Raw genomic sequence first — 70820 nt, forward strand, 5'->3', positions numbered from 1 at the left:
TCGCCTGGGTGTATAAATATAAAGCGATCGATCGCACGAGAATTGAACGAACGGGAGAACTCTTCCCAAAAAGAGAGGCGAGAACCGGAGAGACCCTGAGATCATCCTTCCCACTTGGAATGCCCCCACATGGAACGTGCATCTCACCTCTTAAGATGATCGTGCGATTCCGTTGGAGAACGGAGGCACGTGTTCGACCGTCGACATCGTATCTCCGATGAACCGGAAGCATCGTCCGGGGAAACGAGGTGCGGCCGACGCCGATGCCGAGAACGATGAAGCCATCGACGATCAGCAGCAGCAGCAGCAGCAATTCGTCGAGCGTCACCCGCGGTCTCTCCCTTGTTTTCCCGAGGATCCCCTGCGAGAATCTTACCGATTTCATCGGCCGCGATGTGCTTGTTGAACGATCGGCCGTGTATCTGTCGGATATCAAGAACATCACGTGCCTGGACCACGCGCCCAAGCTGACCAGGGAGATATATCTCAAAGTCATCGTGCTGGCAGTTATGTCGGTTCTAAGCCTCGTCGGCAACGTGGCGACGATATACTCGATCAGGAAGAATCGCCGGAGGCAACGTGGCTGCTCGGCGATTTACACCCTGATCCTCCATCTGTCAGTGGCCGATCTGCTGGTCACCGTCTTCTGCCTCGCCGGCGAGGCAATCTGGAGCTACTATGTCGAGTGGCTGTGGGGCAATGCCGCGTGCAAGATCTTCAAGTTCCTACAATTGTTCAGCCTGTACCTAAGTACCTTCGTACTCGTGCTGATCGGTGTCGATCGATTTGTCGCGGTGCGATATCCGATGAAGGGCCTCAATACGTCTCAGAACTGTACGCGATTCGTCCTTCTCAGTTGGCTACTGGCTCTCGTGCTCGCCACTCCGCAAGTAAGATAATTTTGCCTTACGTACTTCCAGCTATGAATCAATAGGGATATGTAAATATATCTATATAATTTTCTCGTTTAGGCATTTAGATATTTAATTTTACGAGTTGCATTCCTTGCATTTATACATCGTGAAAGCCTTTTAATGATTTATGATTTACTTTATACATATAAGCTATCACGTATTCAAAATTTATATACTTTTGGAAAGGTTACACTTACATTTTGATATCTTCATATTTTCTATTTCCATATTTTAATTTTTATTTTATTAAATACGTATCTGTATTCTTCAATTTTTTAAATAAAAATTTATCATTATAAAATGGCATACAAAACTCTGTCAGACGTTTTCCGAACAGAGATAATTACATGTAATATTATTGCAACAAGGTAGTTATATTAGATATTTTACATGGGTTCTAGTTGAGTACTTTTCAAAATCTATATAACATATATTTTATATCGTTCCAATGATCACTTTTTGCACAAATTCTTTATCGATTATCACAACAAAAACACATTCTAAAAATGTGGATATTGTATAATATCGAGAACCAGAATACACGTGGTTCAAATCTTTTGCTCTCCTGATTTATAAAATTATACTAATGTATGTATATTATGCATATGAAGCATACTTGATTATCTCAGATCCACGTGTAAAATAAAGAAACGATTTGTATTTAAAATTTACAATTACTTCGTACATTATTAATCTGGCATTACAAAACACGTTGTAAAAAGGCAATAATCAATCACTAAAATGTCATGCGTGTTAATTTTTTTGGTCAGCTTTTTACCTGGCTTATAACAGAAAATTATATCGCCGACTCGGACGAATGGTTCGCACTTGAATATTAAAGAACGGTTGTCATGTCGTCAAGAATCGATCGCTAGGAAAATGTGCATTGATAAATCAGTTTGACGCAGAAATGTACAGTTAAAGATACTATTTAGAAAATTCCATTAGGTGCCTACTATTTTATTCTATTTAACGCTACTTTAGATCGACAAAAGAGTTATTAAAGTTAAATGGCATTAGTGATGATTTAATGTAAATTATGATTGTAAAAATATTAAAGAATACAGAGAACCGGTTAAATACCAAAGATCACATAAATTTAACAACCAACAAACAAGTTTTTACTTGGAATTATGACTCAAAGAACAAAGGATTAAATATATATTCTTTACTTCACTTTTAGAAAGAAAAATTTGGAAAAAAGTTAATCTAACACGACGACATATTTTGAACAATCTTTGATAGTTCGTATAATTATAAGATACAAAAATCGCCTTCAAATAAAATGCAAATACGTAAAAATTTTTTAATATTTTTCAAGATGTCCAAGATAAATTTCAATTAGTCTGTCTCAATTAAAAGTAAGATCAACGTAATTTGATAAGTATATATATGATGTTTATCACAATATTTGTTATAATTGAAGGATATTTCTATAATAATGCATGGAAACTAGTTGAGAGAACACAACTCTCCTTATTTCCTATATTAATAATCAACTGCGATGTAATCGTATCAGCAAAAAAAAGGCCGTATCGGAATATGGCGGCTATACCTTTTTTATCGTTAATAATTGCAAAGTCACAAACGTCTATTAATATCACGCGATATTACGATTAATTATTATAATAGACGTAGCTTATTTTAATCAATAAGTGAGAGTCTTTGTGGGAAAATTTCTTAGTTGTAATTGCATTAAGAAGGCACAAACTGTACTATATGTAAAACGCTGCGTAAAGTATTTAAATTTCCATTGTAAGTTTCCCAACAAACGGAAATAGCAGGAAGATTTTTCAACGAGAGAAGTAACAAATCAGAAAATATTCTGATTTGTACCGAACTTTAAGGGAAGGGAGCGCAAAGGGCGCATTAATAAATAAGAGAACGATACAATTTATAACATACATCCCTTGTCACGTCGTGAAAAAATAGAGAATACAGTAAGCATTATGCGACACATATTCTGTTTCACGTCTTTTGCGTCATTAGTATGCAAAACACAGTCTTGTACTTCCCTCAAGGTATATATACATGGTGTTTCAGAATTAATATTTCGCGAAATATCACTCATTGCCGTAGGAAACTATTTCATATAAACGTATTTTGTGAACTTATTTCAATTTCATCTTTAATCAACACTTTGTAACTTTGCAACACGTGTTCGTGGAAACTTTTCAGCTTCCGCCACTCTTTCATATTGACCGTTCTTTCTAGAAGTTCTTGTTTATATAAGAAGAATGCGTTTTCTACTTAACGACCCCTGACAATTAAATGACGTAGCATTCGCGAAAATCCTTGATGATTTAATAGTGCATTTAAAATATACATTTATACTTCTTAATTTCTTTATTTTCAATGTAATAACTTCAGGACTAAACGTATCAAGTTAAGTAATTTTTTTTATACGTTAAAAGATTTTTAGTTTTATTTTTAATAAAAAATATTTTATATGGAGCAAAAATGTAGCGGTAAAAACTACAGATATAAAAAGCATGCATTTCTTGCTTAGTGATCAATTAAATGATACAGCGCCTGCAAATATCTCTGATAATTCACTATATACATTTTAATTACGATTTTCTTTGAACTTGTTTTTTATGCATTTTATGCAACTTTCATATCTACATAGATATATGAAATATAGCTAGAAAAAATGCACTTTCTGCTTAACAATCATGGGAATTAGATATTAGCAAGATTCTCTGATAATCTGTGTGTGTGTGTGTGTGTGTAAATTTTGAGATATTATCTTTTTTCAAATTCTTTGCTCTCATCTCTGCTTTAAAACAATAGCTTTTATATAAAACAAATTATATTACAAAATTGTTTTTGATATAAAAAAATGTTATTTCGTATAATATTTTGATATATATTTATGTAGTAGACGTAAAAATATACAGCAACATATAAAACACAGATAGTTACAGAAACAACATTCATCTACAAATCAAATTCTTTTTTCAATATATGTATGTATACGTATGTATGTATCCAAAACTGTTAGGACACATGGAAACACTTATAGAAAAGATTCAAATGGAAATAGAAATAAAATTTTCTTTCCAAAACAATTTGAGTTTTTAGAAAATTAAAATATCGTACTCATATTAGAAAATTTTGGGAATCCTAAAGGGACGGCATCACTGAAATATCTTCATTCGATTAACATGATAACGGTATGCTGCTATCCCATTGTTCGGAAGACACGTTTGAGTGATTGCTTCGATCGATACCACCAATCACGCTGGCTCCTGTTGTAATCTGGTCCGATCTAGTCGACTTGTCCGTCAATTTGTCGGTATCTAGAGTAGGTTCGAGCCTAGGCCTCGTCGTCCCGTCATGAACACGTCTACCGAAGTCTCCGCATCTGCATCTTTTCCCTGCTCCCCTCCCGCAGGACCTTGACCTGCATCTCCGTGATCTTCGTCGCGCGCTTTTCCTACTGCACCTGCAGGCGGCCCTTCGACTATGCCTAGCATCTCCGTTACGTCGTACCCTGCCGCCCCGCGATCGATGAACTTTTCGCTGACAGTACGAATCTAGCATGCCGATCTCCTGAACGGCCACCTCCTGCCGCGCGATCTCGTTGTCGGTCGGCAGACTGTAGTGATCATCGGTCTTCTTCAGAATGCCACAAGCAACTCCGCGCTTTAAAGCATTCTGTACCTGCGAAATCGGCAATGTGTATATAAATCTTTTTAACACTTTTTATTATTTTAGACAGTCAAGAGACAGTTATTTATTAAGAGACAGTCTCTTATATAAATAATTTTTACAAAACTATTTGCAGGAATTTTTTTATAAGTTAATGGAATTTAGATTCTTTAAGAAAAAACTTTAAAAAACTTGATATTTTGCTCGCTGTAAATGTCATCTTTTTTTATTCATCACGTGTTAAATAAAATTTTGATTACATATGAAAATTATGAAAACTGAATAAAACAGAGAAAAAGAAAAGAAAGAATGATAAACAGCGCTTGACAGATACATAATGTCTTTACTAAAAAACGGCAAGAACGATCCGTCTTCTTGCTCTATTGGTATATGGAATTAAAAATCGTAAATAATGTTAAATTATGTATAATTTAAATAACGACTTAGAACAAGTTCATGAACCGTAAGATAATAATGATGAGCGATTGCGGGAATGTCGCATAGCTAGGTCGCGATAAAGTACATAGTTGCGATCGGGTTTAAAAGGCGACAAACCGGGTTTAAAAAAGCACGCAATAAATTTTCTTTTTAATTAACTGACTAATAAATCACTATAGGATTAAATCATCGGCAAAATATGCTTTCGCCGGAAAATTTTCGGCGAATGCAATTTAAATTTCGTAGTTTCTAAACGACTGACGCAAAAATAGTGATTGCGACGAAAAAATTCCAAAAGTTAACTCGTCAATCGACGTCACAGTGAATAATGACACGCGGAGAAAAAACTTATTCATTTTAATATATACTACTAGAAAAAATTACGCGCTATATGTCGTTTGCGATGTCGTAATGCAAACCGCGCGGAATAGTTAAGAATTTTTTAACAAACACTTATTATAGATACGTGAGCGTCTTCCAGGATTTCGCTACTGACTCGCCTCGTGTCGTTTAATATTTAAGTTGTTGAACGAAACAATTATATATCATAAAGGAAAAATAATTATAAATACAAATAATTTATATATATATATAACTAATTAATTTTATATTTGTTATTAATTGTGAATTTAGTTTTGAAGACCATATCGTTTCATTCAACAATTACGTTGCGAGAACATGAAATAGTAGATATCGTTAATATAAACCTGACATCGTGCCACGGCAGCCGGGATTTTGTGAACAGATGAGATGTAGTGAAGAATTTCTCGTGATGTAGATCCTTTGAGCTCGCGAAGGTTTTTGATCGCAGAGATCATTAAACTGAGGATCTCCATACGCACCATGATGATCGCGATGAGACTACTGAATTAACAAAGTCAACAAAGTTTCTTGTACCTCATTAATTTAATGACCCATAGATAATTTGCAATCGATTTGCTCTACGTTCTGAGCTTTCGTAAAGGAAGCCGTATATCGAGAACTCAATAGAGTTTAGTTCAACGGAGTCATTGCACGTATGTCTCCAGCAAAGAAGATAAGAAAAACGAGATAGGCAGTAAAGATCAGTACGCGTATTTCACAAGTATTAGCATAAGTACCTGTAAAATAAGCAATGACACAGGTGCTGTATCAGACGCGAGGTAGACGTTAAGCTATATCTTCTGCTCTCCGAGGGGAAAACCGATTCTAGATAAGTCCAAGATTTAATGAGGTGTCAGGTGCATCGGCCGAACGGCGGATGCGTAAAGTCTTCGAGATCGATCCGTGCCTTCTCTCGTCGAGGTGCGTTAGAATCGGAGAGAACGTGAATCGCGAGCCATCGCACGGTCAAGGAACAATGCTGTCGTCGCGACGGAAAGAAGGAGATGCGGTGTCCGTGTGGCGGAGATTGATGACAAACGCGTATCTCTTGACAAGCCGAGAGACAAACGGCCACGTTTTAATTAATGCGCCTCTCCGGTTCTACGGGATTCTTTTTCACGTGAACGTTCACGGTAACCTTCGTTCCATCTCCCGCTACAGCGTCCCGGCCTTATCGAGGAAACACGGCGAATTTGGAAGTCAGCTGATCCGTCAAACGCGGTCGCCTCTTCGGGTCAAGAGGTTGGATCGATGAGCGTTTTTACAAATGAACGTCAAAAGTGATATTGGCTCTGTGTTCCGTTTACATATACCTTCCGTCAGCATATTATATACATTTTCCGATAACAATAAAATAATATTTGTTACGCAACTAAAAAGAATACCTATTTGTTGACATATGATGAACGTGCAGAGAGTGTTCTGCAAAGCTAATATATAAAGTATATATGTAAAGCTTTCAGCTAGGACATGGTCTGATTTAGAACAAATATTTAGATAAAACTATCAAATGAAATAAAAATATATAAATCAAACTATATAAACTATATAAATAATTACATATAAATATGTAATTATATTATATAAATATATAATTATACATATTTAATACAAGTATATGAATATTTTGAATAAGTTATTACAGTTAAAATCTCCTTAAATTTTGAGTTTAATCTGAAACTTATCTTAATAAAAATAATTAACTGCAGAAAACATGCGTGTTGCCAAGCAGTTCACATTTTTATTTTAATCTTCCATTAAGTTGAGATAAAAAATATATTAACACCTTATAAATATCTTTTTTGCAGGACATCTCTACTAGCTAATTTATTTACGTCTCATATTTACACGCAAATCTTTGAGCCTTTCGACTCTCCACAAATTCTGTATTCTCTTTCGAATCCGCGACATCTAATCAACATACTCCATCATTATTTTACCCATATGCTTCGCTAGTATTGATGTCAGCATATTTATATACCGATTTATTTTAATATTTTAACAGATCGCGATATTTCATGTTGCGCAAGGGCCATTCGTCGAGGAATTTACACAATGCGTGACACACGGTTTTTACACCGAGCCTTGGCAGGAACAGCTCTACGCAAGTTTCAGCCTATTCTTTATGTTCCTCCTGCCATTAGCAATTTTAATCACCACATACGTATCCACAGTGATTACTATCTCTCGTAAGTACTTTTCCGTTATACAAAATTGCACTTGCAACGAAACACGCGCAATTCGTCATTGTAACTTTTCAATAATCTTATACATATACTCGATATATACAATCTTTTATATTTTTAATTTTTTTTAATTTTTGTATATTCTTTCATGATAATAATAGTCAATAATTTATTTTAGTAACTAAATAGTTGATTGAAATATGAAACTTGAATTTTTTCCAGAATGTGTGTTTGTTACAAAATATGTATTTAATACTTTAAATTTTTGTCAGCATAAAATCTTACGAGTTTGTAAAAAATATCTCAATAGAAAAAAAATGTAAAAATGCCCAATTTCATTATAATTATTACAATAAACTAAATTAAATTTATCTGACTAAACTAAATCGTATATATATATATATATACATCTAACGAAATATATCTTGTTCTAGGAAGTCAGAGAAATTTCAAAATGGAACCAATGAAGACGTTCAGAAGTAGCGACTTAAATAGGAGAAGACTGATAAATCGAGCGAAAACGAAGTCACTGCGCATTAGCGTCGTCATCGTGGCGGCATTTCTAATTTGGTGGACGCCGTATCACACGATGATGATAATTCTTCTGTTCATCAATCCGGATGAACATGTTAGTGTATTAGTTGATCGGGACAACAGAGGGATTTGTATAGATTAGGCTACATTGAAAAGTCAACGTCTCATATGCTAACAAACGGAATGCTTTTCAGCTCAGCCAGGAGCTGCAGAGCGGAATATTTTTCTTCGGTATGAGCAACAGCCTGGTAAATCCCCTGATATATGGCGCGTTTCATCTTTGGCCGCAGAGACAACGGCAGGGCTCTTATCATAGGTGAATAGAATTTACGAGACCGTTCGATGTGCCGTATCACGCGAAATCCCTTTCCCGCCGTTTTGATCCGCATGTAACTTGCAGCACGCGAGTTACGTAACTACGAGACACGTACACGTTTCCACAGCGCGATGAGGTTTTTGTACGATTTAAACGCCGTATTCGCAATGAGCAAAATGTTCCGATCGAAGAAAATAAAATAAAATAAAAACGCGATGAGCTTGACATTTAATATTTAATTGGTTGCTAGTTATCAATATTTTCAAATTGCAGTTGCAGGTCTGACGCTTCGATGAATCAACGGAACAATTCGAGGAGACGCGAAACAAAAACACCGCTTCTCTCTTATCAGAACAGTAGCAGTAAAGTGATTACAGTCGCACAATAGCAAATAAAATAATTTTTTATTAAATTAGATTATATCTTACGTAAAAGAGACGAACATACGTTGTGTAACGATGAGAAATAATGGCGTAATATAAAAAAAACAGACAAAAAATAAAAAGATAAGAGAAAAAGCGTTACAGCTTCTTTATATCGTTCTTAGTTAAGGATTTTTACAAATGAAAATTATTCTTTTTATTTATTTAAAAAAGAGAAGATCTTAGTATCGAATAGGTATAAGTTTATAGCTATAAGTTTATAAAAATTTGAATTGTTCATTTTTTTAATTAAAAAAATATGTTCTTGTACGTATGTTTGTTCATTTATATCTAATTTAGGCGCAAGAATATAATTGCATTTGTAATATGTATACTTTAAAATAGAAATTTAGTAAATATGATTATTTAATTATAATATTAATATTATAAATAAAACTTTAATTTTAATTTTTCTGTGTAGTATAATTATTCTAATTTATTAATAAATGACTCTTAAAATATTGTAAGTCTATAGTGCGAAGTTATAGGAAAAAAGAGAACTGAATATTAAAATACATAACACATATATAATAATACTGTCTACAAAAAATCTTAAAGGAATTTTACAGAAACGCTAATAAAAAGAAAGAAATATATATATATATATATATATATATATATATATATATATACATACATATTTCAAAATAAATTATATGTGATATATTATTTTGACAAAATTAAACTTTTATTTTACCCAGACAATTTCGAGCAATGCAATATCTTTTTACTTATGAAACATCTCAAAATTTTATAATTATGTAATGCTATTTCTTACTTAATTATACTTTCGTCGATCTCTTGTCAATTTCTAAATTTTTGAAGTTTACAAAAAATCAGCAAGAAATTTCTTAATATTAATTAATTGGCGTCACCTCTCTTAAGTATTGGACTGTGAGTTCCCGAACATAACAATTTATCAATATTTGATAATTTAAACTTCTACAGTTGCAAAGCTTACGATCGGTACTGTCGTTGCTGTCGGCAATTATTGAATGCACCGACGAGATCATCAATCTGGACAAATTTTCATGACCATCAAAGGGCCAGAAGGATAATTGCAATTATCGGAGGTGTAATTGCAGAATGTTGATATTATCAACTATTGACATAAATTTACGATTATTAAATATTTAAATAATACATTATTAAAATTATGATTTTTTAATATATAATTAGTGCTTTATAAATAAATACGAATACTTATAATGCTATAATATCATATATATAATTGCTGCAAAATTACAATTTTTTTCTACTGTTACCATCTCTGTGGATAATCAAATACGGATGGTAAATATAAAAATGCAGTTTTAAATAAATTAATTGTAATAACTATTAGCAATTAGTTGTAAATATATATGTACATATCTAAGAAACATTGATCTAATAATAGAATCGGTCTTTAATAGTATCTAATTGTTGGTGGTTGTACCAATTTCAAAAATGAATATGTAATGACGCTATTATGTATGGCAGAATTTTGAATATTCTGACGATTCCACGTAAAAGGCCGGGATGCTCTCATTAGAGAGAAAAACCTGAGAGGCAAATTGATAAAATTCTATCTGAGACAGAATTTTATTCTCTGCAATGATAGAACATAAGATAGGACAAAAAATCTCTCTCTTTCTCTCTCTCTTTCTCTGTACCTTAATATCTTTATGCACATAATAATGAAATAAATCAATTAGTATTAAAAAAAAACATGTAACTGTAAAAGAGGATTAAATTTAAATAAATTTAATTGCAAGCGCGATATGCAATTTTATACATATATTAATAAATTTGTGATTCCACGCACATTTTTAAACGCCAGAACTTTTTAAATACATACTGATAAAGCTTAAAGTACGTCAGATAAAAGTCAGCTGATTGAAGTGATTATCATTATAGTATTATTCTTTTCTCGCACGTGTCGCTATTAGTTTTATTCATACACAATACACATGTCTTCATCAAAACGTTTAATGTTGTTAGTTGTTAGATCATATCAGAATACATCGTCGTGCATTACACAGACGCGCGCACGCACGTACACGCACACACATTTCGATCATTTTTTTTCTTTAATTTATTATAGACGCAATATGGGTTAAAACTTAAATACCATTTTAATTATACATGGCGTTATTTCTTGTAAAAAACTGAGTCGAAAAGTCCTATATCATTTTTTTTCTCTGATGCTTAATATAAAACGATCAGTATTGCAGTAATTACTGCTTCATAAAGGATTGTAGAGCAAAAAATGGTTCAGAACTTTTTGATTCAATTCTTTATAAAAATTTAAGTAGCGCTATTAGTGAGTGCTATGTAAAAACTTCTTTGTCTACAGTGCTTAATGAATGCTTAATGAAGCAATAATTATTGCAGCAGTTATCGCTTAATTATTTAACACTGTAGAAAAAAATGGTTCAGGACTTTTCGACTCAGTTTTTTACAAGGAATAACGCTATGTAATTAATAGATAGTATTTAAGTTACAGTCTGTATATAAGCTTTAAGAAAAAAATAATTTTTCAAAAATACAAATGCTTTAAAGTACAATCCGTAATGAAATTATGCGATTACGAAAGTAACAAAATTGTTCAAAAGCAGCATTCTTGCTAACTTTCATCATCAAGTGTTTAAGACATCTGAAAGTGATTACGTGCCTTTGCGAGCACGCGCTGTCAAATAAACGTCCTCGCAAGTGAAAATTATCTGTCCTCACAGATAATTTTCACTGCATAAGAATATGCAGTGTTTCAACATCGTGCAAAGCATTTCATCGTATACGCTCGTATCAATTGATGCCCACGCAGCAATGAGGTAAGACCGTTTATTACACGCACGAGATTATTGCATGACCATATTAATGATAGATCCGCAGAAAGACCCACGTTAAGTCTGTTGCAATTAACAAATAATCTACTATATGTGCTGTGCACATATTTCACTTAATCCTCAAACAGACATTTCTTATGCATTTTTTTCTTTTAAATGTTTTACGTTGCAGTACTATTGCTATGGAAAAAAAAAGCATATACATATTCCAATGCATTTCTTTCCGTTATTTATTCTCTTCACTTTTTCCTCAAATTTTCATAGTAAATATCTCGTGAAAATGATTTCTATCGTCGTTGGTATCATTCGATAATAATACGATTAAATGTACGTGCTGTAGGCGAATAAAAACGCATCAGATACGATTGCACGAATGTGTCTTTGACACGTACGATTGGATAAAGACATTATTATAAAGCGCGACAAGAGTCGTAGTTCGAATTTTATACAGGTTGAAACGGTCAATTGTAAATGAGGATGCATCTACATCGATCCGGAGCGTGTGAGATCGCGCTTATTCTGACGATATTGGCAGTTACATATGAGATCTCGTGGGCCAGTAAACAATGCAAGACCGTTGTAATGGACGTGCACGTGAAGAAGTGTAGACTCGGTGCTGAGAGAATCAAGAGAGGCCTGGAAAGATTAGATCTGCAGAAACATGATGAAAAGTATGAAACGAAGAGGCAGGAAGGACCGGGTAAGCGAATAAGATTTTAACATATACAGCTCAGCCTCTTGGCCATAAATATAAAGCACGAATTGGTGTAAATATTTTATATCTAACGAAAAGTAAAAAATTAAAAGCAGTTTTATTTAAAAAATAATATTTATTTTTATAATAATTTTAATATTTCGTTAATTCTCTTTTGCCGTTTCTAAGAAAATACAATAAATTTAGAATGTTTATATATACTTATGACAAAGGCTGTATCATTTATAAACTGCAAACTTTGTACGCTTTGTAGCGTAAAAAAAGTTGTTAATAAAGTATTACGTAGAAAGAGATATTTATTAAAACAAATACGATAGTAAGATGTTTCTCATTGCTCAGACTCTAGATTAGATGGATTTACAGCTATTTTGCGAGTGGATAGTAGAGCTGATTATTGAAATTATGTTATTATCAAGAATCCACAAATTACATCACTTAATAAAACACTGTTAAAGAGATTATAACGATGTCAAATGCAGCATGTCGCGACACTCCCGACCCGCGACCTTATAATGCTTCGTGACCTCGCGCGATAGAAATCTCGGAGACGCCGGCGTCTCAATCGTATCCCGGTGTTTGTTAGCGCCTGATATCCCGCTTTTCTCTTCAGACTATTCAAAGATGAAAGATTCGCACGGCGTTCCGCAAAAGAGGCAGCTGACACCCGCTCAAATCGGCGGTATCGCCATGCCGATTGTCACGCAAGCTATAGACGGCGCCGCCAAAGCCCGAGCGTACGCCACATCCGGGGCGGAATATCAAGACCCGAGCCCGAGCCTGACAGGACTTCCTTTCGGTTGGTGGCCAGGATATTATCTCAGGGCGCCTTATCCGTTCGACCAGGGTCTCGCATCCTTCCGCGCTTCGGTAAGCCAATCATCGCCTCTGGAATCCGTTCTGTCATTCGGTAAACGAAATCTAGTAGATCCATCGAGATCAATGTTGCAATTCATCAAGCCGCTGTACAGCTACGGACTAAAGCGCTTCACGTTCATGTGATTCACCCCCGCTGTAAATCCTTTTTGTTTGTACGTAAAAAAGAACTCTGTGATGTAACGAGGCGATAATAAACATCGATAGCACAATGAACAGCGTACAATGAAAATCTGTTCTAACGCGTCGTTCCGCGTGCTACCTGTGTGTGATTAACATGCGTGCGTATGCAATTTGCGACTGCGCTGTATGCAAATTCCTTCGACGACATAGCGTCTCGACTTCTTCTCGACTGACTCACAATAAAACAAGATAAACTAAATCAAAACACGCGCTCTAATCAGCTGAATAATTTTTAACAATATCGCGTAACGTAACTAACATAATGACACATTTTTATCCCTCGATTTATGTTGTACTTTTTATACTTGGAATTTTTTTATGAGGTAAATAATCTCCCCATTTTATGTAATTTCTCATTTCTTATTTCATAATTACTTTTTTTTCATTATTATTGTTTTTATGCAAATATAATGTGAAATAAATATATATTTTATAACATACACGCGCGGGCTTCCCTCTTACGTATTTTTTTTTGCACCGGCAAACTCCATTTACTCCATTATCAACCGTGTACAAAAAACCATATGGAATATGAAATGACGAATACTCCGCATTTTACAACCAGATTAATTAAATCAACGTTGATAAATCAACAAATAATCGGTATCGAGTACAGATTGGCTTTTTCGGCCTCATCATAATTGTTTCTATGTTAATTCAGTAATTACGAATATTTTTATAAGATTTTTATTGCCTTCTAGCTATTCTACATAGAATCGACTCAATCGTTGCAAAGTCAGATAGTTCATAGAATACACGCATGTACTGTATATTCGATGTAGAATTAGCCGAAAGATAAAAGGAGACTATATACACATTTATAATTAGTTAATTAACATAAAAACAATTATGATGAGGTCGAATATGATAAAAATATCAGACAGCATTCGGCATTGAACAGTCGCAGCAAATCGACGTCGATTCGATTTGTCATTTCTGGCTGGAGTAAATCGAGGAACCAGTGTACAGTTAATGCAGGAATACAGTTAGTAAACAATTAATTGACTCGAGAAAGAAAAACAACAGGTTTAATCAAATAATAGTAAGTCTGGATTTAAAAAGGCGGCAGGAAGAAATCAGACTAGCATAATGTTCGGCAGGCCTTTAACGACGATCTTGATCTCGATCTGAACGCCGAAGAACTGGACGAACTGTATCACGATATCTACGAAAGGCTACCGAGAGCTTCGAAAGACGAAGCTTGGAAGGTTTTCTTAGAAACGGCATCAAAGTGCTGCCAAAATGTCGACAAGTGTCTTAAGGAAACGATGCACGTGCCTTGCCTAGGAAGTCAGACGTCTTAACGTGTTGACTCATCACGATGCGGTCATCCGTAACTGGCGCCTTTCTTTTCAATGGCGCTCTCATAATTGCTGGTGACTGACGCAAATTTTTTTCTAACAAATGTAAAAAATAAATATCATTTAATACAAAATGTTGAATGACATAAGTAACTTAAAGATAACAATATAAAGTAAAAAAAATGCGCAATTCATCATGTTACTTTATACGTAGAGATATGATCTTATTTAATCATGTTACATAAAATTTTATTGTTATATCCTCGTGAAAATCCTACTGTGTGGCGTATACAATAAGAAACATTCACGCTGAGTACATAACATATTAAGGATTAAGATTTTTCCAAATATTAATCTCTTGAAAAAGTGAATGTAAAAATTATAAATATAATAAAAAATTTATTATCTTTTAAAACTTATTATATTACTTCTTAATCAATTTCTCGTTTTTTGTATCAAAGGTGCTTGATGAAATAAATGAAACAGTTGGTCAATGGTATAAATGTTTATTGATCGCTATTATTAATGCAGACGCATTACACAAGTGAAAATTTTGAATGAAAAACAAACGCTATTTAATATGTGAAAACGTCTGTCTACAACTACCTCTTGCGTATCTCTGTTCGAGAGCGTCCTTTATTAAAAACTACTATTCCGCATTTAAATCCCGCATTTCCGTTCATCGGCGGATTAGTAAAGTACGCGTTCGTCGATGTATTTCAAAGAGATAAACTCTTAAGGTAAATCTTAAATCTACAAAATTTTTTTTAATAACTAATGAGATCAAGTTGTTATAATAAAACTAGGATCACTGACAAAATCCGAGTCGGGTATGTTTCTCGAGTCTGAAAAAACGTTTATATCGAAATCACTTAAGTCTTTCATTCTTTTTCTTTTTTCTTTTTTTTTACGAGATCGCGCGACCCGATAGTTCGGATTGCATTCAAGTTCATCACAATTGCATGCCATCGAAATTCACTTCTACTTTAAGGAGTTGCTGGAGTCGTCTGTTGTACCGATAGAAATATCGATCTTGTCTCTTACTAACTATTTCGTATTAATAGCATAGAATAAAAATTCCTTTTCCACGATTACAAAACATGCTAATGTATCTGGCCCTGATGTATTTTGTATAAAGCAGGAAAAAATGAAGAAATTACAAATTTCCATTTTTACCTCAACATGGCAACTAATGCTGATGTCAATTTACGAAAACGTTTACTTCGTACTTTACTGGAAAAGTTATGCAAGTTATATGCTCAAAATAAAGACAGATGTACAATAAAGAAATGATATATGTAAATCGTTAGAGTTAAGTTTAGAGGTCTAAACAAAAATATTTTGTTATTTAACAAATTGAGCGTATATGTGAGATACTGATATGTGATAGTAAATATAAACACATCACTTCTATATCAATATCGCACGCATACATATGTACAAATCATTGCTAAAACAGCGACATTACGGAATTCGACCGTCGTGCCAGCATCCCCTTAATATAGTTGCTTGATACTGAAGGAAACAGCACCTGCTTCTGTCAATATCGCTGCCGAGCAATCGATGCTCCCCTCAATCGCGAATTTTTCCAGGTTTGATGGATGACAATGTTTCGCCACGTCGTCGCTACTTCGATATAAACTATTAACACTAATGCGCGTGATGAGGCTGAATTTTCTATAAATAACATCTTCTCCACGCAAATTGTTCCTGTTCTAATCGATTTATATATCCCCCTTTCTCTTTCCCCCTCGAATTCTCCGATTTCTTCTCTATCAGCGGTCGTTCTTTCACGCTCCATTCAAACTCCATCAATAACTTCAATGATGCGATCAATAGAAAGTGACGAGGATCGAATTCTTCGAACTCCGATTCTTCGTACGGTCGACAGTCGGTTGTACTGCTTTCAGTATCGCATCCTTGCATTAGGATATAGGGGGAAACGACGTGGGTTTGTCAGTCATCAATGATGTTATGAATTTGTTGTCTAGAGGCTTAAGGTTGCTGCGCGAAACCTGTAACGATAGACATGCGCTTACGTTACGATCGTACGATCTTCTTTAACGCGTTTGAAAGTAATCCCAAAATTATATTTTATAGAAACATACTTATACAAGGCATCTCATACATGCAATCGATGGCTGCAATTGAGGGCAAGTCCACCACAGTGACAAACAGCTGAATGTCATGCAAAATGATAATAAAAAAAAAGAAGCGAAAGGAAATATATACGCACGATAGCACCTATCTGCAATTATTTATAGATGCAAAGTATAAATTAGTTTTATGATTAAAATGTGTGCAATAAACAGTAGTAAAAGCAGCGCGCGTCGCTACAAACAAGGACACAATCATATCAAGCGTGTTTACAACTTGGAAGAGACTGCGTTTCAGATATATGCACAAATCTGAAATAACAGGAATTCGAAATAGATAAAGAAAATTCGATTTGAAGTGAAACTTTTTCCTTAAAATCTTTCCTGCATGCCGTCCTTCGATTTAAATTTAAGAAAATAAATAATAAAATATAAATCTTAAACAAAAGCATTCCAAAATATTTTAACTTGCAGCAAATTCAAGTTTGGCAAGCGTTAAATAATTATTACTCGAAAAATACCCATTGCGCGTTGCGGACGTTAAAAGCGTATTAGATTCTCAAGCAACAAACAAGGCATTAGGGTCGGACAATCAGATCGCGAAAGCGTTTGCAAACGGAAGCAAGTTTTAAATAAGCAAGTGTACTTGCTTGTTTACATAAATAACGGGCAAGCAATGACGACATGACATTTTCGTGAAAGCACCTTGCCAGCTCGGCGACACTTCAGACGCCGACGCCGGCATCTGCAGTGCCTGCCGCGGTGTCGCTTTTTCGCATCAGCCTTTCCCCTGCATTCACCATTAATATTGCGACCACTTTTCCCCCTGTGCCGTCCCCTTTTCAAATCATCGACCTTACGTTTTATCGCATCGCCGGCGTAGTCCGTCTCCGATTGCTGCTCCAGCGGATCTTTTGTCGTAGAATGAGGTAGAGTTTCTTTATTCGCTACGTATGACTCGTCTCTGAAAAAGATAAAGAGGAAACACATAAGTAAATAAATCGTGGGAAAGAAAAGTATGAGTGTGTATGTGTGTTATCTTAACGGAAATCCAATATTACATTAACTATTGAGCGATACGTTCAAATTTATCTCTCTGCAGTCTCCTGTTCAACTCGCAACTAGGATATATCGATTCCATTTCTTTTTAGACTCTCGCGAAATTATTACGATCGCAGATCGACGACCTTACAGCCGGGTTTACTGAACACGCCGAGGATTAGCAAGACACAAATATACATCTTGTCAACGTTAAAAATACGATAATGGACATCGTCGTCTGATACAGGAGGCAGAGGAACGCAAGTTTTCATATATAACAAAAAAATCTATAAACACTTGTGCAAACAGACTCGATTACGATTTTAGGTGAACAACAAAAAACAAGTCGCGCAACTCGATAAAAGATCCATGGAGCGACCGCGAAACAGCGAAGAGGGGGAGGGCGGAGGGAGAAGGAAAGAATGTTACGCACGATAGCGAATTGTCCTAGCACTTCGGACTAACCCTCCTGAGATCAGTTCGTACACAGCCATGAACTTTAGGTAGCAGAGATTATCACGGAGGCAATTGATAACGCGGCCTCGTGTCTCTCTCTGATTCCAGTTCACGTTTTCTCGAGAGTGCACATTGATCCCCCTCCCTTTAAAAACTCCTTGCAGATCATCTATTAATCAGCTGACAGCGCGATACAAATGATTCAGAGCATCAATATAAATAATTACATAATAAGCCATTGCAATGCGATACGATTGGCTATTTATGTACGCAATTGTATGTATTTATTCGTCTCGCGGTCAGAAATAAATCGGTTTATTAAAGAATATGTTATACAAGTGATATACATTTTGCAATCGCGGTACATGCACTCTCATAAATGTATCATTAAAGTCGTCTACACAAATCGACGCAAAGACATGTGTCTAATATAAATATATAAATGATCCGTAAAATCCTTAATGTACACTTGCTGCTTGGTATATAATAAAATATGTATTTTATCATTTGACATATTTACATTTTACTTTTACGTTCAGATTAGATCAATGTACAATGGCTTTAATGTGCCACCAGTGCGCACACAGTGCCTCTAATCGAAATCTTCGCTGTAAGATTCAATTACTGAGTAATGAAATCTTTAGTAGAACTTCTCAATGTCAACCGAGATATTTTTGTTTTTGTTTCCATTTGGGCGAAATGAGTCTGATTGTGTATGCCATGATTTTTCAAATATTTATACACGAGAGACAATGTCCATTGAGAATTTCAAATAATTTCTGTAATTTATTGGCGCATTTAAAAAATAAGATATTAAAATGAAAGTTATGAATGAAAATGCACACGATTTAAATTCTCACAGATTCTATTAATTATCTGATAAAATGTATAATTACAAAAATGAGAAAAGGAAGAAGATAAACGACGCAAAATATAAAAAATTAAATGATACATGCAAAATATACCAAATATACAAAATTATATAAACATAATGATTTTTAGTAACATGTACAAGAAAGAGGTAAAATTAGAGAGCTAAGGAAAAAGGGTTGAAGTACCGTTGCCTGTCCTCAAAAACATACAGGGGGAAAGAGAGAAAGAGAAAGAATGGGACGGGCGAAGAACAAGAACATAAAAGAACGCACTAACATCCACTCACATAACGTCGTCCCACGACGTCTCCTGCTGCTCCTTGGGTAGAGGCTTGCAGTATGCCTCAAGCTGCTCGATGGTGCACGCATGGTAGCAGCACTCCTCGACGAGTCCCGGGCCAGGCTCCCTCGGCTCATACTCCTCTGAGAACGGCTCGTTATAGCCGCGATCTTTGCACGTGGTGTACAGAGCGTCGGCCAATTTTTTCGAGCACAGTTTCTGCATCCGAATATGCGACTTCTTCAAGGTAGGTGCGGCATCGACAGCGTACAGGACACACAGGAAAACCAACGCGATCAGAAGCACCGCTTCATTTATCGCACGACCGCCACGTACCATTATCGTCTGGACGTAGAAAATTGTGGAAGAAGCGGCAGGCAATCTTCCTAGGGGAGTCTACCTCAAAGAGCGCACCTTAATGTCAACACCACATCCGCAATCGCATTCGTCGGATTGTCGTATATACTTATTTAATTGTTTCAATAAGTTTATATTATTCAGTTTTGCCGCGCCGACTCTACGATCGCACGAATGCAGAAACGAAGTCCTCTTCGGGTTTCGCGGTCCTTGCGGTCTCGAGACTTCCAGTCTTGAGAATCTTGAGAAGTTACTTCCCGACGCGAGTCTTCCCGTTTCTTCTCTCAACTTCTGCGATTCTTTCGTGCGGTCATAAGAAACCGCGAAATGATGCTGAGAAGTCTTGAAACGAGCTCCGCTAGTACCGAGTCCGTTGATATAACTGATACCGGACTGCCTCACCACGCGGTTTTCGTTCTAGATTTCAAGAACCCGGGGGAGAGAGGTATGTTAGGAGTGGGAAAACAGTGGAAGAGGTAGGAGTGAAGAAGGGCGAAGAGAAGGAGGAGGAGGAGGAGGAGGAGGAATAGAAGCTCGGTGATAGACGGACTCCCGCGGTCGCCGGTCGCCGGTGACATGTACGGCGCAGGGGGAGGGAAGGGGTCGTTAGCGGCTAGACGCGCGTCCGATCGGTCCGATGATACAGCACACACGAATTCGCTTTTTCGTGTGCCACGAGGGGGACCGATGTCTCATCGAAAAACCGGGGAAACGAGAGAGAGAGAGAGAGAGAGAGAGAGAGAAAGAGGGAGAAAGAGGGAGAGAGGGAGGCGAAGAGGCGATTCGCTGCTCCCGACTTCGGGAATCGGCGCGTCAGAAGCACGGGAATCGGCGCATGAGAAGTACGTATGTACGTATATTCCCGAAGTATAACATAATGTATTCTTTTGTCAGGACAAACTTCGCGCGCCCCTTTTGTGCCCGGTCGGCCGACCGGGCCCAACCCGCCGTCTGGCTCGCGAAGACAGACCCGTTCTAGTATTTCCGCCACTATTCATTTCGTCGCGCGCAGCATACAGGACACCGTCGCGCTTCATCCCCCGTTTCCACGTCATCCCGTAACAAAGCGATTCCTTTTTTTTTTTATCGAGCATACGGAGCACTGTCTCCTCGGACGGACTTCGCCCTCCCGCAGCGAAGTCTCGGTCTCTTCGCGCGCGGCGCGGCAGGATCGAGCGCTAGACAGCTACACGATACTGCATTATGCTATTGTACTCGCGGGTCTAACTAATGCTCCACGACTGTGTTCGATGTAGCGGCAAATTCAAGAGACCAGAATGTGAGTTCGCAAAAAAATTGCATATTAAACTGGTCATTCATTGAATGGTCAAATTCATTGGAGAAGAATGCCGTCCCGTTAAAAATAGATAATTATGCGTCTGCACAATGAAAGAGAAGACAAATATGAGATGTTTTTTTTTTTAGACGTCTAGCCGTAGTTATTATTAATACAGACACTAGCTTCTCAAGCAACGGAAATGTGCAACGACTGCGCTTTCTGCTCGGCGCAGTAGAAGAGTAAATAAAATTGCTATTGATCTGTGGCGAATTGCGTTTCAGGATCGAGTGACACGTAAATAGATCGCGTTTCGCGAACAATTGCAAAAACGTTACTATTAAATGTCGTTCAAGCTTCACTATCGATCACGTGCGCGGCACAAGACAACGCCGCCGCGTTTTGAACGAAAGTGGAATAGCTATCGTTTTACTGCATTCGGCATCAATGAAGACAACTTCGTCTATTATCTCTGAATGGCTTATCGGAGACCGACGGGGGAGCCGGATCAATAATGATCGATGATCGGCTCCCGGAGTATCGGGGAATCCGGCGCGCAAAAACACACGGAAGGATCACGCCAAGTGATCTATGATTCCGATCGAAGACAAAGTATGGCTCATATCGACGACTTTAATTGATCGGCCGCGCCTGTTTTGTCTCTCGGCCCGATATATCGGTCGCATTTTTCCCCAGATAGAGAGGTCGCTCCTCGCGCGACCCGCTACCCTCGTTTCTTTCCACCGATCTTAGCAATTTCGATATCTTTCGACGAATATGGACGTATCCCCCGCTGGATATATCTCTTCTATTCCAGTAGATCCAGTTGTAAACAGCATCACCTTAGCACTATCGAGTGTTTATTCTATATAATGCTATTTTTTTGCAGAATTTGCGCGAAAAGATCGATATACCCAGATAGCATGCGTGTCCGTAAAAAGTAGGGCATAAGATGTCTTTAAGACGTTCTAAGACATCTTATGACTTTTGGACAAGCGTGCCATTGTTAAATATAAAATCGAGTAGGTTGCGCGTCGTTCATCAAATAAAAAATAATCCCGCTAGGCCCGCGGAATTATTTTTTTACAGATAAACGGCATCTTGTATTTTTTTTTTAATAGTGGTGTCAAGAGAGAAGTGTCAAAATTTGATCGATCGACTTTGATAGATAAAACAATCTGTGACAACAAGTCAACGACTCCCATGCGTGGGTGCTCGATAGTCGGGAAAGGGAAGGAGGGGGCGGTGTCATTATGTTTACACGGCAATAATAATCCGATTAGTAATAACAGTAGTTATAGCTACTCACATCGTGTAAATGCTAGTTAAATCCAGTTTTATGACAGCTGGTGTTGAAATCATGTTATTTAACTATTTTATACGATATTTTACGTCATTAGTTAATAACTATGAATTTTACTAAACTTGCTTAACGGAAATGTAAAAAGTCATTACCGTAGTTATTATCATAGTCATTACCGCTAATATGAAAACTTTCAAGTAGAAAGAAAGCACACGACTCGTCTCGTCCGGCGGTCTATTTATAGACACGATCACAAGTGTCTGCCCATGCGGTGAAACCGCAGACGGGTAGTTTTACATTTGCGTCACGTAAGTATCAGTAACGTGCGTAATCGATGACAGTCTTTCTCGTCCCTTCTCACTCTCTCTTTCATTCTTTTATTCCCTTTCCTTCTAATAGGACGCACCTGTGAGACGCGACAATACGCCGCCGAATCGCGACCGCGCGGCGGCACGGAGGAAAAGAAGAATTTCCCCGGGGTCGCACGTTCCTTGCGTGACACGCGGATGCAGGAGGATGTCGACGCATGGCGGGCAGCCAAGGACACCGCGCCACGTGCTGCAAAGTACTACCGTGGCGATGCACTCGCTTAACCGCGAGTACAAGCGCGCACGTGATTTCCAAGTGCGCGCCGTTGTAATAGCGGCCACTTACCGGTTTATTGAGCCTAAGTGAACCGCCTGCACATGGCGCGCAAGGAGAGGTGCGAGCCGCGCCACTTTAGAAAACTCGTGAAAAACTAGGCTCAAGTGGTCACACGTGGATCGTTAGCCTGTCAGGCCGTCCCGCGGCCAAGCGCGCGCGAGACAGCTGGCGTGCGGCGGGGAGAGGAGAGTCTTAAGGCGATCCGATTTCGCGCGTGGATCACGAAGTGGAAAAGTAGAATTGTGCGTTTCCGAGAAATGTAAATGCATAACGTAACGATGATCATTAAATCGAGCTAAATTTATCTTTCTCACCGTCGGACACTTATAACGATGCCGCGTTGATACAAAAGTGACAGAAGTCAAAAAGATTAAAATTTTTGAGGTAAAAAGAAATTGACTCTAACATTTTTTAAATCGATTTCCTTTCATTATCTTAATTTTTTTTTACTTGTATCACTTGAGATAATGAAAGGATATTGGTCCTTAAAAAAATTAAAGTCACTTTCCTTTCATTATCTTAAAGGTGCTAATTTTTTTATTTGTGCTTGAGATAATGACCCCAGATAGCACAGAGAGTTCAAGAAGAATTCAGTTGTACGTCATGAATTCTGAGTTAATTTCCAGATGCAACACGAATTTTTTTTCTAGAAATTCTGAAAAGAATTTTTTTTTTGCACCTGAAAATCAACTCAGAATTGATGACGTACGACTAAATATACGAATAAATTTTTATTTACTAAGAAAGGAAATCGATTCTAAAGATTTTTAAGTCGATTACTTTTCATTATCTCAAAAATGATAATTTTATTTTACTTAATTTTGTCACTCTTCTATCAACAGCGATATCATTAATTGATAAAATCGACTAGACAGATAAATATAAGAGTTCAAATAATACACAGTTATATCAAACAATAATATCGATATCAGGTCAATGATAATAAATTGGAATATTAGATATTTCCAAAAGTTCACATTTTTTTGTAAATATGTAGATTATTCGCACTTTCCGAACGTCGCATTTTTTCCGCCAATATTATTTTCCGAATATCGGTGAACACGTCAATGTTTTTACACCTTTAACGATAAAAAAAAAAGAGCGGAAAAGAGCGATAAGCGGTTTCACGAAATTACACGAAAAGTATAATGTTTGTGCCATCCGGCTCTCACTCGCGCGCGCGCGCCCGCGCAACTCAAGCTACAACGATCCAAAAATAACCCGCGATTACAGAAACCTGACGTTCCTGGTAACGTCAAATTGCAATTATCGCATCACTCGCAAACTCCGTGATCGCTCTCTATCGCGGCCTCCGTCAAATGCGCGCGCCGTGCAAATGCGAAAAACATTCGCATTTTCTGCACTGGGATTTGGCCTACCTCTTCGCAGATCCATTTCAACTCGGAGATGCACTATTATCGCTATATGCAATATTAGTTAACTGCGCAAAAATGGAAATTTCCCCGCAATAGTGACCGTCGAGTTGCTGAGACTGAGAAACACAAATTGCACTTCGCACCCAGAATGCATATGTAGCTACACACAAATATTTTTAAAAGCGAATTATCGGCGCATGTGAATCGAGAGTCAAAAGGGGTAATGATACGGTCGATGAAGAAAAGGAAAACGAATAATTAATTTATCCGCTGCGGCGACAACCAACACTGAGAGAAAAGTGTTTGGTATTTGTCACTATAATAACATGATAAAATAAAAATGGTTAGGAGCTTCATTTTTATAATTATTACTAATATATTAATAATAATTATTATTATTATATTTTATAGGTCTATCAAATAAACATACAGTTGGCACTGAAAATAACTATGCATTATAGTTATCATTATATAGTTACCACAACTATATATTATAGTAATTGCAATTAATTTTTTCTCTCTTACAATTAGAATCACGATAATGAAATTTCAGTGACGTGTTACGTTAATCTCTCAGGTTTGTGTAACTATAAGAACTCGTAAAGTTTTGTAAAAAGAGATCGATTATTATTAATATCGATTATTAGCAACAAACAAGTAAAATGTACCCAGATTTATTCGACGAATTGAAAGATCAACAATTTTCAAATTGTTTATTATTGCTGAAACCTCCTCGTAATTTTTGCAGTGTAAGCTTTTGTTTACAATTCGCGAAGTCGAGCACATGGAGAGGCAGAAATGTTTACGTGCGTCGGAAAGCGAGTATATATATATATATATCTCCAGACATGACACGTAAGCGCCAATTAATTAAGTAGTTCAGAGGAAAAAAACTTTAATTAATTAAAGGAGGATGACACACACGGTCTTAAAACGCTAATTAGCGCGCCACGCCGCGATTATTATGTCGGGTGAGGGATGAAAATGCCGAGAGTTTCCCGGCCGGCGCCGTCAACCGAAAGAGAAACAGATTCGATAAGTAATCAATGGAAAATAAGCGTGTTATGGACGCGGGCATCAGTCGTCTATTATTAACAACGAGATATCGTTACGAGCAACAATACGGCAACAATATAGAATATATATCGAAGCTTTTCTTCTGTTCGCGCTTTATCGGGGCACACGATGTGGCATCTCCATCAATCCTGCGCGATATTTTCTGCGAAAACGAGAAAATACCGGGAGGAACAACCACGTTGTGACCGACTCTTTTATTTTCTATGATAATCTTAACAATGTTACATGGAATATTCGCAATACAGGAAGGCGGGCGGAAAGTTTGACACTCCGGTAGCCGAGCGAATCGGCTCACATTCGTTTTCGATTCTATTATATATATATAGCAATCTCGAAATTCGAGGAAAACCGTCGTCGACCGACTTCCACTTGGAGGCGAGAACTCCATCTGGAAAGGATCAGTTTTCGTCTAACCGATGATGATCGTATTTTCCTCGAAGAGCGTGATCCGTCCGGAAGGGAAGGCGCGAGCGGCGCGCGGTAAAATTCGCCGCAATCGCGCGCGGCGCGCGAAAGCAAAAGATTGAAAATAGCAAAGGCTATTTTCTATCCTCACGTAATGTACGTCCTTCTGCAGCTAATTGCGGATCAAAAGATAGGATCACGTATAAAGGCAGTAGTTAAATTTTGACGCGACGGTTTCACGGTAAAGCACTTCTCGCCGATGCGCTTCTCTCGAAGGCGGGGAGGGGGGGGAGAGGGAGGGTGAGGAAGGAGGTCGCGGTGCGAGAGCGACGACGCCGACGACAGACACGCGACGAGCAACACGAGGATGCCGGCGAGCGCCTACGTCGGCGAAAAATCGCTGACGTTGCTTAGATTTAGGCTTCCCGCCGATAATAAGCGATTATATGGATTGAGCGCTAATATACGAGCGTTATAAACGGGGTTAAGTTCGACCGCGAGCCGCGCGGCACACATAACGGGCGGTATACGTCGATCATCCGCGCAGCGATCCCCTATCGCGCTGTTTTCCCGCCGATTTTTCTTCCGCGAGGTGCGAGAAACTCGGCCGTGCAGCTGGACCGAATCTAGGTCCGATTTGCTAGAGCAGCTAGAGGCTATCACGTACGCGAACGTGATGGCCTGTACTTTGACATAGCCGCCGCCGCCGCCGCCGCCGCCGCTGCCGCTTTCGGCGACCGTCGCGACGGCGGCGGCGATCCATTCGCGGGGGAGTGTATCGCGCACTATTGATAAGGACACAGTAAGATTAATTATCTAGAGGGCAAATGTTCAATTTTAGTATAAATCAAAATTTATTGGCTTGACACCAACGATTTATCGTGCTTATTTTCGTTAATTTTTTTTCTCTCTTTAGTAATTCTTGTCGTGGATAAACTTGTTGAAATTTGTGAACTCTCCTCTAAAGGACAAATTTGATAAATTGGCATACATATGGAGTTGTGTGCCAATGAGAGCGCGTGACTCTCCCGTAAACAGCGTCTAATCATATATTGGGGACATTCCGGACATTGTGTGGAAAATATTATTTCTTATGTCTTATTGTCGCAACGGTCTCTCGTCTAGCATGAGTTTTCGAGATAATTGACTGATTACATCGGCAAAGCCAATGTACTACATTCGAGAGCAGTCGAGATGCTGCCGCAACGAGTGAATCAACGAACGGTAAGAAACGAGCGGTTACATTTGAAGCAATGACACTTATCGCACAGATGATTCAATCGGTTACGTCTATCTTCCAATTACTCGCTGCATCGCTGATCTTTATCTACGAGGACGGAGAGGCACTCTCTTCTTCCGCATCAACTTGATCGATATGAAATTAAGATCGCGGAGATTGCACCCAGCACCACCCTATTCCTAATTTCATTAATAAATAAACCATTATTTATTCTTAAAACAAGAAAGAAATTTTGTGTAGAAACTTTTCACGTATACACACTGAGAGAAAAAATGTTTGAAAAAATTAATAATTTAATTTAACTACAATGTATGTATATAGTCATTTTTTATGTGAACTATATATTTGTTTGGTAGATGTAATATAAATATAATTATAATTATTATTACTAATATATTACAGCAGTAATAATTATAAAAGTGAAGCTAACCATAATTATTTTATCATGCAATTATAGTCATAAATATCAAACATTTTTCTCTCAATGTATGTACTAAACTAGAAAAGATCTTAATAACTTATCACATTTGACGAAATTGTTCTAACACATATTACAACGGCCACAAATTTTATATAGAATCGATATAATGTGTTATATAATAAAGAGTTGTATTAATTATTTTAGCTGAACTAACTCGCTTAAAGCGATGAGCAAAGAGCACATATATCTAACTCGAGAATCAATATTATCTCTCACGAGACAAGTATAGCTTATAGTTTCTAAGCTGTCCCAAAGAGAGAAAGAGAGAGAGAGAGATAACGCGACTTTTAGCACACCCCGGGGCGATCAAGGGTTAAGGATTAATAAGAAGAAAAAGTATGGCAATCTTGTTCTCTTGTCAAGTCCCGCGCGTGCGAAACAACCCGAGATCCCATTTATCTTTGTAACGACCGCTAATGGATTTTACTGTACACTGGATGTGATTCTCGGTACTTGGTCCCGTCTCGCAAATCGCCACCGCGAAAGTCGCCAGTTCTCACGCTGATTTTATGGCGTCGTCATTTTTGCGTGTTTTGTTGACGCTCCGCGCGAAGACGCGCGTTGCGCAAATCGAGAGCATCGTACGCGAGAAATGACATAATTACTGTAGTTGATACATACGACCGTTGCGGTAACCGCCGCGGTCCCGTTACGATTTATAAAATTCATAGTGAAAACGTAACATTCGAGACAATTTTTTTTCGGCGATAATTTTTTTCATTTTCGACGACATTTATTTTCATTTTTGAGATAACATCCGAAGCTCCAAAAAAGTCTCCCGATTCTCGACACGAGAACTCGGACGATAATTCGAAAAACATCTTTGGGTAAATAAATTACATAATATTTTTTACACAAAAGAACGATTATTGAAAAGTTATTGAAAAACGACGAAATATATAATAGTAATTCGCAAAGTTTTAATCATTGATCAGTATTTAGTGAGACTTAGCTCTTCTTTAAGAAGATTGGACGCTGTTGACATAAATTTGCGAAACTTTCACTGCGGTATTGTGGAATTATTCTGTTTCTTCATAGCGCATGGCGCCAACATATCCGCCATAGTTGTTTATAGCGTTATCTATAGTCAACAGCTAATGACAACGACACGTGCTTAGTAAACATGTACCAAGTTTTTTTTCCTTATCGATTTAGAACGTCGGCAGGATAAGTGATAACATTCTCGGAAAATTCCTTTCTGGTATTGATTAATTAAGAATGGCACCGCGCGCCGTTCGTGTGAGAGCAGACTGTTGTTTCGTTCGTTTACGCTGTAGGGTCCAAGTTCAGTGCCCGGCTGTCGTACAATCGAGAGGAAGCAACAGAATTTTTTTCTGCATTTCTTTTTTTTTTCTTATCATTGGCGCCAGCAGTAGCTCAAGTATGCGCTCGTTAATACCCGGACTTGTCGCGAAACAAAAGATAAAACGAAAAGGTATCGGCACGTGGTACGCGAACGCCATATATTATTTTAAAAATATTCATTAACGGCTCCTCTAACTCTCTGCGGGAATTAATTAAACGCCGCGATTGTAATGTGCGAAAAACTGATACAAGCTACGTAATATCATCGCCCATAATTGAACATCCCATTTCGTAATTAAACGCAATTATAGCCCCGATCTTTCTTATCTTTAATTTATAATTAGGATTGGAATCATTATTATGGCGAGTATTCTCGATCAAATCGTTGCTTTTTTTCAGTAAACTGGTAGTATTAATAGAAACCGAGGCCTGGCTACCACTCGGATAGATTTGCTCGTAATGCAGCCGTCAATGATCTTTTTATAACGGAAAAAATTGTGTCAGGTCACAGAGGAGCGTATATTCTAAGAAATGATGTAAAATATAGTTTACATTTTTAAACATTTGCGGCTCGATCAGCGATCCATATGGAAAGTCATTAACTCTGCGCTAAACCGAAGTATGTGTATATGTGTGTGTATGCACGCGTTATAAAAATACTGATTAGAAAAGACGACAGCGTTTCACATTTCCGCCAAAACAGCTCTCGTGAGTAAACAGGAAGAGTGTCGAAACTAATTATATTAATTTGATAGATAAAAATTAAAAGGCCAATGTCAGAAAAATTAAATATATCAAACTGATGATTTAACGTGTACACGTGTCGACAATAAACACAAAGGCTCGGATCTCTCGCGAAAAATTCTCAAATGACTATTATATGAGCTGTGAAAATATCGTTTTCTTGGAATGACTGTAAAATGTCGCTGTTAATTGCGCGTGTCTCGGATATTTATCTAATATTAGATACGTTTCACCATTCGAAGGATTAGAACTGTAATTAGATTTTCCCGTGCCTCCCACTTCTGCTCTCCACATCTTCCTCGCGCGAAAGACGCAGCCTTTATTGCACGGAGGGTGACACAACCCGGATTCGACGGATTAGAGCCAAGATGCAGCTCGTCACGGCGCGACGTGGATGAGACATAAAACATTTTTCATTGCCTGAGACAGAACCTCCGTCGCTATAAACCGCGCCATAAAGCAAACTTTACATCTCGTCAAAGCAGACCTATAAAGCAAGTATGGCTTTTCAGAAGGCGCGGGCAACAGATCCTGTCGCGTCTCCGGGTGGAGTATCGAAAAAGCGGACGCATCTGGCTCGAGGGCCAGAGGTCGCGTTCATTAATGCCCCGCGATGGGAGAGGGAGGAGAAGAGAAGGTACGTCGCGGTATTTTGACTCTCGTCATTAGCTCGTATCGTACAGTGCATCAGTATATCAGCTGCTTGTGCCAAATTTAGCGAGCAGCCATCGACTTCTTTATCAGCCTCGTCGCTTGTTCGTCTTCCATGGAGCACCGCCTACCACCGATCTCCGTGTCCGCGGGTAATTGTGTTACTCGCATTTAGTCCAAGGTATAGTTCAATGAAGATCTTTAGAACACCTTTCATTCCCGACTCCCATGGAAATACCCTCTCCTCATCTTCCGTTATAAGTGCTTTATCGCAATGAAAAAGACTATAAGTTCTCGGCAGTTGCAACTTCTTTTGTCGCCGCGAATACGATCTGCGAATCTTTTTGATAACTTCGTCGAGGCATACGTGCCCTCGTAGCCGGGGACACACTCTCGCGTGCTTCACGCGAATTCACGCGTCGGGAGCTTGGTATCCGTCCGTCGATCTTCGTGCACAGGCCGCATACCCGCGGCGATGTCCGTTACGACATGGGAGAAAAAGAAAAGCGAAAATTAACGACCTTTCCACCCTTCGTTCTCTTTTCCTTTTTTTCACTCTAAGGATTCGATATTATCTTATCCGCGTATGTAACACGTCTCGATCTTCTTCGGGACACCTCCCTAACCTTTTTTTCCCCGTATATCTTTTGGGCGACGCGACGGCGGTTTGACTCGCGTTAGGCTTTTTGGAATGAATGGATTTGGGGATAATTTTTTACCGATAACCCCGATAAGAACTCAACCCAGCCGATAACCCTTGTAAAACTCACAGGAGATCAACGTGCGGGCGGCACGCTTTTCTCCTATTTACGTCGGCGCGGCGGCCTGATCAAGTCTATATTTAGACTATTCTTGAACCGGATACTACCAGGCATAAATTATGAGCAATTGTCGAAGTAATTCCGAGAGGGCGAACATGTTGGATCTTTCAGATAGAGCACAATGTAAAGTCAGTACGGTGTTTAACACAAAATCATAGGCGAGATTTTTTAACTTCACAGGTGAATGACAATAAAAGTAAAAATAAAAATGTGCATGTCAGGAAAATTAAATGACAACCTGATGATCCAACAACGTCCGCCTACGAGTTGATAAAGTGACAAGTAATGGGAGGTCTTAAAATAATCGTGTTAAACTACAAACGTCGTTTTTTTTTCAGCTTATTTTAAAATATTATTTTTTCAACTACACCCTGCACGATTTCTCAATTATTTCAAATGAACAATCCTTGAAATAGCCCTGTCCATAATTTTAGGAACTATAATTGTATCCGAAAAGAGAAGTCATACAGTTCAAAAAAAATTGAACCAAGCAAATAATTTCGGTTCCCCGGACAATGCAATCGACCGGTTTTATCCTAATAATCCGGTTTTATCCAATTGCTTAAATAGCTTTTTCTCGATTTATCGACCAATAGAAATGTAGTTCTATTTTTGTATGAACTCGACGAGATATCGAGGGAAACTTATCACGGCGAGACCTATTTTTATTTCTGGGCGCAGAATACAATTTCCTGATAAAATTATCCCATTTTAAGTTCGTTGACGCTATCCGCTAGCAGTCTTTCGAAAGTATACGCGAATAAAATGTAAAAAAACTACTGATGCAGAATAAATGAAAACGAGAGAAAGAGAGAGAGAGAAAAGATTATGCGCGCGCGCATACATGGAGTGGACATTAATAGATTATGTATTTTGATGTGAGAAATTGACTTTTATGCACAGCGTTTCTTAGAAATCCTGACCTTATTCTCACCTATATGATAATAATCGATGAAACTTAACGCGGCTTGAAATTGCAAGGGTTAAGTAGCCTTAAAGAGAAATAACGCGCATATTCCATTAATTATAGCACGCTATCGCTCGCCAATGTGACTTACAGGAGAATACGTCGTATATCGCGAGATTTATAAAAAAAAGTTGCCAGAAACGGGTGAAGTAAAAAATTCATAATTATGCGAATTATTCTGAAGCATCCTGCAGTTCGATAAAAAAAAATATACGTAAAAGATATATAAATTTCCTACGAGACTCTTGTAACGATAAAAATATCGCCCCAAAAACAAAAGATTTCCTACAAGCCTCTTGTCATGTCAGCAATAACTTAAACAACTCAGCGATTCATTAGGTCCTGCATGCCAACCCCCTTCGTAGCCTTTTTCGTTTCCTTGACCAAGGGTATCGATGGACCACAGGTGCACAATCTAAATATAGCCTCCTTAATACATCGTTCCTCATTTAAAGCTAAAAATAAAAAATAAAAAACGATGGCGCGTTCTGTGCCAACAGCCGTGGGCGCGTCGAGATGTGCAACACCCATCGGCGATACCTGATGGACAAGATAGCGTTTTGTGCCGTCGAGACGCGAATGACGCGAATATAGCTCCAATCCGCTCCTCCGCGGACGGGAGAACGCGCGGGACGCGCGACTGAAAAGAAAGGGAGACAAGGAGACAATATCGTATTTAATGCAATGCGGTGCTGAATACGGTCGTAAACAATTAGTCGCAATATATGCGACGCTCACGGACGAGCCGAGTGTACGAGCAAGTGCATCGAACTGCGATGCGGCTCGCGACGCGATGCAACGAAGGCGACGAGCCGGCGACCAGCCGGCCAGCCGGCGCCGTGTCTGCGGAAGAAGAAACGCGGCGTGAAAGCCGAGACGTATAATACAAAGTGATAAAAGTCACGTCAAGGGGGGGGGAGGCCCCCGTTCAAGTTCTTATGTAAAATTAACAACAACAACAACAACAACCGCCGCCTCGTTGCGTCGTAGCGGGACGGCACGTGCGCGCCAAATACGATGCGTCAACAATTACCTCCGCGATCAGCTGGCTACGCGATCCCGGATATTTATTTTCTTGAAATCGGAAGCGCCTGAGGGGACAGAGTTTTATGACGTTGATCGCCGGCATCACGTTGATTTTCTTTTTTTTTTTTTGCAACTTATACGCGTAGACCCTACGCAATATGTTATTCTAATAATAGTTAATGACGCAGTTAGAGTGACGTCGCCCGAGTATTGTTTATTGCGCGCCCAGTGCCCACCCTTCAAGGAGCGCACGACAGATTTGCTATGAATAATGCATCCATTAAATATCACCGGATCACACGAAGGGGTTCATAATCGATGGGACACCGTGCGTAGAGATCAGTGGCGATAAAGACATGGATGGTGATGGTCCGCCGTTAGTGCCCGTCAAGAAGAGTCCTCCGATCAGCTGGGGCCTCGGCCACAGAGACTCTTTCAAGATGGTCAAAGTAATCTTACTGGGCCAACCAGGCGTTGGCAAATCGGGTAAGTGATCAATGACAGTTTCTTCAATGAATAACGTAAAATCTATACTCTCTAAATTTTCTAGAGTGAATCTTTTCAATCTTTTGAAGTGAATCTCACTCCAAACAACACGCGAATAATATGAACAATTATGTGGATAGAAAAAGCTGCGCACATTTTTTTTACTCACTATAATTGTGCATCATGTAAAAGTTAATATATTTCTAACGTTATATATCTAATTTTTTTCTTGGATTTTTGTAATTAGCTTTAGCCGTGCGTTTCGCCACGAAACGCTTCATAGGCGAATACGATTGCACCACGGACAGAATCTACCGAGTCGACAATCATCTTGGATCCTCGTGGGAAATAGCGGATCCTCCCGGATATCCGCCCGCCTCGGCCGAGCCGAAATTGCGATGGGCCGACGCGATAGTTCTCGTTTATTCAGTAACGGATCGAGTCAGCTTCGACGAAACTTCTCGTCTGAGGTACATATACACACGTCGCTTTTCCTTCTTTCATATTTTATTAAAAAAAAAAAAAAAAAAAAAAAATTGCACTCTACGATGTTTGAATTCGTTCGAACGCGCGCGTGTATAGTGTATACATCACGTCGTGACTTTCAGGTTTTTGGTATCGCACGCGAGAAAAGGCAGAAAGGTGCCACCGGTCGTGTTGCTTGTGGGAAACAAGGCCGATCTCTCCTGCTCGCCAGGTGAGCGCATGGTATCTGCCCTGGAAGGCCAGAAAAGGGCAAAAGAAATCGAGGCTCACGCTTTCCACGAAATTTCCGTAAGGGAATCAGTTGATCAGGTAATCGATCATGTTAATCATTATTTGATCGACTCGACATAGTGTAAAAGATAAATTAGAAAGAGAGAGAAAGATAAAGAAGAGAGAAAAATAGAAAATACTGATGCCCTCGCACTTATTTCGGTTACTCACTCCGGTCGAGGTAATAATAGTCGGATGCATAGATTGTGGTATCATATCATTCGCTTTGATTATTTAAAAATAGGACTGATTTTAAGTTTTTGGTGCTCCGAAAAAAAACCCGATAGGCTATAAATGAATACAAAGAATACCCGATAAATACGTTCATATGCAGTTAACCCTATCAGCTAATCATAACGGAGATTATTATTCTAAACGATTGTTTACCCCGCGTGTCATGGCGTTTGCGCGTGATCGCGGGACCATAAACAAATCTATATCGCTCACTTCTCAAGACACGCGATACGAACGAATAACAGCATTTTAGCTGCTTTTTATCTACACATTGTAATGACGATCGCGCCAGAGAATCGACGCATTTCAGTACCAAATGTCGAAGCGATAAAAATGATTAATATAAGTAAGGCTTTTGAAAACAATTAAAAAACAAGATTGTTTTTAACCATTGTTTTCTCTTGTTTTATCATGGATTTATAAAGTTTAATTTGGAATTCAATAATGAAAATCATTATGTATGAAATCAAGAAGTTAATGAGTTCTGATATTTTTATAAATATAACGAAGTATCGCTTGAATTAATTCTTTTGTAATTTTGATAAAATATAGTATGAATTTCCATTAATTTAATAATTATTTTATTATTAAATTAATAAGAAAACATATAATAATTATTACTAAATTAATAGAAATTTATACTATATTTGTTAGTAAAATTACAAAAGAATTACTTCAAGCAATGATCAGAGTACGCTTATTTAATACATAAAAGTGTTGCAAGTGTGCAAAGAAATATGATAAGGATATAGCAGTAGAAATATGATAAGGATGTAGCAATAGAATTAGCGTTGTCTATAATTTTATTTGCGTATGAAAAAAAATACTTAAAAAACTGTCGAATGTGAGATATGTAGCAATTAATTTTACATATGTCATGAGCACGCAACATAGGGCAAAAAGAAAAATAGAAACGTGAGAGTGATAACGTTCATGGCGTTAAAAGAATATTTCTCTCTTAAATGATAATATCTTTATGTAACGACGGCCATGACAATTTGCGATTATTTTCATTCGACAGGTCACGGCCGTATTCATGAACATATTAAGATTGCTGACCGAATTGCACAGCAGTCACCAGACGTCTTTCAGACTGAGAGCTTCAACAGATGGAACTGTAAACACTCTTCGTCGACCGTCGCCTCCTCCATTGAGAAGAAGATTCAGCATCTCGGCTCGCGGGAATTTATTGTAATCGTTAGAGATTAGTCTCGAGACTAAATAATTTTATTCTACTAAACATCGAGAAAGAGAGAGAGAGCGCGCGCGTAATGTATAAAAAGATTATATTTTAATTGTTTTAATAAATCTGTATTTGTAAGAAAAACTATTTGCGTGTACGAATTCACGCGGCAATATTTCGAACTTTTATCTTTTGTCTATAATACAGAGATAATGCCGGCATTATCTTGGGATATTATTACAAAGGGGATCATGACATATAATTGCAAAATCGAAAATTGTATTGTAAGAAAGTAGAATACATACATTAATTTAGCCGTGTTTTATCGCGAGTGCAAGAGCTTTCGGATTTTCATCCTGCATCGCCGTTCTGCAACGAGCCACTGCGTTGGAGGCAGCTTTCCCAACTGCAATAATGAATACGATTTAGCAACGAAATAGAAAGAGCAATAGAGTCCTGCGATAAGGGCCGACGCGATAATTACCTCTGAGTCTCGCTGCACGCTGCACTCCGATGTTCAGTTCCTTTAAGCTGGCCGCGAGCTCCCGATGACTGTTCAGCCGAATCTCGTGCTCTCGGATTAAATCGCCGTTGATGTTTTTCAATTGCATTAGTCTCTTTCGCATATCGTCGATGTTTTCGAGAATCCTAGCGTCCTCTAAGCGAATCACAATACTCTTTAGAAGCGTGGCACCGCCTGCTGCTTCCGCTTGGAGCCGCGCATCGACCTCCTTCAAGCCTGAAGAATATCTCGACGTTACAAAACATCTTTTACAGTAATAAAAGCTCGAAAAGTTCGAAAGGACGGATCCCAGACAGCATACATGTCCAAAATCGGGACATGAGGCATTCTAAAGAGACGTTTTCAGATTAAACGTCTTAAACGATATGTTTTAAAGACGTTTTGAAAACATTAAAAACATCTTACGTTCCAATTTTGGACACGATATTGTCTAAGGACCGAAGTCTTTCCTCAGAGAAGAACTGATTGCCGATGAAAATCAGGTATTTTAGGCACTTCTTTCTTAACGTACCCTTGACACGCTCCAACGCGTCTAACATCCTCTTTTCTTCCGCGGGAAACGTGGCTTCCGAGGTCAGTTCTCTAACGCCTAAATACATAGCGAGAGACTGTATAATGTCGCCGGCCAACGTCGCATCGTCCGTCTGAATCATTACTTTTCCGTTGGCATTCGATTTGAAGCAGTGCACTTTATCGTCTCGCATCCCACGAAGCCACACTTCGATGCATCCGGCATACGGGCCGCTCTCCGCGACTTCCAGTTCCTCCCCCATGATGAGACTCTGGTTCAGCCAGATGGCGATCCGCTGCGGTCTCTCCGCGACCTACAGGATTGCAGCATTCGTTTCATTTTTAAGCCTCTCAGCTCCTCCAGAAATTGTCAAAATTCAACGTTTAAACACTCACGTCCGCCACAACGCCATTGCTCGACAATTCTTCCGGGACGTCTTGCGGTTTTGGGATGCGCTCGTACATACAAAATCTTGGCAACTGCCGTGTTATCTCGAAGACCTATTGAATGTTAGAAATGTGTGTTATGATGTGTTAAAATTCATATGATTACATTGCGTAATTACAATTATCGGATACCTGTAACAGATCGGTAGCAGGAGGTCCAACGTACACTTTAACATGAATATCCACGGGATCATTCTTGGCAGGATAAAGCGCGATCTCTAACTCCCCTTGCGGCCGATTGGGATGCGTCACCAGCGTCTCACCCTCAAAAACGCCCTCGGCAAAGACTATGGCGCAATACACCTAAATATTATTTTACATTTATGAAAATCTCGTGATTTTAATCGTACGGAGATATCCTATTTTTGCCGAGGAAAAATCGATTTGAATTGAAGAAATCAAGGAATCTGTAGTGGAAGGGAAATTCAGGGATATAGCCTGTGCAAATTACCAGAAGCCCGGGACCGGCGGCAAGCGCGACGCGGGCTGCGCCTCTCTTTGTCAACAGGCTGATAGCTAATCTCGATCCGTAGTACATACTGGAACCCGTCGCAGCCCTCTGTCGCAATTCCATCTGGAGTGCCTGCTTCTTAGCTAATAGCTCGCGAATTATCTCGCCGGGTTCCGGAGCTTGCATGGCAGAGCCAGCACTGTATCCGCGTACTACAAAAAAACGTGAGAGCAAATATAAGATTATCACGCAGCAAAAATCATATCTAGAATCAATATAAAATCTCCAAAATTCAAAAACTTAAAAACATTTTTAAAAAACTTATGTCTGGGTTTTAGTATTTGTGTTGTCTAGATAGCTATTTAGCAGAGAAAACGAGTTCCGAGTTTATATACCTTCGCCATTGGTAGAAACTACCACCAGATCAGGTTTACCCGTTCTTCGATAATCAGCTTCCACTATGCCCGCCACGCTGGATGGTAACTGAATCTTGAATATCACCTCGCCGGTATTGTACGTTCTTGCGTCTATTTTTCCACTACTCCAGCCGGTGATCAATTCCGGTACACCATTGCCATTTATGTCGAAAGTATCTACGGATACCACCTTGTGCTTCGACTGAAATAGATTTTATAAATTCGATCAAATTGTTTTAACACGCGCAATTAAGCATTAAATTAAAATTTGCCCTATGTGTAAGAGTTCTACCTTAACTCGCCACAGTCTCTGCCCTGCTTCGTAGACACCAATTGTTCCGTTTTCAAGAGCGTAAGCAAACTGCCTGTTCGGGAGATCAGTAAAAACGACAATCGCTGCTGTTTCCTTTGTTTCCCAAAGTATGTTGTCTTTCTTTTGCACTCTAATTTCAAAATCTGTTGTACCCGTCAATAACTAAAAACATTATAAATAATTTGAAAACGCAAATTTAAATAGTTAGCACAAAAATTTAAATCTTATTTTCCTTGATGCTTCAAAGAGTAAATCCAGATTTCCAAAAAAAAAAATTAATAAATGTGTGAGTGATTGACATTAAATTGGACGTTAAAATTATTAAGAATAATAATCTCGTTCTCTTTACTCACTTCATTTTCTCCATCTCCATCAAAATCAAACACCGCCAGCGAAGTGACAATACCTCCCATTACAGTCCAAAATATTTCCGTTCCATGCGCATCTAACACTGTCACCGAGCAATTGCCGCCTACTATTACAACATGATTTGGTAGCCATCCGATTTTCGCAACAAGCATGCAATTTGCACCGTCCGACATCTGAAGTAATATTAGCATCATAAGTTAGATTTTCTCTGCTAATTTGACTCGGAAACTATATTTGATACCTCCTTGTAGAAAGCATCAGCATTGTCTTCGACGTGATAGGCAAGCACGTGAGAAATAGTACCAACTAAAAGGATATCTCTTTCGTCTTCTCCAAGGCGACCAGTGCACAATGACTTCACCTGGATAATATAAATTTTCGTACACAAGAAAGGCACGAAGGAAGAATATAAAACGGTGCGAAATTTTATATTTAATGTGCGAGGCAATTTGTGACACTTTCGATTCCAACACATTCGAACCTCGGTGCCAATTTGAAGCTCCGCAAGTTCCCCGCTCCATGACAATCTTTTATTCGACTGCTTGTGATCGGAGTAATCGACCTGCGGCTGCCTGTGCGGGCTGTGCACCAAAATGGTCCCGCCAGGTGTAGCGGCCGCGAGACACGCGTGCGATCCGTCGAATTTCCCACTCACGACAAGACCTGCCTTTATGTGTTTCTGAATGTTTAAAGAGAACTCTGCCATTCTGAGCTGGCGTTACATCGCCGCGGTACGCCTCGCCAATGTTGTGACTTTGCCATTGGCACGGTGATGGAATATTGATTTTACAACTGACTCTACCTGTTTGTAGATGTCACAGGTGTATGCCACGTTATCCTTATTCCGTTGTACTTAGAATAACGCAGACAATACATCCAATTTAGTAATTATATTTATTTTAGCAGAATGTAATTAGATGTATTATGTAATATAATTATTATTAATGTTGTTTCTATCACATTATGAAATTATACTATAAATTTCGATCAATTTACACAAGACCACTCTTTGGGATACGATGCATACGCGGGCACAAATAATTTTCATTAGATCATTGTCTTTGTGCACTTCCGCCAGCTTCTGGATTCGTCGCGGACGACAACAGCAGGAAAATCAAGAAGGGAACAATATACATCCACTGCAACAAAAATCAACGAGTTATACGTTGAATAAAACAAACATAAATATATATATATATAAACGTCTATAAAAATATTCTTACATATTTCGCAAGGAATGAACGATTATCTTTAGTTTCTCCTCTCTCCCTTGCCTCCCGTTCTCGTTCGAGCTTCTGAATATACGTAGCGGTGTCTGGGATTGGACCGCTATCCGGATATCTCACCATGACACTGGTGGTCCACATGTTTGTGAAGGGATCATCCAGCATACACGGTCCCGAAGATGAAATGCTCACAGCTGTCGGCTCTGCTGTACTGTCCAGCCATACCGTTATGACGTCTTCCAGATCAGAACCAAGCAGGTAGCACTATAAATTGGAAACAGTGCAGTCAGCACACTCAAACGCAATAAAACACAATGTACTGTCAAATGAAATCAACTAATAGAGAATTTAATTAAACATACCAGTGTGCACTAGTGTACATTAAAGCCGTTGTATGCTGTACGTCTAATTTGAGTATAAAAGTAAAATGCCTAATATGAATATAATGCCTAATATAAATTTTACCAGAATAAAGTACAAAATATTGAGAACTTCACTGTTTAATCTGTTTATATTTTTATATTAAACACACATCTTTATATAATGATCAATAGCTTTAATGTGCACTTATGCACACTAGTGCGTTCAATCAAATTCACAAGAAGAATCGTCCACGAATGTAATTCCTCCATTAAAATATTCTAAATTATCTCAGGCAAGCGTTTTCAAGTAGATTTACAGCGAATTCGGTTGGTACACACTGGTGTATATTAAAGTCATTGCGCCGTACTCATCTAATCGGAACGTAAAGAGGAAATATCCCAAATGGAAAACTACCCAATATATATTTTACTAATAGTACAATAAAATAACGTGTATTGAGTATTTCGCGGGTTTAACCTTGCTCCTAAATTTATATTAAACAATCTTCATGTCGATTGGTGTACAATGACTTTTAACGTGCTTGCAAGTTTCGCACCGCTGCGCTCGAACCAAATTTGCTACTCAAATTCTTGTCGAAGAATCTGAGTCGGTATCAGATGCGGGGACGATTCCCCCGGAAGGCTTGTTCGCCGGAGACGTTTACCGCTGGCACCGAGGTGAGGAACACGATCTCGCTGCCGGAGGAGGTGCGAGCCAGCGCCTTCAGTCTGTACTTGCCGTCGTGCTCGGCAAGATTCTTCAGGGCGTTTATCTGGGCGGGCAGCAGGCCGTTCTGCCCGACGACGGACGTGCCGCTGCGCACGCTGGACACGGTGACGTTTCCCCGTTCCGTGAACACGGGCACCGGGTCGTCGTTGAACGCGTGCCATAACCTCAACTGCAGCCAGCCGTCGTACTCGAGCTCGCTCTGAAAGATACCCGCGATTACCCTCGCGTTAATCATACACTCGCTCGTAAAAAAAAAAAGCCCGCTAGCGCTTTCAGGAGACGCCGCGGGGGGTGGGGGAGGAGGGGAGAGGGCTAGACAATTCGCTTACCCCTTCGCAGATGAGCGAAGACACGCTGAGCAGCGCACCGACGATGACATACAACGGATACATTCTTGCGGCGCGACTCGGCGCTTAATTACCACAGTATATGTGTAATTACGAAGGCACCGATGCAGGGCCACGTAACATTTGTTTGTAATGCCGATCTCGAGGGTTATCACAGCATGTCAAATCGTACACCCGTAAAATCTCGCCAACCGACACCACACTGACGTCGACACAGTCTGACAGACACTGCTCTCAGCTCTGACAGTGACGACACTAGCGACAGTAGGAGACTCCTCGCGAAGGCGGCGAAGGTTGCACTTACAATGTAACCGCGGTGACCATGTCGATAAGGTTGACAAGCTCATTGTTTTCAATCGCAGTGTGGTTGCATCTTTGCGAATCTCTTTTGCGTTTAGGAGATTTTAACAAGAAAAATAAAAAAAAAAAAAGGATAAGAATACACGTTTCTCGAAAAAAATTCCTAAGATCGAATGTAAATATACAATTTCACAAATCTTCGATGCTTTTCTATGATATAATTGCAATGACATATTATAGGTTATTTAGGTTATAATAGGCAATTTGTCTATTCAATAATAAGAGATTTTTTATATCTTTATTGATAAAATTAATTATTTTCGTAATCTCAGTATAAGAGAAATTCATTCATAATATGTGCTGCTATTTTAACACATTCTACTTTTTATTCATAATCTAAATGCTGGCAGACCAGCTTCATTGTTCATCGCTCTTTTGCTGCAACAATTAATATTATTATCCTTTACACACATTTTAGTGATCCTATCTAAAAATGATTGTACTGTATTTCAAATGCTAATATGCCTTTGAAATTATATGTAAAATGCCTCGCGAATCTGTACACTATATTACATTGATCTTTCAATTCAATAATGATATAATTAGACTGAAATATAGTTTGCTTTAACTATAATTTTAGTAGTCATATGGTATTGAGATCAAATCATAAATATACAATTATCTAATAAATTCTCGATGCTTTTTCCTTGAATAATTATGACAAAACAGTTCACAATATTAGAGCCAATATAAAGCTCTATAACGTATTTAATAATTTCGACAATTTTATAAAAATACAAAAATTTTGTACAATTTGCATGAAACATTTACTTTTTATTAAAATTTTTATATGAAATTTGAAATATAAATACACAGTTTCTTGAAAGTATAAATGTAATTCCTTGTCTCCTATATATTTCTAAATCTTTTTATCCCAGTAATTTATATTCTATCTGTGATAAATGGGTAATTTATCATATTTATAAAAAATAAAAATAATCATATAAATAAATTGCTACATCTTTCTCTCGTGCGTATTCTTTTAGCACCAAAACATGACCATGTCACCTGAATACATTTGATTTCTGAAAAATAATGAAAGAAAATAATAGTTGCGAAAAAATACAATGCGACTGATGAAAAAGACATCCTATATAACAATTAATCGATATTACACATAACAAACATTTTATTAACAGGGACTAGATGAATAAATATACAGTGGCTGCCAAAAGTTTCCAGCCAATATATATAATTTTATGATATTGTTTTTTTAAATACATGAGCAATGATCCTAATTGAACAACATTTTTATTAATTATTCATTTGAAATTAAAGATATTAAAATTTTTTATATATATACATGATACAATATATCTAATAATTTTCAATACAATTACTTATTGGCCGGAAATTTTTAACAGCCACTGTATCTGCCATCGTAATAAGATCTTCAATGATTATAATTATTAATATTCAATTTAAAACGAAACAGTAAACGATATAGTATTGATCGCAGTGTACGATTATAATTTTTAAAGCCTAGAAATATGATATATCTCAAAAAGTTAACTGCTAGATAATTGCACGATAATTGATTATTTCCGCGACGAACGGCCGCATAAAATCACACTATAGCTATATGTCCTCCTCCGATCGAGTTACAGATATGAACAACGCCTAAAACATTCATTTTCTCCTATCTATCTTCGTCCAACACCTTTTCTCAACACGAATCTTTATTATCTTTACCTTAATTATCATATGAATCAACACCGCGATTTCAATATAATTTGAACAATATTTATCTAAAGCCCCCTATGTTCTTAATTTTATTTTTCTTTTTTTTTGGCAAATCTCTCAGACGTGACATTTCAATCTTTCATCTCCTTGTCATAAATAAAGACACCAAGGCCTTCCCCGACTCTCTCTAGATTTGTCACGTGATCGGCGATTTCCTTGATCGCGTCCACCTGCTCCTGTAGGAACTCAGTCTCCAAGAAATCCATGAAATTCGCGTCGTTGTGCGTCGAAGCGATTCCGTGCAACTCTAGCAGCTTCTGCAAAAACCAAGAGAACGATTAATCGCGAATAAATTTAGTTGGGCGCGAATAAATTAATAAAGTAGCGCAAATTTATAAATAAGAAATAAAGCTTTAAACTTATGAATAAAAAATAATTTCTTATATTTAAATAAGTTTATTCATCTATCTTAAAGGAAATTATATTTGAAACTTTTATATTCGTATATCACAAACAATAACATTTTATTCAAATTGAAATGTATTTGTCAAGGAAAAATAACATATTTGAATAAAATTCATTCACATAATACGTATAAATATTATATTCAAATACGAATATAAATGTTACATTCAAATAACATTTTATTTGAACAATCAATTCAAATAATATCACTATGTTTTGCAACGTATTTAGTTTGTTAATAAAGTTTTTCTTCAATTAAATTTATCTAAACAATACGAAAAAAATAATGTGATAATGAATAATAAGAATAGAAAATAATACGAATAACAAATAATACAAATAACGAATAATATAAATAATGCCAATAATGAACAATATTTTATCTAAATATTAAGTTAAATAAAAAATTATTTAAATAAATAACCAACTCTATTTATGATTTTGCGTTAAATTGATGCAGTACCAATCGCATGATCGTGAGGTGAGAGTAAAAAAAAAAGTTGGCTGGAGGAGCTGGGATTTGAACCCAGGACTTTCCGCATGCGAAGCGGACACTCTACCACTGAGTTACACCCCCAATTGCTAAACTGTAACTTTAAATCGTAGTACTTCCACGTACACACGTGGTTAGCAAAAGAATTATACTACCTATAATAATTAAATTAACAAACAACTCGAGAAACTGTGGCTTGATTAGCGAAACGCAGCAAGATGGGCTTTATTCTTTATTGTTAGTCATTGATGTGTCTGACTCAGTATTATACATATGAATATGTATAATTTTTTATAAAATTTATGACGATTATTAATATTTATTAATAATTTAACAGTCTTCAACAACATTCCCAGTGAGAAATGGTTTTCAATTCGATGTCGAATCAATGTCGAATCGATGTCGAATTGATGTCGAAATCGTATCGATATCGATTCGACATCGAATTGGCGATTGTTTTTCACTGGGTTAGAGTGAGGTTAGACATTAACCATAAACTTTGTCAGATCGCTTATAAAAGACATCGACACGGAAATTTCTAAAATTAAAATGATAGCCGCCTTTTCGATTTAAATGAGTTGACCAAACTTAAATATATGTAGGAGGGGGTGCCATGGAAAGGAGGAAGAGAGCTCTCGTTTAATTAGAGATTCAACATCGTCCAAGCAAGTTTACATATCCCTTTTGTACATTGCCACGTTATTCTCGACGAAATCGATTACGCGCGCGTGCGCTCGCACAACGTACACACATACGTAATATACACACACACACATACCCACACACATACACACACACACACCTGATTTACTTTCTTCTCCAGCTGCAGAGCCTCCGTCATAGCGTCCTTCGCGCTGTTCCAGTTCCTCCTGGACGGCGCCTGGATGTCCATCAACACGACATCGCCGCCTCGCTTGTTCTGATAAGTCAGAAATTTCATGGCATGCTCGCGCTCCTCGTCCGACGCCTTCTTGAAGTACTTATACAGACCCGGTAACGCGACGTCGCTTCTATCAAAGTAGTATGCCTGCAACGAAACGTATATGTATATGCGGAAGGATGCAACGCGGGATGTTGGGGCATCGGGATAAATTTCGACGAGGGGAAGCGAGAGGAACGTCGTGCTTAAAACCCTTTAGATCTGATCTTCACCGATAGATGTTAATATATATAGTAAGCTTCATTTAGAGTCTTTTATACCTCTAATAATAATTGCTCTAAATTTGACCGTCTAGTTTTGCGACTTGGCCAGTTTGCTTAAAGCTTGTTAATAATTATGATTCAAGGCAGCGCCGAAAATGTTTTTTGCCGGAAATAAAACTTCACGGTTTATTGTTAGAGCCTTGAGCAAAAGGCTAAACTATATTATTCTCTATTGTGGATCCGGGTTTTATGATTAATATTCGTCGATTTACTTCGGAACCGCGAGAGGTCCGTATATGCATGTATAATCTAAACGCGGAACACAAAATTGTCATAATATCAAAATGACTTCAAAATAATTATTAAAAGTCACTTTTCGATCAGTCACGATTCATTTTGATCGTCGATTTTAATGTCGTGTCCTGTTTCTGTTTAAGAAGCGCACTTATTCAACGGTGGAGAACTTTGCCGTAACGACTCTCGTCGCACGCACTTTAAGTAGACAGCGGGAAATTATTGGTTGTGCCAAGAATTTATTACTATACGTATTAGAGTTGTCGACACGCACAAGTATCAGATTAGAAAGGGAGATAAAGTTAGCGAGAGGCTAATGGAACGTTTAATATACAACGCCACAATGGCTAATGCATTAGATGAGAGCGGAACGAGGGTAAGTATATAATATATCTCCCCTCGCGTCGTCTCTGATTTCACGAACGTAATTTTACATAACATCCATTGACATGAAAAAGTTCAGGTGGTGACATCGAGAGAGGCGCACATGCACAATATACAGAAGCGAGAAACAGCTCTATCGGGTTGCAACGGATCGCATTACTGGCGAGGGAAAGCGCTCAGGTGTTACACGCGCGGAGCGTTTCGATCGAGGGCCACGACGCGGAAGGGGTGACTGCAGGGAAAAAGCTGCGGTATTCTGATCGATACCACCGACTGACCATGGACAGATAGACATAACTGGCGTATAACTCCAAATTGATTTGTTTGTTGAGCGCGTCCTCGCACTCCTCGTGAAAATTCTGCCGCACCAGACTCATGGCTGCGAAACGAAGGGGTGGTTCTATATATATGTATCACCCCGTCAGCTGTGGAAGGGACTTGCACTGCGCGCCGTACGTTCACGATCTCGGCCCCGACTACCCGCAATTATCCCGACTCGCGTTTCGTTGACGCGCGCTGCACGAGGACGACGGTGAGGCACGGTGCCGCGGAGTCTCGAGGACTTTCATAACATTCCGCAATTGGCGGAACAGTCGGCGCCGAGAGAGCCGCGGGCCGCGGCTGCACGCAGGCGCGGATCACCTCGGTGTACCTCGAACCAAGGCCGCGCCAGGGAAAAAAGCGCCGATTCAAGTTCGCCGCCGAGAGACGTTCGCGATTACGCGTGAAATATGTCGCGAGATTTGTACGGAAGAAAAAAAAATTAGCGCAAACGCGTAGATCTTGCCGAACGATCGTCGTTTTTATACTGCGACGTACTAAACAATACGCACGTTTGTCATACCGTTTAAAAGATAAGATTGAAATTATCATATTTTGCGACAGTTGCAATGCATATGCAGTGTACACTTGCGAGCCTCGCGTGACTGCGATAAGCGAGTTAATACGATCAAGAAAAAGTACGTCGTAAAAAGTTAACGTTCTGATATTTTTGTAAGAAACACTGTTTTTATCTACGTTGTTGTATAAAGAAAAATTCGTTTGCATTTAATTATAATTTGAGATCTTAAGATCTGTGTGAAGATATTTTTTTAATTTACACCGAGGAAATCGGAAATAAATTTATCAAATAATTATATATATTTTCAATTTGGTTCAGCTTGCTTATTTGTTCACCTCACTGATCCAATCTAATTTATTTTTTATTTCGAGTAAAAAGTGAAGAGAAATGTAATTATAATAAAATTGCTCCAATCGCTGTGCAAGAGTGCAAGTCGATCGTGTCTTTTGTACAATTTAAGGACATCCGAAAACAACGTCAATTGCAAAGGATTTAAACGGGATATTCAAGATATGAAAATTGATATAAATTTTTTGACCAAATTAAACATCCATCGTACTAACTTCAAAAACTTCTCAATATTAACTAAGATAAAAACATTTTGCATTTAATCGAGAAAATAATTGGTACATTATTTATATATTATAAACATCTTTATAAATATGTTATGTAAAAAAATATATATATATGAGCAATATAATTCTAAAATAAGAAAATAAACATTAAAAAAAATTAGTTTAAAATTATAAATTTCGCAAAGTTATTGCAATCTTTAAATATTATTGTTAATGAATTTATAAATAAATTTTCTGTAGGAAATTAAAGTTCTTTATTATCTTTTTTTAACAATGGGAAAAAATTAATTTAAGAGACGTGCAATGTTTACGTTTACACGTGACAGTTCACGTTGAAAAGATCCGAGTATCAGGTATCTGACGTTTCTATTATTGCATATAGAAAAAGGTACGGATACTAACCTGCGGCTGAATTCTCCCAGTTTTCGTGACGTATCAATGTTTGGCCGAGATTTCGAGTATCATCGCGAGCACCGTGACGAATCTGCAGGACACGTCGCTCCGGATCATTTTCCGCGATATAACCTCATTTCGACAGGTCTCACCGATTCTGCGAATTTAACTAATTTAAAATTTAATTTAAAATTTATTCCTTTTCTATATAATATATATGATTACTCCTATAATCTATGATTTCTTTCTTATGTAAACAATGCGGATAATGCAGAAAAAGCAGAAAATGTAAATAGTGAGGCTAATGCATTAACCTCATTATTAATGCAGCGGGAGAATAAATTCAATGAATCTCCACTAAAATGTGGTTGGAGTCTCTGCTAAGTTGGATTCGAGTTGGTTCGAGTCTCCGCTAAGTGGGGTTTGTGCCTGCACTCCTCTGAAATATGAATTTAGCGGAGACTCAAACCCCACTTAGCGAAGATTCGAACCTCACTTAGTGGAGACTCGAATTATTAATTTATTACATTTAGTGGAGAGTGGAGACTCAAACTCCACTTAGCAGAAACTCGAACAGAGAGAAAATAATTTATAATTTATAATTATTTATAATTTATAATTTTTTTCCACACCTTCGGCAACAGTATTTTCAGGATCATTGATCGTATATTTTGATTATGACAAGTCTTTTATTCCTTGTGATAACCCATAATTTGACCACACATATAAATATATATATTTTGATATCTAAAAACTATAAAACCCAATGATTTTATTATATAATTATGACGGTCTTATCATCAGTGCAGGCTGGCGACTTGACATTGACCGCCGCTGTCAGCCGCTATCGTTGACAGCCACTGGCACAGCTGACACCGTGTAATCGTGTTTCGAATCGTTCTCTGAATCATTCCGGCAGGAAATACGCGACGCAATATAATCGCCTTCGCGCGTTCCTCGGGATATCTGTGCGCGGCGCATATCTCGCACGAGAAAAACGCGCGCGTTCTCGCAGCCATGGTCCGCGCTGTCGAGTTTCTCTCGCTGACTCTCGCGGAATCGGTGAGACCCGTCGTATGAGGTTATGTCGCGGAAAATGATCCGGAGCGACGTGTCCTGCAGATTCGTCACGGTGCTCGCGGTGATACTCGAAATCTCGGCCACCAAGCATTGGTACGTCACGGAAAATGGGAGAATTCAGCCGCAGGTTAGTACCTTTTTTCTGTACGCAATTCAATGGAAACGCCAGATACCTGATACTCGGATCTTTTCAACGTGAATCGTCACGTGTAAACGTGTAAACATTGCACGTCTCTTATCTCTTGAATGACCTTGACAATTTTGTAATGAATGTACGATTGCTCGGCATTGAAACTGCGTTCCTCATGTTTTCAGCACGACAGCGTCTTCGATATGCGTCGACCGTACGACCTCTTGGGGTTTCTGGAGCAGGAAAAACGCAGGGAGACGGCCGATGCCATATACAAAAAGATCTCGAGGAAGGAAGTGTCCATTGACAATCAGTTTGTCGGTCTAGGCATGGCCGATGCGGAAAACTCGAACTCGGACTGTTTCTCGTGGGACAAGTCGTTGACCGACGTCGACGTGCACGCCAGTATAGTAATCGATTACAGGCTTAAAGATGGGATAGAGTGAGTTGTTGCAATTGATTCGATTTCAAGGAAATATTTGTCGAACGTTGAAGGATAATGTAACGCTCTCTGTTACAGCCAAACTGATTATCTGTTATATAATGTGGTGGCCAGCAGTAAACAAACAGTTCCAGATTGTCGGGGAACGTTTCCATTAGATTTCAGCATATATACGTTTGAACATCTTAAAGTAGGTAGCATGTTGCTCTTTACACACAGAAGCCTCACGATTACATGTCTGTAATGCCATTTTTCATTGTGCTAGGCGATGCAGAACCGAAAGAATCTTACACAGCACGAGGAACTCGGCTTAATGAGATACCTACCGTGGAACACCGATCTCAATCAGTTCGGTCATCAACTCGCTTATAGCTTGTCTCGCAACAGCACCTCCTGGGTATACCTGAATCTAGCGTCGATTTATTGGCGAATCAGGGGAAACGCTTACAATGCTTTAGAGTGCAGCCGTAGAGCGATCGTGCGCGCTCCAAGGTAATATGATAAGAAACTCTCTCGTTTAGGAGATACTAGAGAAAAGTATCGCGATGGAGAGGATCCGCCGTGTATACCGTGTAATTTTACTGACTTTTCGTAACGAGGGCATTGTATACATGTGATTAAGGCAATATCGTGATATCCCTCTCCTGACTACCGCCGGCATTTTACACGCTGCGAGATATTCCGGCGAGGCCGCGATTATTTTGCACGCGGCGATAGATCACAATCCAACAGAGAGCCATCACCATCTGGCGCTGGGCCACGTTTACACGTCCCTCGGCGACTTCGATCGGTCTGCGGCGTGCTACGATAACTGCCTGAGGCTGGCGCCCGACACGATAGAGGCCAAACAGATGAAGTACGCCATACTGTGCCATCGTTTCTTGGAAACGTCTTTGCTATTGTTTGATCAGTAAGTTGATGTCGTTATTCCCTCCCCGGTTTAAAAATTGTGTCGAAATATGTGATTAATGCGATTGTGATTATTTACAGGCGCCTGCGGAACGTGTTGACGGAGATACATGCGTATCACGACTGGAAGGAGGAGTGGTTCAAGCTCTACGAGCATATGCTCTGGGAGCAAAATATTAAATCTGCTACCAGAGAGATTAAGCTCGCTTTCGCGCGAGAACAGAATCTGCATTTGCTCGCGATAAATCCGGTTGAAAGGTCGATTCATCATATCGATAACAACATTGTGTTGTCTTACATGGATTTAGGAGACAGGAAGAAAATAGCTGAGAACATGTTGCAGAATGTTCACGTTAGTCTCCACCTGTTGAAAAATCTGCAGAAACAAGTGAAGGAGCGTAGTAATCGCATTTCAAAAGGTACTTTTATCATTTTTGCAAGACGGAGATGTAGGGTGTATAAATTGTATAATCTACGTTGCAATTGGCAAAATCTCTAATATTTTTTAAATATTATTTAATATTATTACAGACGTAATCATGGAATTAAATGTGGAGTACAATAATTTATTTGCATCGCCAACGAAGAGTCCAAAATATCATAATGTGGAAATCAAGAAAGGAAATGAAGATTTCGAAGCTGACGATTGGCCAAAGATATCCGACTGTGATAGTTCTATGCTAATGTTTGGAGATGGAAAGCAATATTTACCTATTTATTTATCACCTGAGAACAAAGGCTACGCGTAAGTATTTCAAAAAAACTTTTTCTCCGTACTATATATTTTATCATAACGCATTAATTCTAACATGTATTTTTCTGTATATGTTATTAGAACACATTTATTCGTGAATGAATTGATTGACATAGAACCATGGAAGAGGCATCCGTTGCCGTGGCATCCGCCGTTATGCCAATCACCTAAATTGTTTAATGAAAGATATATTACGCATATGTTGCTGGATGCAACGGTGCAACAGCATTCGCCGGACATTTCTCTGAAATCATTTCTACACAATTTGGTTCACACCGCGGACTTGGCGGAAATTGGTCAGAGAATTTTGACGGCAACTGAAGCGGTATTAGTTTATTATTATTTTGAAATCATCACGCACGTTAAATGTAATGTTCTCTGATAAAAAAAATATTATTTTGAAACAGAAAGTAGCAGCTCCATGGGTATTGTCTATGCTTGCATCTTTACATTGGAGAATAGTAGGAAAACCTCGTTTAGCCTTGGATTGCCTTCAATTAGCATTGGAAAATGTTCCTAAAGAATTTAAGGACGTACCTTTAGTTAGTATAGCTTCGATACACCATAAAGTAGGTTTAATCGACGATGCTTTAAGAATTACGGACAAAGCTTTACAAATTAATGCTGTGGAGGTATGCATGAAGAATATAATTAAATTTTGTGTTATAAAAAGAGCTTTTTATGTAGATTTTTTTTTTTAAGTTTTATTTAAGATTTTTTCAATAATATTTCTACGATGCTCAAAAAGACATATTTTTCATCTACGTATTGTCTGAATAAAAAAAATTATATACTTTGCAATAATTTATATTTCAGCCGATGACTAATTTTTTGTTTGGTATATTATTGAATATAAAAGGAAATTACACAGGAGCTATACATTATTTGAAACAAGCGTTAAGGGTGGATTCACATTTACATGATGGTAGGGCATTAATGTTATTGAAAACATTAGCCTGTCGCGAAAAATTTAATGTTATTACGGGTAATTGTCCAGGTATGTAGATATGTGTAGATATGTGTGTGTATGTAATTATCATTTTATAGAATAGATCAGACACATTTTTTAAATGTTATAATCTTTTGTATTATGTTTTTACGTTATTTTTTATTTTATTTGTATTGTCTATATTTGCACAAATTTTTATCTTAGGAAACATAAAAATCTTTTATTTTAAAAGAGTATATAACTTGTTTGTATTGTAAATGGAGAATTATAAAGTTTGAGACAATAGGTTAAACTAACCGGAAAGGGGGGAAGAGAAAGAATATGGACTATTATATTTTCTTATTTCTTTAACTTTGTTTTTCTTTCATTTTTTTAACATTTTCTTTTTTTATGATTATTATGTTTTATTATTTTTAATTTAATTCGCACAGAATTTATTATTTTTTTCAGTTGATTAATTTTGTTCACTGTTGATGGTACTGTGTCCTAAAAAAACGCAGGGATTATTGTGATGAGTAACGACAAACATTGTCATAATCACAGGCTGTGAAGAACAAAGAATTAATTTACACAAACACTCTACGAACCTGCCTTCTGTATTACTTACTAAGTATAATTTGCGAGCAAGTGATACGATTTTGCGAAAACGACAAATCAAGAATTGTAAACATATCAAGTATGTTTCAACAAAGACAGAAGAGACAGGTGCGTATTTTCGCACATACATATTAAAAGTAGATTCTGTTTTTTTTTTTTTAGACTGTGCTTTATGTACTTTTTATTTGATAATTTTGAATTTATTTTTGCTTGAAATAAACAAAACAATAATTTTAGCTGACAATTATGCCTATCTTATGTTGTCATAATATTGTTGTTTGTTTTTTTTTCCTTGTGTAATAGTACATAATAAAGATTATTGTTACTTATACTTTTATGCCTGTTTAATTATTTTACCTGCTTTTGATGTTATGTAATTTGGTTTTAGTTAATATACATGGTGTACTGCACATTTTTTTAATTTAATGCTTTCTCTCGTAATGTTGTCTTTCAAAGTAGAAACATACATTTTCTATTACCCCTAGTTGATAGCAGTAAAAAACTGTTGTAGGAATGAATTGTTGGAGTAATCACAAAATCGGATTATTGGACGTGTCGTACTACAGTAAGAAAGAACATGTGCGTCAAGGTCTTATACATTCATTATTACTTCCCAATAGTGCAACTAAACTACATGACCCACATGTGCATATGACCAGAATTTCAGATAACGTAAGCAATCTCGCGCAATGAAATCACAGATCGTAAAGATATAAAATAATACTTTAATATTATTTCACATATTTTAATTCACAAATCTCTGAAATGGTTTTACACATAAATAATTTTTATATCGAAGGACATGCTACGTGCGTACACCGATTTTGATAAGATGCCCGAGAATCAAAAAGAGTCATATTATCCAAGTAAGGATGAATGCGATGATCTCAAGTATGAAGACTGGGCTGCTTCTCTATTCGTATTTCATAAATTTATACGACGAAATGTCACGTATGTAATCAATGAACTACGAAAAACATACTTTATGTGTAAATTATCGCACAAATTATTTGTAAATTAATATTGGTCGATTTCAGCATCGAAGATGAGATCGAATCGTTGGACGATGATATTCCGAATTTGCAGCCAATATGTAATAAGGGTAATTCCGAAATGAGTCGCGTTACCGAGGTGGTGCAATTCTCGCAGTTGCTGCAATACAAAGCCGAGCTCGATATGGCCGAGTGGCTGATGATGATGACCGGAATGCAGAACGACACTCTGCAAGGACTCGGGACCAAAATCGCGTTTGCTTTGCAAAAGGTGACTCGTCAGATCCTATAATTACATATACTTCGGTGTTTTACGGGTATAACATCGTAATTAATGTACACATGTGTGCTGTCTTGTATTAGCATTACGCTTCTTGGACCCTGGCGATAGCCGCATCGTTTTACTGGCGCGTGGCAGGCGACAGTCGTAAGGCGCTGGATTGTATGTGGCAAAGCCTAGAGAACACTCCGAAGGATAAGCAGGACATACTTCTCGTGAACCTGGCGTCTTTACTTAGCTCGCAGAATTATTTCCACGAGGCCCTCGAAATTGCTCAGATAGCGCTCTCAATTGGTCCGGATTTCATAATTAATCATTACGTTGTCGCTAATCTTCATGCCGCTTTGGTGAGTTAAATATCACTTCGCTGCACACAGGTCGTATATGGCGAAGCAGGGATTTGACTGACGCATTTTTTTTCTTTTACAGGGTGACTTCGAGACTGCTGCAAGTTTCTACAGATCTTCACTTGATCTCGATCCGAATTTCGAGCCGGCTATTACGAGGTTGCGAGTGATACTATGTTTCTTGTTGTTTGACGATAAAAAATTCGCAATGAGCGAGATACTGCGGAATATTTTGTAAAGTTATCTTTTGCAAAATCGTTAATGCAAAGTAATTTGACGAAAGTGCCTTTTTACATTATTGATATAAAACATGAGAAGGAATACATACGTTACAGTATTAAAAACAATGAAAAGGCGATTGTCATAGGGTACATTATTATGTGTATTGCAATATATAATTTTAAAACAAAAAGAATAATTAGATAATAACAAATTGTTAAATTTTACTGAATTTTATAATCGAATAAGATATTTTCACGTCGAACTTCTAAGTTCAGCATTGGCATTTTGGAATATTTAGAGTTGATAAAGAAAAATTTTAGAGCACGTTTTTAGATGTATTTAATTACCTGTTATAGATATTATTATTTATTCTCATAAATGTGATAACTCCTTGTTGTATTAGTGATTATGAAGCAATACATCATTGAAATATAAAAAGCATTGAATAAAAGTGAATTTTGCTATGATCTTGACACTTATATTAACTTATATATATAGTGAAATTACACGTGATTTGAATGGCGCGGCAGCGAAGTAAAGATGCTGCTATTATATTCAATTTTTTTAATTCATTAAATAACGCGATTACATCACCGAGTAAGATCGCAACGCATTTATTTGATTAATAAAACCGCAAACGTATTTGACGTAATTTAATATTTGACAATTACATAAATTATATATAAAAATTTGACGTTCGTAATAGTGATTTTATTAAAACGCCTATTTTACAAAATATGTTTAGCTAAAATCCATGCGAAAAATCGGCAATACCGATCATAGATCGAATCAGTAGAACTACGGACGTTACGTTTCGCAATTACTTAATTTCTAATTAGAATTTAATTATACTGTAATAATGGTATAAAGATAATGATTATACTGTAAAACATGATACTGTACTGTCTGTTGATAAAATCGCGGGAAGCGTAGAGAAGTACAGATGGGAGCAACAGGTGCAGCGTCTCTGCTATCGCAGTTGCTCTGGCTGCTAATGCTGCTTGCAGTTGACCGTGCTATTTACATACGAATTTCCTCCGCGATGAGAGGCGGATTTTTCGTTAACTTAACTTTTTGACGTCGAGACGATCGTGACTTCACGTGAACGTAATATTTTTCCGCATTGTTCTTCCTATATCTTCTAATTTTATATATGGTAAAATTGCTTCGCGAGTCGGCGAGTACCGTACAAAGTGCCGCGATCGTTTTAATGATCATAGTGCAATTAATTTTACAAACAGACATAGAATGAGTGCCTTAATTGTATGCGAACCATGAGAAAGAGAGAGGGAGAAAGACAACGCAAATAACAGAAAGAGATAATTAGAGGAGGAGGCTAGGAAAGGCATGATATTGGTCATCGGTGGAGGCTTGGAAGCTGGCATCGGTCATCGATGAAACAACAACAACAACCACAGGTAGATATTTTTATTTATTTATAATCTATTACTCCGTGAAGTTTTTAATTGTCACGTCAAGACGCAATTTGATTTACTCCTGCAATATCGAGGATTAGTATTGATCAGTATTGATCGTCCATTGATTGCGCTTAATATGGGACATATTTGAATGCGTCACTTTGAGAAAACGCATATATGTATAATATAATAAACATATGCCATACGAGCGTGAAAACGTTAGTGTTACGGTTGTGAATACAGTCTATCGCATCGATAGTGCGACAGTTCCATCGAGTAAACTTCGTGTAATCATAGCACCGTAAGACACGATATACGTACCTCGCGTCGGTAATGCCACGCGAACGCGCGTGGACAGTTTGATCAGGTCAACTCCGTGAAATCATATAGTACAAATAATACATACCATGCATTAAACATTGCATGATGGATATTCCGTTGATTGATAAAAAGTGGAATTAATTAAAATGATACTTTACAGCGATTGTAATTATTTTCTACATTTAGAAAATAATCATATGCATTTTTTAATTAATTACATTTATTTGAGAGACAAAAATGCAAGCCCTTTTCTGACCACATTGGTTTGCGAGAAAGATACACAAAAAGAATGGACGTAAAATGTCTAACGTGGATGTTAAGGGTGGCAGACAACACCTAATATTATCGATTAATTGCATATATTTAGAAATGTCATTTTACATAACTTATTTAAAGCGTGCATCAAAAGTATACGAATTATTTATCGCAGATATAATTGTGCGATATATTCCTGCGTATTGTGTCCATTGTTTTAGATCGTTCACTCTAATTATATTTTATTTTAATTTTACGACAGAATCGTGTTTCTTTTTCTTATTTATTTAAATTGTTAATTTTTTAATTTTTAATTATGTGTGTAATATTAACTATTTTTAATTATTTATAATTGAAGAAGACTGTGTAGTCTTATTTTATTCCGTGACATTAAAATTTATTAACAATAATTTTTTGGTGATTTGATGTCACATTCTACCCTCACTCGTTCTTTGGCCGAGTCACCTTTATCTACGTGTTAAAAAATTTAACAGTTTACTATAATTCCCCACTTTTAGCTATTCTAATAAAAAGCACAAATATATTAAGGGGGAAAGAGTTAAATTCGGTGGAAACTAGATGTTGATTGTCCATTAATACTCTTAATTTTTAAATCTTTAAAATTCATATCATAAACTGCGCGCTGATTACTGTCGGTCTCTAAGAAGGCAATCATACAGCTGAAACATTACCACAAATTAGATTGATCGTCAATTTGATGCTACAAGCATCTTAAACACTGTAAAGAAAAAAAAGCATAAATATCATTATCCGATTCATCACATAGGGTTTGATCGTAAATTTTTTTGCCGATAACCCCTGATATGTAATGGATGATTCGTAATCTGTGAATTTTTCCCAATCGGAATCAACCTGATATCAAAAAGAGTTTAAGCAAAAATTGTTTGTCTTTAAAAGACTTATTCAACGATATCCTACTCGATCTCTATATGTATGTTCCTATTTAAAATTTCAGACTTGACCTTTCAGGTTTATCCTACTTCCGGTAGTTTCCGGAAAACTGAAATGCCAATAGATAATTCAAACAGACTTTAGTAATGAACATTTTTTCCTCAATTTCCGGCCACAATTTACATATTTCTAGGAAGGAAAAATAATATAAATCTCTTTTTTTTTCTTGGAAATATACAGAGTGTTTCATTTTAAGTTTCCCACGTAAATATCTTGAAAAATACGCAAGAAAAATGGTTTAAACAAAAATAGGATAAAAATCAATTTCACAAAAAAATTGATTTCTCAAGGACTTTACAAGGATTTCACATGAAGGTTTCTTCACTTTTTTAAATGAAATAGTATTTTTTTAAATATGATTTTAATTATTTCATGCATATTAAATTATAAAATTATTTTGCACATTAAGGTAAAGTTAAATCTTTGTGAGATATTTAATACTTTATCATGCCATGTTACATGCCAAAAAATATGCAATTTTTACATATTTTTTTGAAAAGCAACTGTTTTCTTTACAATTGAATCATCTTATCATTTTGTGCATAAAAGTGTTGAGCTACAATTACCAAGAAATCAATAATTTACAAGATATTTCATATTTTATGTCAAAATATGCATGATAAAATATGAAATATTTTGTCAAATATTAATTCTTTGATAACTTTACCATACTTTTATATGCACAATAATTAGAGAAATTATATTATTTAAAAATAAATTATATCATTCCATTTAAAAAACTGGAGTGATCTCCATGTGACCTTGAAGAATCGATTTTTTTTGTGAAATTAATTTTATCATTATTTGTCCTCCTTTATATCCTACAACTTTTTTCTAAAACATTTCTTTGTATCTTGTCTACTTTTCAAGATATTTGATTTTGGGGAAGTTAAAATGGAATATGTTTATATCACAATTTAGATCACTCGTATAAAATCTCTTACCTCAGAATCAGGATAATAATAATTTAATATTTATTAGTATAAAATACATAGCAATAGAATTGATATGCTATTAATCTATATACAGATATTCAAATAAAATTAGTGTCAAAGATTAAAAGACTTTTATTTTACAAAATAATCATTGCTTGCATTTCATTTTTGTCTTTTAAATAAATGTTTAATTAGGAAATGCACGAGATTATTTTCTAAATGTAGAAAATAATCACTATTGAATATCATTTCAATTAATTCCATTTTTTACATATGTAATTAATTATCCAATTATCCGTGCAGGTGCTATTATAATTTCATGGAGTTGAGAAAAATAATAGGACAGGTATTCTAAAACATTCTGCATTCGTGTCGGAAATAAAATAGAATTTTATTTTTTATTGTGCGTATATAGAAAAAAACATTTTTGGAGAATCAAAGGATGCACATATATAAAAAATATATATTGAACACGCACATATCGAAATATACTGTAAAAAACAAAATAAAAGAAGCGCTGAGAATTGAATGTCGTTTCTTAATAGTTATTATATAAAAATTAAAAAAATTTTAATTTGCAATGATAACAGAATAAATGTAACACTAAAATATATTATTTATTCTTGTCAACTACTTGTATGTATTATTATAATGCCTAAAAAATTAAACATTTAAATTAAGAATGTTATGTTATATATCGTATCGTAGTTAAATATAATAGTTGAAGGTTCTAGGATTGTATTCATAGTTAAATATAATAGTTTTCATAGATTTTTTACTTTAAGATGGATCTAAAGTAAGATTGATATTTAAGAATTAAAATAAGAAATTTTTTAATTACTTAAATATTTTTGAACTTTATAATTCTTTCTCTTAAGCTTACAAAAAAAATTGGAAAGTCGCGAATTCCTAAAAATCTAAAACTTTGTAGAAATAAAATGAATATGTCTTTACAATTACATAACAATTTCCTGTTTAGACTGATAAATTCTAAGAGTGAAAATACTTCTTCAAAGAAAATCTGTCTTCCTATATTTGTATTAATTTTTTAAAGATCTTAATGAATATTGAAAAAATATTCAGTTGATTTTTCAATTAACACGAAAGTCATGATTTTTCATGGCCTACAATAAAATATAATAAAAGATTTGAGAAATTTTTAAAATGTTTTTTCATTATTTGTTTAATTTTTAGGAAATTTTTATTGTTTAATAATAATCAAATAAGAATTAGTGTCTTATAAATCCTTTATAAATTTTATTATAAATTGAGAATTGTAATTTTTATAGAAAATGAAATTAATTATTAATCGAAAATATTGACGTATGATTAAGTATTTTTCTAACATTTCAATTTCATTAACACATTAACACTTAAGAATTAATATCACGTTTTAAAATAATTACAATTTCCAATTTATGTATGTACACGATTATATAAGGCTTGCGAGACACTTTACTTTTTATTATTATCAAGCGAATAAAAGTTTCTTAAATTAGGAAGATGATAAAAAAAACATTAAAACAAATTTTTTCTTTAAGTCTTATATTATAGATCATAAAAAATCATAAACACTTAATATTTTTTCAATATCCCTTAAAGTCTCTAAGATATTTACGGAAATATAGAAAACCTAGATTTTCTTTGAAGAGATATATTAGTCAAAACAGAAAATTACTACATGTGATTTAGGATTCATCTATTTCTATAAAGTGTCAAATTTTTAAGAATTCTTGTGGATTGCTAAACCTTTCTTGTTAATTTTTATAATTTCAGTAAATAGTGCAACAGATATTGCATTTACAATCAGTTACATATAATAATTATATTCTAAAGTAATAAGAACATATTTCTCTTAAAAATATCAAGTTTTCATAGAATCAATGTTTATATTACTTTATGCGTATCTTTATGCATTGTTTTACCTATTAAATTTATTACACCCTGACAGTTCCATAGAATTAACAAACTATATATTCTCTCTATATATTTTCAATAATTGTAATAACAATAATTAAGCATTAATATTTATGATACTCAACTTTTACATGTCTCTTTATTCGGGGCTTCCACTGCTCGTGATGATTTCCAGCGTCGAAGCGTGATGTATCATGGAAGCCCCATGATAGTCGCTGTCACACGCACAAGAGTGTTATCTCTAATCTTGTGCAGTGGCCAGCAGCTGCATTGGGGTCCAATATATTGCCCCATATTGCATCTTACGGTATTCTAGTCAGTTCCGCTCAATTGGACCCGATTCGATCCACGTGCTTAGACTCATATGAGATGTTTCGCGCAATTTGCACATTACCCTCGATATCCTTTACGAAGAAACACGGAAACACAAGACAGTTTTTAGGTAGCTATCATCGCTCTACCAACAATAATAATTAGACAGAATGGAAATCACGTTTTAATTAAAACTATGATCTACATTTGCTAAATAAACCGAAGCAGACAAGATTGCGAGGATTTACTAATTTGTTGGATATAATTTAAAATTTAGTTTTCATGCAAATGTATATTTTATAATCTCAGAGAAAGAGAGAGTTAAGAAATAGTAAAATTTGTTCCATGTTCTTCTGTATGAACTAAACAATTCACACGTTTCAGAAGTTTGTTAATATTCAATTTTGTGATTTTAACTTAATTTCTGCGTGTATGTATACGTATACATATCTGAGCGGAAATCAAATATCAATCAAAATTCAATATTATTAATAAAATTCTCATATATACACATATGTACATGTATAATTTGTATCTAATTTGTAAAGCTACAAAGATATGTGTATATATCTTCTGGAATGTTATTAAAAAATATCTTTTTGATAAAATTTAATAAATATATTATCTACTTATGCAGTCATCGTATATTTTAACAGATGTAGTCTACTCAATATTTGAATAGATTTCTTATTATGATACACAATATGACGCCATTATTATAGACATTTCCGACTTGGCATTTAAAACGTTTTGAAACCTTTTGGCATTATTTAATGCCAGTTTAATGCATCTTTGTCATCGTTTCCATCACGTGTAATCGTTAGAAAGATTGAGTAGTAGTAGTCAAGGATGTATAAGCGTTACGGATGAATAAATGAAAGTGCAACTACTTTTTATGCAGTAACCGTCAGAATGTCCCTTTCTTTTTCTCTCATATTCATTCATTCATTCAATTTTTCAATAACTAACAGTTCTCTAAAGAAAAATCTTTTCTAATTATTCGTGTTGCTAAAAAAAATTGTTTTTAAATACCTTATCTCATCAATACATTAATATTAAGAAATATAGAGATATATTAAGTAATGTAAACGTATACTCTCATTTCGTATTTCATTTTCCGCATTTGTTTTAATCCTCCCCGTCATTCTAATCGTTTCTTCGAAATTTAAAAATAAGTACAAAAGAAAGTACTTTCGATCAGATTTAAAAGCAAGTAACACGGCACAAAGAATATCAATGAAAAACGCGTTTCCGCGATAAAGTGAGCTGTGGGGACTGGACATCTGGCGATTCTATAGGCCGATAGAACAGTTCAGTTCAAATACAAAATTCATCACATTCGATCTTAACCGTGTACGCCTGTACGACAGACCTACTGCCCGTACCGTTTGCGAAGCGTTACAGCTGAAACCCATTCTCCATCATTTAATGCCACCCCCGTTAGGAAAGTCGATCTACTCGCCAGAGTTCGGCGATGTCGGCCGAAAATTATCGACACTACGGCGCTAAAAATAATTTCCGGCTGTTAATATCGAATCGCGCGAGGTCGGCCTTAAAGAACGAAGAGGTGAGAATTGCTATAAGTCCGCCCGCGTATAGGCAAATTTTGCAAATACACGTTCGCCGCGCGTATAAATGAAAATTACTCACATGTCCTAAAGATGATACACATATATCGGAGTTTCTTAAATTGAAATAATTTCAAACAGTTTTTAGGCGTCCCAATAGGATCCTTCGTTGCCGTAGATTGAAATAGAATCTTTGCGGAATCTGGCATAGATTCTCGAATCGATGACCAGGGTTCGTAGAAATTATACAGATCTATGGCACCAGCTGATGTATGACGCGTCGCTCTACTCATCGTTGTTCTTTTATTCACTTCGTGATATATCCGCCTCGTTGGAAGGTGTCAGTAGATAATATTTCCCAAAGTGATCTTGCGCGACACGGCGGCGTGTTGTAGTTGAGATATATTCTTCAGATCGTGAGGGGGAGAGGTCGACGAGAGGGCAGAAAATCGTGGAACTTTACGAATTACACTTTCGAAGGATTCCCCTTGGGGTAGCCGTGATGATACCAGCCCCCGCGTGGAGGAGGGAAAGGGGGGAGAGGGGGAAGTTCACGCGAAAGTCGATCGGAAAACGCACGGCATTTCTTCCGTCCGCCATCGGTCGAGCACAACTGCCGATACCATCCTAGTTCACCCTTGGTTATATAGCACGACACCACGTGGTCATTTAATCCATCGACCAATGGTAGGGTGGCTTTAGACAAGAGGGGGCCAATGGACGTTCTGCTTTAAGGCTGCAAGACACGTGTTTCTTCGGAAATAAGGGCACAGGAATTACGGGCGAAATCGTATTTGCCTTACTCCAAAGTTGGCCGATCGAATGGCAGCGGCACGTCCGCACGCCCGATCATCGGATTTGCTGTCCTCAATCAAAGACAAATAGTATCTATCGTATTATCTCACGAATAATTCAAAAGTGAGGAGATTATATCTTCATCCTGTCACTAAATCTATACGTCGTCGCGATAAGACAATTCATAAAAAATCGCCGGATACGTTCACAATGTAGTCACATATCTTGGCGCACGTACGATACAATCGCGATTTTATATGTATATTTCACATATAATAATAATCTAATTATTTGCTATTCAATAAACATAAACATATTCGAGCTCTGTGTATCAACAGATTGCATTTCTTCAGGACCAGAGTGCCACTCCCGTTACGAAAGCGATTCGAGTCCTTTTATTCCAGGGACAATTGCGACGTCGTGTGTTTTTGCTGATTGCGTAAAGTCCCTCCCACGAACTTACATAAGAGTTTAGGCTCTGACCTGGCCGCGTTGGCCGTTTGTCACAGCCGGCGGTAGGTAGGCTGGTGGTGCTGGTGCTGGTAGTGGTGGTGTTTAATGATATTGTGAAGAGGTGAATCCCTAAAACGTACCCCACATACATACCGACGTGAAGCAAGTACTCCGTTCGGTAAATAGTGGGATCCGGCATTAGGTCGACCTAATTTGTGCATCTTTTAGCGATTCGTGATCATTGCGACGGAATACATATTGTAGATAATAACGTTGATTTCTCTCGTGCACGATGCTTTCCTTCGGGTGATTCGGAATTTTCGTTCTTTCGCTTTATTTATCCCGCAGTTCCGCCGCGCGTTTTCCATGCTCACACATTAAAAAATTGGTACAGCGTAACACTCTTGCTACATGCATTATACAAACAGTGCGCAAACAGTAAATAATCCTTTAATTATCATCGATTTTCCCGGTGTCATTTTACTGACGCGGCATTTTACTTTACGTATCAACAATTTATACAAAATATCAGCCAATAAATTTTCTGTTTCCCCACATAAACGTGCGTTCGCTTATCAACACAAATATAATGCAGAAAGCATTGCGCTTTTAGTTAGAGGAAATCGTGTATGTGCGAACCATTTTTTTTACATCTGTTTACATAATAATATGCTATTTTCCATTTTTTATATTTCTCTTATCGTGCTACACAATTATATGATAAATTGTAACTTTGCGATTGCGCGAAAAAAGTGCATTTTACTCGCATCATTATCAAGTTTACTGATTTAAATAAAACTCGAGCATATGGATCTCGCGGTCGGTATAATTATACATACAATACGATATTGAGTAATTGTATAATATAATATTGATAAAGATTACGAGAAATCTTGTTGCTTCCCGCGCAATATGTACATGTAAAATTAAGATCGTACATTATCATCAACATTGTACACATGAATCTTACATTAAGTACAAATCGGTGCTGCATAACAAGCGAAAATTTTCCCAAAAATCTGCACAGAGACGTAGGATCTGCCCATGGTCAGAAACGTGCGCAAGGAACATCGATGCAAGGTAGAGACAGCAAGGGAGTTCGGCCGCATTGGCTATATTCGGCGTGCAATAGAAATACTGCGCAGTTCTCGTTTATAAGGCGCAGCCGACGAAAAACTTTGGCAATTTTCGTGACAAAATAAACCAAAAACAAAATAGAATCCGGAAATACCATTTTCTTCACTCTATCAATTTTCCTTGGAAAAATTATTATCAAAAAAACAAATATTTAGAAATTTTAACAGCTCATCAGATGTTCAACAGATGCATTTCAAGCGTCCAATAGCTCGTCTCGTTTAATTTAATCCATTACGGCTTTCATAGGGCTAATTTTATTAGTGCAATGCGTGAGAATCGGTCTGTCGCGCGCTACAATTATAATCTTCATACATAGAAGACGTAGGCCATCTATAATTTTCGACATAATGCTCTCAGATACTTTCTCTATTTTGACAAAATCGTTATTATCTTTAAAATCGTCTATATATCTTTAAAATTTGAACTCAACCCTGATTGGGCAAAGGCACAGAAGGTGCGCTCGCTCGCAAGAAGAATTTTGTCTTGAAACGAGCGGACGCGACGAGGATAAAACGTGCACGAACGAAAACGAAGGGCTAGGCTGCCGACTTTACGCCCTTGTGCGCGCGAAGGGGGACGCCGTGCATATTCTCCGTGCAAAGAGGGGCACAACGTCGAGGTGAGAAAGGAGCGTCGCGCGGGTAACACTAGCCGAGTAAGCTCCGGGACACTTTTTAGGATTCACGGCTTATCGCCCCTTGGCTCCTCAGGCTTCACGTCTGCCTGGGCCCTGCCTCAGCCGGGGCTGTCCGCCACGCGGACGCCACTCGGACCTGTCCCGTTATTCTATGCCAGAAACTTCTTAACTTACGCGTTTTACTTTGTCGCTCGCATTACCCTGGATCGTAGTGATTTCGTCCCACGCGCGTTTCTAGCTGCCGTCGCTTCGCGACTCGGCGATAATCCGCTATGCTGTCCAACGGATTGCTTAGAATGAGGCACCTATCTCGAATTGAATTTTAAAATTCTACGTATATAGATCAGTAATTAAGACGAGAATTCAAAATGGGGAACACGTTATGTCGAAGAACATGCGAGCAAACTTTCAAAAAGAGTTTTGTAAATTGCACAGAGAGAAATATTTTTTTAGATTTCACAAATTTCGAAGAAAATTGTTTCAAACGATCGCGTTTCTTCTGCCAAAGAATCACAGTTTAACAAAACTATCAAACTTGTATTAAACAAAATAAAGTTTAAAATTATATTGTTTCAATGAAACAAATGTAAACCAAACAGAAAAAATGCGATTGTTTGAAATAATTTTCTTTGAAATTTGTTAAATCTAAAGAAATATTTCGCTCTATGCATCAGGAAAAGACATACTTGCGATAGTTCTAATTCTAATCCTTTAGATGTTAGATTCGAAATAGGCATAACTGACTATTTGTTGTGAACTTGCAACATGAGTTATCGTTTACACATTTATCACAATCAATGTTCAAATTGCGATCTGCATAACATGTCACGTGTCTCTGCAAAATTTCGCAACAAAATCTTTGAAAATTAGATAGAATTATAATTATCAATATGTAATCAAATATAGGTATGTGTATGCATTACTTTCAGATTCATCTTATTCTTGCCTTTTTTCCGAGGAATCATCTCACTAATTGTATGTTGCATTTAATGTTGTAATTTGTAAGAAGCGATACATTCTCCTCATATTTTTTATAGAAATTTATCACTAAAATTGAAGAGAGAGTCACATAAGCTTCAAGATAGAATTTTGGAGAATCTATTATTAAAACTAAAATCACGATTTATGATTATAATTTGTGAATGCTTACTCATCAAAATTTCATATAATGAAAAACGTAAAATCAAATAAATGTCTTTCTAATGAGAAATTATCTCACTGATTACTGTGATTTACTGAACGTTGCATTTAATAATGTAACTTATGAAAAATGAAATATTCTCATAAGTATTATAAAAATTCGTCACTGAAATTAAAGTCAGAAAATCTTTAAATAGGAATTTGGAGAATGTATCGTTAAATGTTTGATTATTATTTATGGGACATTGTGAATATTTGCTCATTAAAATTTTACTTACTGAAAAATATAAAATCAGCAAATGGCTGATCTCTTTCTCACGAGAAATCATCTCGCCGATCATACTAAAATTTACTGAAAGTTCACATTCATGGAAAGAACGATTTTACTAAGGTTTAACAATTTTGTTAATTATAGATCTGAAAATAATTTTATTGGGCCATCAATATACTTTTGTTGGAAGATCAAATTGATGTGATTGCTAAAATATCAAAGCGTTTTAAAACAATTTTCATCATTTTTTAATTTCTAACAAAAGTATATTAATGGCTCGATAAAATTATTTTCAGATCTATTTTAATCAGCAAAACTTTTAAACCTTCCAACAAAATCGTTTTTTCTGTGTTACATTTGATATAATAAAAAAGTGAAATTTTCTCATAGTTTTATAGAAATCACAAAATTAAAATTCCACAAATTTTAAAACAGAATTTTAAAGAACCTAATTATTAAAATTAAAATTACGATTTATAGAACATTGTGGATGTTTACACGGAAAGAATGATTTTGCTGGAAAGCCTAAAAATTTGTACTGGACACAGATCTGAAAATAATTTTATTCGAAACTCAAAAAGAATAAGCATTGCTGCAAAATTTTGATTCTAGTAACCAATTTGAATTTCCAATAAAATTATTTTCAGATCTGTATCCAGCAATCTAGATCTTCCAACAAAATCGTTCTTTCTGTGTTTATATTAAAATTTTACATAATAAAAAGCATAAAATTGGCTGTCTTAAACTTCATTGACATGAGCAAAGAGATTCACTGATATTTAAATAACACGTATATGTGTGATTGGCCATAATGATCACTAACCATTATAAACGGTTGCATTATAATACTTTAAAATAAATGTAGAATATATATATGTATCGATGACAAAGTTAATTCGCTCGATTCATTATTTCAAGATTTTCAATGTTTCCAGCGTTTTTAGGCCCGTTCTACAATGTGTCATATGTCGGTATCGTAAGCCATAATTGCCATAAGCAATAAGAATTGACCAATCACAATTTTCCTCACATTCGACTGTGATTGGTCAATTTTTATGAATTACGGCTTACGATATACGACGTATTATATAGAACGGGCCTTAGAGTCTTTTTATTTTCTTATCACAATTGGTTATGACGTTTGTAAAAATCCAAAGTAGTTGAATTCGTCGATTATATAAGCACCCACCTTAAGTTTATGTCATATTTCATCTTGCAAATTTACAATGAAATAAGACAGAAACATAAGACGGTTTGCTTATGATATACTTTTCCCTTTAGCTTCGTGAGTTGTTGCTTCGCTGGTGCCTCTTTGAGTCTTCATATTATAACTTTCCTTAATTTATAATAATGATAAATGTGTATGATGGCATCATCATATTCGCAATAGAAAGTATTTATAAATATTCATTAATCTTTTAGCTACAAGCCTTGTACATACATTCTTAGCAAGGATTGAGACATTTCTAGTAAAAGGAAATGAAATTTTAGATGAATATTCGTTTTAAATTTCTACTGATTCTTGACATTATTATTTTATGCGAATTAATATAGAAATAGTAAATTAACATGCTTATACTATAATTGTAGATCCATTTCTGTCGTGTTTGTCGATAATTGCAAGCAAGATTATTTGCATATGTTGCAGCTAAAAGGTTAAAATTAATAAGAATCTAAATTTAAACAGCTTATTCATCTCTTAATCGCATATGTCCCAAGCTCAACATGATACTCTACAAAGCGTTTCTTCTTTTTTATAAGAATATTATCAAGAATATTATCGAGAATACATTACCCCCTTTCTCAACTGTATCGTAACATTTACGTTAAGATCATTCAAGCATATATCTTTGTGATATTTGGATGAATTTTTTGGTGTTTTGTCCCTGTGCCACAACAAATTTATTAATAGAGTTTACTTCGTTAAAGGCGAAACATGTGATATTGAAGAAATTGCATAAAAAATTTAAAGCGCATGCTATAAACGGCCTGAAAATATGTTATAAGTTCATCGACTATAAAAGTCATCAGTTATGTAGCTTAGATGACCTATTATAAATTATCGCGCGAGAGTTAACAATATCGGGCCGGGGACATTTACATTATCGATATGCAACGTGTTATCTAATATAACTTATAGAAGACGTAGGATGTAAGTAAAGCTCTTGGTATCGTATATGCAGTCTTGCGTAACGAATTTATGACATTTCGCATATAGTCAGTGAGGCACTCGCTTTCGTCACACTCAATATTGTTCGTTTATAGTTGCGGGAGTTCTGTCTTTATAATTTTCTATCTAAAAGTTTTCAATTGGAACTTATAATCTCAAAAATATCGACGAAATAAGAGACAAATCTGTTTGAACCAATAGATAAAAATTTGCCGTTCCATCTGAATGACGCAATATAAGTAACATAACAAAAAATATAAATTCTACAACATATAATTATATTTGAATTATTGGTTTCAACAGATTTGAACACTTACTATCATCAATTTTTCTAAATCAAGGTAAAAAAAAAACGATTTTGCTGAAGTATCTAAAAATTTAACTAGATACGGATCTCAAAATAATTTTGTTGGGCCATCAAAATAATTATGTACGACGCTGAAACTTGTGTGATATTGTTTCAAAAAGTTTTGACATTCTAGTAATCAATTTAAGGGTTCTACATAGTTACTTTAATGGTGTAACAAAATTATTTACAGATTTGTATCTGGCTAAATTTTTAGATAAGTACTTTGGCGAAACCGTTCTTCCGTGTACTCTTAGATCTGCTACGCAATTATAACATGCTAAATCAGCATTCAACAGCTAAATAGAGACGAATAGACGAAGAAGACCGATTGTTAAGACTATGAGATATACAGCCTGAAAGGGGCACTTATTTCGATGATTGTGTGTATAGGCCGCGTGCATGCGTAGGTACGAAGAGAGAAGTTGCATAAGAAACCTTAAATCTGCACGAAGTAAACGGGATTAATCCCGTCTTCCCCATGCGAGAAGCCTTTGCCAATCTCATTGGCGTAGAAATCGTCTTTTATTACGAAGCTAACATATTTTTTTTCTTTTTTTACGTTAATAGTGTTCGTTTTCCGCGTCCGACCTTGATGCTAAACATGCTATCGTCAAGAATCGCGACGCGCCTTGAAACATTGATCGTTTAATCACGGAACCACACTATTTTTTGCATAATATCTGTAAATTTTATGTTAAAATGACTACGGAGAATCTTCTGAACTGTATTGTATTCGAGGCCTATCGTTAAATAACTTTCTTTTAAGGTAGTTAATAAAGAAGTGGCAAAAGTCGGACTAGAACTTATACATATCGGAAAATTAAATGATGGTCTTTTAACAAAAGTTTTTTGATAAATTTGGAGTTGATTTTCTTGTTTTATGATGTCAAAATGTCGAAAACTTTCGAGTCATAAATGATTGAAAAAGTAAAGAGAGTCAATTGCGAAGAAAAACCCAAACTTAAACTTTAGGTAATCAAATAAATATCAAAATTACATTTTTCAATTAATTTTAGAATGGAATTTGCTTTACTAACATTTCAATTTAAAGTCTACACAAAAATATATTACATAAAAAATTGAAAAATTGCAATAAACGTATTGAATTTATTCTGTAAGAATAGATTTGCTGCAAACTAACCAAAAAATACTATTAAAAAGATAGCATTAGTTCTGAAACAAATTGGATATAATTGTTCTGTTTAAAAAATAATATAACAAAACTATATTATCTTAAAATCGTCTTTTGGAATATATTATGATACAAATTCTTTCGTATTCTCCTAAAAAAACAACTGTAATAATATCAGCAAACTTTCAAATGCAGGATTTTATTTATTT

General features: G+C 36.6%; 8 protein-coding genes and 1 non-coding gene across 21 annotated transcripts in view; 4 read left to right on the plus strand and 5 right to left on the minus strand.

Annotated features, from left to right (window-relative positions):
- The window catches only part of LOC105462427 (gonadotropin-releasing hormone receptor), an 11253-nt gene extending 2076 nt beyond the window's left edge, over nt 1-9177 (plus strand). For all 8 annotated transcript variants that reach the window (XM_011709011.1, XM_011709047.1, XM_011709020.1 and 5 more), the window contains 5 exons: nt 1-890; nt 7375-7558; nt 7990-8183; nt 8284-8405; nt 8679-9177. The exon at nt 1-890 is cut by the window's left edge. In XM_011709011.1, coding sequence (XP_011707313.1) covers nt 264-890; nt 7375-7558; nt 7990-8183; nt 8284-8405; nt 8679-8793 — 1242 coding nt within the window. In that variant the 5' untranslated portion in view covers nt 1-263 and the 3' untranslated portion in view covers nt 8794-9177. The remainder of the gene's footprint in view (nt 891-7374; nt 7559-7989; nt 8184-8283; nt 8406-8678) is intronic.
- LOC105462421 lies at nt 3763-6632 on the minus strand. The gene is made up of 3 exons (XM_011708997.1): nt 6107-6632; nt 5714-5870; nt 3763-4580 (listed from the first exon to the last, which is right to left on the minus strand). The coding sequence occupies exons 2-3, from the start codon at nt 5849-5851 to the stop codon at nt 4077-4079; spliced, it is 642 nt and encodes a 213-aa protein (XP_011707299.1). The 5' UTR covers nt 5852-5870; nt 6107-6632; the 3' UTR covers nt 3763-4076.
- A 2879-nt stretch (nt 9178-12056) lies between the features above and the next one.
- LOC105462497 lies at nt 12057-16458 on the plus strand. The gene is made up of 3 exons (XM_011709137.1): nt 12057-12352; nt 12978-13234; nt 14524-16458. Exons 1-3 carry the CDS (start codon nt 12124-12126, stop codon nt 14725-14727), a joined length of 690 nt encoding a protein of 229 aa, XP_011707439.1. The 5' UTR covers nt 12057-12123; the 3' UTR covers nt 14728-16458.
- A 1243-nt stretch (nt 16459-17701) lies between these two features.
- On the minus strand, nt 17702-39651 carry LOC105462483 (Bardet-Biedl syndrome 2 protein homolog). 2 transcript variants are annotated; one of them, XM_011709125.1, is made up of 12 exons: nt 39313-39651; nt 39073-39192; nt 38816-39004; nt 38442-38624; nt 38129-38351; nt 37734-37945; nt 37415-37585; nt 37232-37336; nt 36837-37149; nt 36287-36541; nt 36108-36208; nt 17702-17784 (listed from the first exon to the last, which is right to left on the minus strand). In XM_011709125.1, the coding sequence occupies exons 1-11, from the start codon at nt 39535-39537 to the stop codon at nt 36114-36116; spliced, it is 2091 nt and encodes a 696-aa protein (XP_011707427.1). In that variant the 5' UTR covers nt 39538-39651; the 3' UTR covers nt 17702-17784; nt 36108-36113. The 2 variants fall into 2 exon arrangements, with proteins under 2 accessions (XP_011707427.1, XP_011707418.1); XM_011709116.1 differs by having other exon boundaries at nt 39073-39651.
- LOC105462467 (ras-related and estrogen-regulated growth inhibitor) lies at nt 28415-36101 on the plus strand. 3 transcript variants are annotated; one of them, XM_011709098.1, is made up of 5 exons: nt 28415-30510; nt 33332-33629; nt 33877-34099; nt 34238-34424; nt 35641-36101. In XM_011709098.1, the coding sequence occupies exons 2-5, from the start codon at nt 33500-33502 to the stop codon at nt 35812-35814; spliced, it is 714 nt and encodes a 237-aa protein (XP_011707400.1). In that variant the 5' UTR covers nt 28415-30510; nt 33332-33499; the 3' UTR covers nt 35815-36101. The 3 variants fall into 3 exon arrangements, with proteins under 3 accessions (XP_011707400.1, XP_011707407.1, XP_011707395.1); XM_011709105.1 differs by having other exon boundaries at nt 28415-30315; nt 30397-33629; XM_011709093.1 differs by having other exon boundaries at nt 28415-33629.
- A 100-nt stretch (nt 39652-39751) lies between the features above and the next one.
- Nucleotides 39752-41728, minus strand: LOC105462461 (ER membrane protein complex subunit 10). Its single transcript, XM_011709087.1, has 4 exons — nt 41479-41728; nt 41085-41348; nt 40055-40321; nt 39752-39970 (listed from the first exon to the last, which is right to left on the minus strand). Exons 1-4 carry the CDS (start codon nt 41539-41541, stop codon nt 39884-39886), a joined length of 681 nt encoding a protein of 226 aa, XP_011707389.1. The 5' UTR covers nt 41542-41728; the 3' UTR covers nt 39752-39883.
- A 1513-nt stretch (nt 41729-43241) lies between these two features.
- LOC105462507 (soma ferritin-like) lies at nt 43242-47410 on the minus strand. 2 transcript variants are annotated; one of them, XM_011709147.1, is made up of 3 exons: nt 46597-47410; nt 45300-45524; nt 43242-43856 (listed from the first exon to the last, which is right to left on the minus strand). In XM_011709147.1, exons 1-3 carry the CDS (start codon nt 46693-46695, stop codon nt 43671-43673), a joined length of 510 nt encoding a protein of 169 aa, XP_011707449.1. In that variant the 5' UTR covers nt 46696-47410; the 3' UTR covers nt 43242-43670. The 2 variants fall into 2 exon arrangements, with proteins under 2 accessions (XP_011707449.1, XP_011707458.1); XM_011709156.1 differs by lacking the exon at nt 46597-47410 and adding an exon at nt 45913-46080.
- Nucleotides 44510-44581, minus strand: Trnaa-cgc. Its single transcript has one exon. It is a non-coding gene; the product is annotated as a tRNA-Ala (tRNA).
- Nucleotides 47411-48897: 1487 nt separating the features above from the next.
- Nucleotides 48898-55302, plus strand: LOC105462518 (tetratricopeptide repeat protein 17). Of its 2 annotated transcripts, XM_011709166.1 has the most exons (16): nt 48898-49334; nt 49523-49779; nt 49858-49969; nt 50045-50271; nt 50402-50689; nt 50770-51107; nt 51220-51433; nt 51524-51767; nt 51850-52074; nt 52259-52439; nt 52935-53096; nt 53500-53660; nt 53788-53939; nt 54026-54251; nt 54344-54607; nt 54690-55302. In XM_011709166.1, the coding sequence occupies exons 1-16, from the start codon at nt 49212-49214 to the stop codon at nt 54843-54845; spliced, it is 3330 nt and encodes a 1109-aa protein (XP_011707468.1). In that variant the 5' UTR covers nt 48898-49211; the 3' UTR covers nt 54846-55302. The 2 variants fall into 2 exon arrangements, with proteins under 2 accessions (XP_011707468.1, XP_011707477.1); XM_011709175.1 differs by lacking the exon at nt 52935-53096.
- Nucleotides 55303-70820: the final 15518 nt, after the last annotated feature.

The sequence above is a fragment of the Wasmannia auropunctata genome, unplaced genomic scaffold, assembly GCF_000956235.1.
Source record: "Wasmannia auropunctata unplaced genomic scaffold, wasmannia.A_1.0 LD336116.1, whole genome shotgun sequence".
NCBI lineage: Eukaryota > Metazoa > Arthropoda > Insecta > Hymenoptera > Formicidae > Wasmannia > Wasmannia auropunctata.

Coding starts and splice junctions, on each gene's coding strand:
- LOC105462421 (XM_011708997.1), bottom strand. CDS start 5,851: ATGGTGCGTATGGAGATCCTCAGTTTAATGATCTCTGCGATCAAAAAC. Junction 4,581..5,713: donor CTGCCGTGGCACGATGTCAG/GTTTATATTAAC, acceptor CCGATTTCGCAG/GTACAGAATGCTTTAAAGCG.
- LOC105462497 (XM_011709137.1), top strand. CDS start 12,124: ATGAGGATGCATCTACATCGATCCGGAGCGTGTGAGATCGCGCTTATT. Junction 12,353..12,977: donor GAAGAGGCAGGAAGGACCGG/GTAAGCGAATAA, acceptor TTTTCTCTTCAG/ACTATTCAAAGATGAAAGAT. Junction 13,235..14,523: donor TCGCATCCTTCCGCGCTTCG/GTAAGCCAATCA, acceptor AATGTTCGGCAG/GCCTTTAACGACGATCTTGA.
- LOC105462467 (XM_011709093.1), top strand. CDS start 33,500: ATGGATGGTGATGGTCCGCCGTTAGTGCCCGTCAAGAAGAGTCCTCCG. Junction 33,630..33,876: donor ACCAGGCGTTGGCAAATCGG/GTAAGTGATCAA, acceptor TTTTGTAATTAG/CTTTAGCCGTGCGTTTCGCC. Junction 34,100..34,237: donor GACGAAACTTCTCGTCTGAG/GTACATATACAC, acceptor CGTGACTTTCAG/GTTTTTGGTATCGCACGCGA.
- LOC105462483 (XM_011709116.1), bottom strand. CDS start 39,537: ATGGCAGAGTTCTCTTTAAACATTCAGAAACACATAAAGGCAGGTCTT. Junction 38,625..38,815: donor ATGGAGATGGAGAAAATGAA/GTGAGTAAAGAG, acceptor TAATGTTTTTAG/TTATTGACGGGTACAACAGA. Junction 37,586..37,733: donor CCGCCGGTCCCGGGCTTCTG/GTAATTTGCACA, acceptor AATAATATTTAG/GTGTATTGCGCCATAGTCTT.
- LOC105462461 (XM_011709087.1), bottom strand. CDS start 41,541: ATGTATCCGTTGTATGTCATCGTCGGTGCGCTGCTCAGCGTGTCTTCG. Junction 41,349..41,478: donor CTTCGCTCATCTGCGAAGGG/GTAAGCGAATTG, acceptor GGTATCTTTCAG/AGCGAGCTCGAGTACGACGG. Junction 40,322..41,084: donor TCCTCACCTCGGTGCCAGCG/GTAAACGTCTCC, acceptor TCCAATTTATAG/TGCTACCTGCTTGGTTCTGA.
- LOC105462507 (XM_011709147.1), bottom strand. CDS start 46,695: ATGAGTCTGGTGCGGCAGAATTTTCACGAGGAGTGCGAGGACGCGCTC. Junction 45,525..46,596: donor GTTATGTCTATCTGTCCATG/GTCAGTCGGTGG, acceptor GTTTCGTTGCAG/GCATACTACTTTGATAGAAG. Junction 43,857..45,299: donor TGGAGAAGAAAGTAAATCAG/GTGTGTGTGTGT, acceptor TGGTTTTTGCAG/AAGCTGCTAGAGTTGCACGG.
- LOC105462518 (XM_011709166.1), top strand. CDS start 49,212: ATGTCGCGGAAAATGATCCGGAGCGACGTGTCCTGCAGATTCGTCACG. Junction 53,940..54,025: donor TTTATACGACGAAATGTCAC/GTATGTAATCAA, acceptor GGTCGATTTCAG/CATCGAAGATGAGATCGAAT. Junction 54,608..54,689: donor CTAATCTTCATGCCGCTTTG/GTGAGTTAAATA, acceptor TTTCTTTTACAG/GGTGACTTCGAGACTGCTGC.